The sequence below is a fragment of the Notechis scutatus genome, chromosome 1, assembly GCF_049901735.1.
Source record: "Notechis scutatus isolate UNSWTSFEM ecotype Mainland chromosome 1, rNotScu1.2, whole genome shotgun sequence".
Classification (NCBI taxonomy): domain Eukaryota; kingdom Metazoa; phylum Chordata; class Lepidosauria; order Squamata; family Elapidae; genus Notechis; species Notechis scutatus.
Genome location: NC_142009.1, coordinates 325,545,371 through 325,598,235, shown reverse-complemented (window position 1 = coordinate 325,598,235; position 52,865 = coordinate 325,545,371). Strand labels below are relative to the sequence as shown.

Genomic DNA, 52,865 nt, shown 5'->3' with positions numbered 1-52,865 from the left:
TATATCTTTTAATGTTATCCATTCAAACTCTTATTTAAGCTTCAATGTATACCTTTAAGATTATAGCATTCAATATAATACATAACTTCCAATCGAATTCTGCTTGGTACATTCTTAAAATACACACTATATTCTTAAAAAGAAAAGATTATATATATATATATATATATATATATATATATATATATATATATATATGTATATGTATATGTATATGTATATGTATATGTATATGTATATGTATATGTATATGTATATGTATATGTAAATAAATCACACATTCCAATTCAATTCTATCATTAATATTCATTAAAATCTTAACATCTTTAACATTTCTTTTCAATTAAATATCATACTTCCTTGGGAACACTTATAAACTTTCCATAATTAATTCTTTTCCCTCCCATATTTCTCACTTATATTTTTATAAATCATTAATAATAATTAAAATGTTGCCATCCTTTCCTAATTTAATTATCTCATTCACTTTAATTCATTTATTTATTAACAAACAATCCACTACATTACAGTGAATATTTTATCCATCATTTTAGTCATATTTTCTAAAATTATTTCTATTTGTAATATAACAATGCTATCTTATGTACCTTTGCAGAATCCCTTTTACAATTAAATTTTCACCCATTATCTCTAAACAGGCTTATAGCTTCAATCCTTATATCTTTTCCCTGTTTCTCTATATCTTGTTTCTTACAAATTCTTTTCCTTACTTTCTTCCCCCTCTTCTTCCCCCTCCCCTTTTTACCCCCTCGTCTCTCTACTTCTAATTCTCTCATCTGTAATCCCCTCTTCTGTTGCTTTCTAATATTATACTTATCTTTCAAACTCTTCTTCTTCTTTTTGGTTGTTTTTTCTAGTCTTAAACCTTTCACTCTCTTTCCCCCCTTTCCTTTTTCCCCCCACTTAAAATTATTTGATCATTAAAGATGGTTTCTTCTTTGTCCCGATCTTCTTGTTCTGCAAGCGTTTCTTGTTGTTTCTCATAGTTCCAGATCTCCATATATAAGAATTGAAATATGAAGCCAAAAGAACCTCTCCCTTCTTGTGCATCTTCTTTCCATTTTTTAAGTTCTATTTTCAGTTCTTCTAAGAGTGATGCCATTTTAAACATTTTTTTTTTTTTAAAACAAGTTTTATTAATTTTTAAAACACACAAATTATCATTGTTCATTACATGTTTAAACCTTTTTCCCTTGTAAATTTAACAAGTCAGATAAATTATGATTCTGTTTTAAACCATTTCCATATAATATACCAAAACCTCTTATTCAATTTCTCTTTACTTCTCTTTACTCTTATTCAATATCATTATTATTATTTCATCTGTTTCTTTCTGACTTAGTTACCATTATTCTCATTCTATATTTCTACAAGGTTTTACCAATTCTCCCCCAAAAAGACATATACACACAACACACAAAACATAAAAAATATCTTTTTGGAAAGTAACTTGGACCCAGGTGTCTCTCTCTTCATGGACTTCAATTATATTCATGCTCATCTTACATATCATTACTTATTTTATTTACCATTCTAAGCCTTCTATATTAACTTCTCCACATATTTCACACTTCTTAATTCTACCTTAATTAATCATCTTAGTTTAAATCATTATATTTGTATCTTTTGTCCATTTTTATCATCCCTTTGTCTCATCCCTTATGAAAAAAAAGAAAATCAGTTTCTCCTGAAATCATTAATCAGAGTATGATGCCTTTCTATCTCCCCCTAAGTTAATCAAATTAATCTTTAAAATAATATCTAATACCCAATCAGATTTTGCTTGGTACATTCTATCTAACTAATACATCCAACACAATTAAGTGCATAATTAGAGAATAAATCCAAATATTAAAAAGAAATACTATAATAAAAATTTCATAATAACATCAATACCATAATTTTATTAAACTCTTTAATTAAAACAATATTCTAAACCCCTCCTATTATTAAGTTTTAAAACCAATCATTTTTAAACATTTTAACATTTTAATCTCTTATCAACTCTTAAACCATTGCAATACTACCATCTCATCTTATGTACCTTGCAAAATCTTTTTTAAAAAAAAAAAAAAAATTATACTTTATCCATTATCCATAAAAATTCTTTTTTCCATTTAATTTCAAAACGTTGTAGCTTTTCTCCACCTTTTCCCTTTCTTTCTTTTCCCAACAAACCTTTCTACCCCCCTTCTTCTAGCCTCTGCCTTACCGGCTTCCCTTCTCTGTCGTATTTCTTTTCCCCTTTGTTTACAATCATCATATTGGTTTTGCACTTTATTTTTCCCTTTCTTAAATGTTTTTTTAGATCTTAAGTCCTTAAATCCTTTAGTTTTCTTCTTTTCTCTTCTTTTCTTTTCTTTCTCTCTTCTTTTTTTCTGGATCAAATTCTGAGATTCATTAAAGATGGCTCCTTCCTTTCTTTCTTGTTCCTCTGCTGTCTTCATCTGTTGTAATTTTTGTTGATAATTAGTAAGCGCCATTTCTAAGAAAAGGAAAGCTTCTTCCACACCATTTCTTAGTTCCTCAACAGAAAGAGCCATTATAAATCTTTTCTTTTCTTTTCTCCTTCTTTCTTCTTACAACAACCAGAATATTCAAAAGAAAATAAAAAAGATAAAACAGTCCCAAAGTTATCAATCAGTCCAAACCAAGGCAGAGTTCTCACTTTCTCCTTCTGGGGTGATATCAATCAAAGAGAAAGAAAGTCCAAATCTGTTTAAAGTCTTGTTACAATATATTCTAGTCTTCAAATCCTTAAGGCATCTGCTCCAACAAATCTTAGCATACAAATATTTTCTTTTAATCCTCTCTCTTCCCACTCATCGCTTAAAACCAATTTCCACCTAAAAATAGGTTTCTTAATATCCAGTTATTTATTCCGTAGGAAAAGAGGGAAAGCTATCCTTTCAGCACCTTCAAGCAGCCGCTTTTTTCCTCTTCTGGCAGGTATTATTCAGAAAGTCATACTTTTCAGGAATTTTATTAAATATGTCTTAGAGTCCTAGGAGCCAAGAAAAACTTTCTCCTCTCAATCACTTTCTCCACTTCCTCCTGCGCATTCTTACCCGGCTGCCAGCTTCTTTGTGGCGGCCATTACGGACCGCCGCTGCACCGTCCTGGGAAAAGGGGTTCTGCCGGCCAGGAGGGAGTCTGTAGCACCCCAAACCCTTCTCCGGATCCCCCTACCTTCAGCTGCCCCTGCAGGGCAGCCTAGCTCCGCACCGGCTGGGTCGGAGCCCCAAAACGGCTAGCGCGGCAGGGATCGCGCAGCTCGCAAATCCCTGCCGCCGAAGCCGACAAACCGGCCCATTTTAAACATTTTTAAACAACCACCCAATTAGTTTTAGTCATTTAGATGAAAAAAACCAAAAATCACCAAGTAATCCAAATAATCCAAGGCTGTTTCTTCTTGCTTCTTTTTTCCACTTTCTCTTCCTGGGGTTCTATTATTTTGTTGCCAAGTTTCAGTTAGGATGTATCTTTGGGGAATCTTGTTAAAGTTTCACTGTAAGTTCCTTTTAGTTACAGTTCCATTCCTTAGTTCCAGGCAGTCTCCTCCATTTTTCCAGATCCTACCCTTTTATTCTTTTTTTTTCTCATTTCCTGCTTTTAAAAACTTTTAAATATCCAGAAATCTTTATTATCCCTTTGACTTTTATTTTCAGCTTAAATGCCTATTAATGTCAAAGTGGTTTTTTTTTTTTTCAATTTCTTGCTTAAGTCTCTTAGCTGTCAGTATATGAAAGGGAAGGAAAAAAAACCTAATCCTTTCCCTTTTTTCTCTCCTTCGCTGCTTCAAAATCTTCTTTGGGAACAATGGTATTTAGTTTAAATTCCAGGGTACCTTACGTTATTGCTTTTTCAGTTTAACCCGGTCGATCAAAACTTTCTCTTCTTATCTTCCTCCTGCACATTCTTTTCCAGTTCAGTTCTTCTTTGAGGTGGCCATTTCTGACCACTGCTGCAGCCACCTTCGGGAAAGGGAGTAATGGCCAGCTGAGGAGGAGAGATGCGGCTCTCCTCAACCCTGCTGGCAGTCTCCCCCCTCTTCACCACCTCTATGGGGTGGCTTAGCCCCAAAACCAGCCGGCTCGGGGTGCTCCAGCGGCGAGCACAGATCGAAACTGCGCACGATCGCGGATTTCAGTCTGTCGCCGAAGAGACTCAAACCGGAAACTGAATTTAATTGTTTTAAGTGATTTGTATAATATGTTTTAATCACTGGCTTTAGTGTACACTACCCATGACTTGGACAGGAGAAGCCTTTATCTTAATCTTTACAGATAGTCCTTGACTTATGACTGCAACAGGGGGCAGGAATAATTGTCATTAAGCCATGCAGTTATTAAGTGAGGCATCAGATGATTGTGCCTTTTTATGACTTTTTTTTACCATGGTTGTTAAGTGAATCACAGTGGTGACATCACGTAATAGTGACTTGAAACTTTCCTGCAAACTTCTCCATTGACTTTTTTTGACAGAAGCTAGCTGGGGAGAGCTGTTAGAAGGCTTCTGTCCTGAACCGACATGGAGCAAAAGACACCAGCAGCTGATATCTCTCAGCTGTTCGTCCGGATTGAAGATAAGGAGAAACAAACCACACACGATATCCACGAAATGAGAGTTTATTCATTCTTCTACTTCTCCAAGTCGGGTAACAATGAGTAAATTGCATTAAAGTCAGCTCTGGTGCTCACTGCAGCCAGAGCTTTATTTATACAATAATCTAAAGACATAATTGGGCTAACTATCATCTGGTAGCCACGGCCTCTCAATATCCGGCAATTTCATGGGATCACAAATGTTGTTTATACAATGGTGCCGTTTCCACCCACACCCCTCGCACTCGCACAATAATACTAAACACCGCCACCCTTGTGCACACCTCATTCCCCCCTCTAATCATCAATAATATGTCCCCCATTCAGCATTTCCAACACTCTGCACTCTGCTGCAGACAGCATTCAACAGGCTGGCGTCTGACATCATCGACATGTACTTAATGTCCGTCGGCTACCAGGACTCCACCTTGCACTGTGGCGGTGATGTATGCAGAGAGTACATTGATCCTGCTATTCTCAGGGTTCTACACAGAGCGCCCCAGAGAGTGGAAGATAAAGCTTTGGATGCTGATGCCTCAGAGAGCAACGATAAGGCCTCGGATGCTGGTGTCGCGGCTCCATGCAAGCATTTGGAGTCATGACAATATCACATATCATTACAACGGCAAGGATAGCCTTTGCCCAAAACTGGAAATCAACAATGATACCCACGGACCTGGCAATAACTAATAAAATCCACCAATGTGCAGAAATGGTTAGACTAACCATGTTACTAAAAAATAAGGAAGAGGGGGAGTATTTTACAATTTGGAATATATGGTACAAATGGTTGTATAAAAAGGAAGTAAAGATGTCTAATGAAACCGATTAAACAAACAAGAGAAAATGGAAATAAGGATAAATGTATATATAGCTATCTATATATGTATGTAAAGTAATATAATTAAATAAATATTGTATTATAATTGTAATAATGACCTAAAAAAGAAAGGATTTAGGAAAAGTTATAGATTTACTTGTAACAAATGACTTTAATTGACATTAATAGAAATGTACTATGAAAACATTGCAAAAATGTGAGAACATGTGTTTCTCTTTTTTTAAATATATTCTTTTTTTTTGAAACTCTCAATAAACATTATCTAAAAAGAAGAAGAAGGCCTCTGTCCTTGTCCTAGGCCTCTGTCCTAAAGACTCTTTTGATGTACTGGATTACAGCTCCTGTGATCACCCTACAGCTGGCTCTCCAAACTTGGCAATTTTAAGACTTGTGAACTTCAACTCCCAGAATTCCTCAGACAGCCATGAGTTGAAGTCAGTGGTGGGATTCAATTTTTTTTACTACCGGTTCTGTGGGCATGGCTTGGTGGGCGTGGCAGGGGAAGGATACTGCAAAATCCCCATTCCTTCCCAGTGCTTTCCAGCTCCGTTCTCCTGTGCAGGGCAACAAAAGAAGACCCAGCCAATCAGCTGGGACTCGGGAGGCACAGAATAGTTGGAGGTGGGGCCAGTCAGAGGTGGCATTTGACGGTTCTCCAAACTACTCAAAATTTCCGGTTCTCCAGAACTGGTCAGAACTTGCTGAATGCCACCTCTGCTTGAAGTCTACATATCTTAATGTTCCCAAGTTTGGGAAACACTGCTCTAGAGTCTCATAATTTGCTGTCTGGGAAATTCTGGGAGTTGAAGTCCACAAGTCCTAAAAGTCGCCATGTTTGGAGGCCCTTGCCCTAGAGAGCACAGCTAATTGTCAGATTGGTGGAAGCTACAGACCAATTTATACAGCAGCCAGAATGCCAGCTGTGGAGAGGCTTCGAGTGACTCCATCGTTGCAGAAGTTGATGAAAGTTGTAGTGTAACCCAACCCAAAAGTAACATCTTGGAGAAGTCTGATCCAGAAATTATATCTTAGTGAAATATGTGCATTAGAGATTGCATTTTAACTCTCCAAGGAGCATAGAAAGTCTCCACAGCGTGCAGCGTCGGCAGACATTCTGCAATGTTCTGGCTGCAGCAATCGAGCTTGATAATTTATTATCACTTATCAGAAATGAATAATAGAGAAGAATTTCCTCTAGGAGTGAGTAATTGCACACTCACTTACAATGAATATCCCTGTCAAGGAAGAAAGGGGTCAATGATGTTTGCATGGCCTTACTGGAAGATGACCTTCTTGTTTCCCCCAAATTCCTAACCCCAAATATAAAGGAAGGAGTCTGCAGTCCCATCTTCCCCCATGCAGCTTCAATTATGCAACCCCTTTGTAGGGATAATATTGGGGGAGGAAAGGAGAACCACAGCAAAACTTCTTGCAGCCCTAATGACCTCTAAGCAAGGACTGACCCTCCTGTGCTAAACTACAGCTCCCAGCAGCTCCAGGAGGATAAAATTGTATGGTGGACCAAGATTCTCCATGTCTAGCACACAGTCAAAGTTCACCCTGTTGTTGCACCCTGTTGTTTAGAGATGCCTTGCAATGGTAGCTCCCAGAGGGGGTATCAAAAATATCAAAATACACTGCTCAAGAAAAATAAAGGGAACACTTAAACAACACAATGTAACTCCAAGTCAATCACACTTCTGTGAAATCAAACTGTCCACTTAGGTAGCAACACTGATTGACAATCAATTTCACATGCTGTTGTGCAAATGGAATAGACAACAGGTGGAAAGCATAGGCAGTTAGCAAGACATCCCCAATAAAGGAGTGGTTCTGCAGGTGGTGACCACAGACCAACTCTCAGTTCCTATGCTTTCTGGCTGATGGTTTGGTCACTTTTGAATGCTGGCGGTGCTTTCACTCTAGTGGTAGCATGAGACGGAGTCTACAACCCACACAAGTGGCTCAGGTAGTGCAGCTCATCCAGGATGGCACATCAATGCGAGCTGTGGCAAGAAGATTTGCTTTGTCTGTCAGCGTAGTGTCCAGAGCATGGAGGCGCTGCCAGGAGACAGGCCAGTACATCAGGAGACGTGGAGGAGGCTGTAGGAGGGCAACAACCCAGCATCAGGACTGCTACCTCTGCCTTTGTGCAAGGAGGGACAGGAGGAGCACTGCCAGAGCCCTGCAAAATGACTTCCAGCAGGCCACAAATGTGCATGTGGCTGCTCAAACGGTCAGAGACAGACTCCATGAGGGTAGTATGAGGGCCCGACGTCCACAGGTAGGGGTTGTGCTTACAGCCCAACACCATGCAGGACGTTTGGCATTTGCCAGAGAACACCAAGATTGGCAAATTCACCACTGGTGCCCTGTGCTCTTCACAGATGAAAGCAGGTTCACATTGAGCATGTGTAACAGACGTGACAGGGTCTGGAGACGCTGTGGAGAACGTTCTGCTGCCTGCAACATCCTCCAGCATGACTGGTTTGGCAGTGGGTCAGTAATGGTGTGGGGTGGCATTTCTTTAGGGGCCACACAGCCCTCCATGTGCTCACCAGAGGTAGCCTGACTGCCATTAGGTACTGAGATGAGATCCTCAGACCTCTTGTGAGACCATATGCTGGTGCGGTTGGCCCTGGGTTCCTCCTAATGCAAGACAATGCTAGACCTCATGTGGCTGGAGTGTGTCAGCAGTTCCTGCAAGATGAAGGCATTGATGCTATGGACTGGCCCGCTTGTTCCCCAGACCTGAATCCAATTGAGCACATCTGGGACATCATGTCTCGCTCCATCCACCAACGCCACCTTGCACCACAGACTGTCCAGGAGTTGGGGGATGCTTTAGTCCAGGTGTGGGAGGAGATCCCTCAGGAGACCATCCGCCACCTCATAAGGAGCATGCCCAGGCCTTGTAGGGAGGTCATACAGGCACATGGAGGCCACACACACTACTGGGCCTCATTTTGACTTGTTTTAAGGACATTACATCAAAGCTGGATCAGCCTGTAGTGTTTTTTTCCACTTTAATTTTGAGTGTAACTCCAAATCCAGACCTCCATGGGTTGCTAAATTTGATTTCCATTGATAATTTTTGTGTGATTTTGTTGTCAGCACATTTAACTATTTAATGAACAAAGTATTTAATAAGAATATTTCATTCATTCAGATCTAGGATGTCTTATTTTTGTGTTCCCTTTATTTTTTTGAGCAGTGTAGTTTCAGTCATGCAGGCCTGGCCACCATCATGCTTTTTTTCAACACCTCCCCTCAGAAGTGGGATTCAGCAGGTTCTCACAAGTTCTGGAGAACCGGTAGCGGAAATTTTGAGTATGTTCGGAGAACCAGCAAAGACCACCTCTGACTGGAGATTTTACAGCCTCCTTCCCCTGCCACGCCCACCAAGCCATGCCCACAGAACCGGTAGTAAAAAAAATTGAATCCCACCACTGCCTCCTCTCCTTTGTAGACAAATAAAAAGCCATTCTCTCTATAGATTCTTGCCTTTTTGTGTGTGTAGTTGCCACATAGCTGCTGACCTTTCTCTTGGCAATCAAGTTAGGAAGGGAGAGGATCAAAACCATTATGCATGCATCCTCTGACTCACCAACCTGCTTTCCAACTATCACAAGTTATGACCGTGATGAGCTGGCACTATTTCCGTTCATAACTTGAGGACTACCTGTACTTTAGAACATCACTGCTAGAATAAGATGCCAAGAACCCTGCTTTTGCATAAAATATCATAACCAAAAAGCCCTGAAGCCAAGCTTAAAGTTCATATTTCTTCTCCTTTATCTTAATAACTTCACCTTCTCTTCATTTCTCCCCCTTCTGTCCCTTTATCAGATCTTGCAAGAAGTTTGAACTCCAAACTCTGTTCATTGCTAACCACAAAGAATCAAACAGAAAGAAAACAGGCCATAGTTGGGAGACCAGCAGAGTGGGAGAGAACCTTAATTTCTCAGATATTCAGCTTGATGGAAATAATCAAAACCTAAAGGGTTCTTTGCCATATATGGAGGTAAAAAAATGAATCAGAGGAAAAACTGATGACATCACACCTAAAGATCTTTTCAACTTTAAAATGAAGAGAGGAAACCGTGAAGGAGAGGAAGATAGTTCAGCCACTTTCCATCTCTGTGTGTTTACTTTTCTCTTGCTAACCACTTTTTGCGTCATTTAACCAGATATTACTTGGTCTGTTGTGTGGATGCTTGTGTGTTTTTAGGAGGCAGGGAATTTTGGCGGGTGCGGAGGTGTTTGGGGACTGTTGTGTGTGTGCGTGTTGAGTCTTGTCTCTGGGTGTTAGATGAATTTCATTGTAGGTATACTGTGTATATATGTACAGTGACAATAAAGAATTCAATTCAATTCAATTATGTTGAGAACAATTTTTAGTTAGGCAATACCAATCAGTACAAAAACCAGCACTTCTTCTCTTCTCTCTCTCTCTATCTCTCTGTTATTTTCGCTTTTCACTTTCATTCCTTCTTAGCTTCCCTTCTCACTTTCCCTTTTATTTCTACTCTGAGCATGAAGATAGAAAAGCACCATGTTTATGAGACTGAAGCTGGCCTCTTGGTTAAAGTTGCAGCTAAAGTGGAATGATGCAGAAAACTAAAATGAACTGAAAAGAGACAGGATGAGGGATGTTTCCACAGGGGACTCCACAAAAGTCAAAATAGCAATGATTTGTGGATTTTTATTTTTTTTTGCTGACAATGGAGGAAAAAATGATTTTGTGATTTTATGGGTTTGATAATTAGAAAGGTAGAATATGGGAAGAAAGGAGCCATGAGGTAACCTTGTAGAGAGAGAGAGGATAAAGTATAAATGCATCTATAACCCATTAGCACTGATAATGTTACCCAATTGGGGAATGAAATGTCTGCAAACCAACAACAGAGCTCAAAGAACTCTGCAATTAAACTAATGTAAAATGAGATCAGAAACCACTTCTTTATAGCTTTCTTTTTCATCTTCCTGTTTTCTCTTTGTCTGTTTTCTTACATTTCTTTTCTACTTTACAGATATCTTTTCTTTATTTTCTTCTTTAAATTTGTATGCTTTTTGCCAAAAAAATATTTCATAAAAATTAATTAAAAAAAACAAACCAAAATGGCAGCCAAGACTGTGTGTTTGAAACCCTGCCCCCTATTAATATGTATTGCAGCTGGCATTTTGTATTTTGCCTCTGATAGAATGGCCTCATGTGAGTGTAAGACAATATGATTGTTTGTTAAGTAGTATGTATATGTTTAACAAAAATGTTTGTGGTATGGTTAACTGTATCTTAGTCTTACCATTTATGCATGTGCGATGATTTTACTTTTGAAATGAGTAAGTGGTCAGTCACAAACAAAGATACAGAAGAATTACTAAAATGCTCCAGAGCAGTAATATTACACATTTATCATGCACTTATAAAAATAAAGATCCACTATAGTATTGCCTTTCCCCCCTTAACATTTCCTAGAGACTGTGTTAAATCTTTTCCCTAGCAATAAATACCTTGTGGCTGGGGAATTCTGGGTTATTGAGCATGGCTGGCTGGGGAATTCTGGAAGTTGAAGTCCATTCACATTTCTTAAAGTTGCCAAGGTTGGGAAGCCCTGCTTTATTTAGTAGTGAGACTTCTATATGATAAAAAGGGGGTATCATATATCATATATTGATAATAACATGTTGCTTTTGAATTTTACTTTGCAGGATTTTGTGCAACTTTATTAGGTTTATACACTTTATCACTCTGGGGAGGGAGCCAGAGGTGGTATTCAGCAGGTTCTGACCAGTTCTGGAGAACTGCTAGTGGAAATTTTGAGTAGTTCGGAGAACCGGTAGCGGAAATTTTGAGTAGTTCGGAGAACCGGTAGCGGAAATTTTGAGTAGTTCAGAATACCACCTCTGACTGGCCCCACCCGATCTATTCTCTGCCTACCAAGTCCCATCTCACCGGCTGGATCTTCTTTGGTTGCCTTGTACAGGAGAACAGAGCTGGAAAGCAGGTTAGTGGGGTGGGGAGAGAATGGGGATTTTACAATATCCTTCCCCTGCCACGCCCACCAAGCCACGCCCACCAAGCCTTGCCCACAGAACCAGTAGTAAAAAAAAATGTGAATCCCACCACTGGAGGGAGCCATTACAATTTTTGGCCCGATGGGTCACAGAAATTATAAACAATTACAAATGTTTTTGTAAATATTAGAGACACAGAATTTCTGATTTGGTCTGTGTTTAAACTCAGTTCCCATTTTATTAATTAATTAATTAATTAGTTGGAAAAGGCAGAGAGAAATCCATGTTGGGTTATAACAAGAAACTGTCTCCTCCTTGAGTTATGTTCAAGGTTCAATAGGCAAGACAAGCTGAAAAATCCATGGGATAAATTTTTGAGAAGCAATAGTGATGTCACTTTGGGACAGTGTTCAGAATGTAGAATAATAAATAATAGAATTGGAAGGGACCCTGGAGGTTTTCTAATCCGGAGCAGGATACCTTATACCATTTAAGACAAATGGTTGTCCCATTTCTTTTTGAAAGCCTCCAGCAGTGGAGCACCCACAACTTCCAAAGTAAGTTGTCCAATTGTTGATTGCTCTCACCGTTAGGAAATTTATTCTTAACCTTTCTCCTTGACCTCCCCTCTTCTTTGTGGCAACCCCTCAAATATTTGAACACTGCTATTATGTTCTTTTCATTAGACTAGGCATACCAACTCCTGTAAACTGTAAAATTCCTGTAAAAACATTCTTCATATGTTTTAGTCTGCAGCCCTCTAATCATTCCTTTTTTTTTTTAGAAGGTACCATCAAGGCTTCCTTTATTACAGGGGTCTCCAACCTTGGCAAAGCTGGTTGAGGAACTCCACAAAGTCTTAAAGTTGCCACGGTTGGAGACTCCTGCTTTAATGATCATTTTACTGAAGAATGAAGATGCCCAATTGAAATTTGCGTTTAATCTACCCTGTTTCTCCAACAATACGGCCTCCCCCAATAGGAAGTCCCAGCATGTTTTATAGGCATGAAATGAAATTAAGCCCCTCGCCCCCAAATTAAAGCCTATATTAAAACATGCGAAATGAGGGGGAATGGGTGGGGGGGGCTTGCCGTTAGGAAGTACTTTTGTTGCACACCTGGATATGGTGCTGCCTGCGTTGACCCCGATACGAAGTGCCCCACCAACGCCGAGGTCAACATCCAAGCCATCGCTGCCCACCCGCCTGAAGATGCAAGGGGGGGAATTAAGTCACCCCTGAAAAGACGGCCTAGCCATTTTTTCGGGGCTCAAAAAAAAATAAGACCCGGCCTTATTATATGAGAAACATGGTAGTTCTGTGGGCAATTACTCATACAGTGGCAGACTTTTATAGACAAACTATCTCCCAAACATCTTTCTGAAGGAGAATTTACTGGAAATCCCTTTATATTAAACCAGATTACTTCAGAAACACCTCCCGGATCATTCTTGCTGCTGTCCTTTTATACATTTTATCTGTTCAAAAGTGGGGATTAGTGAATTGCCACTCAGGAAGACCAGATGTGTTCTCAAAGTCCTTTTGGACCTAATTATTACAACCATCCTGACAACCTATACCTAACTTAATATTAAACCTATTAGTGAAAAGAAGGACTAGGGGTGACATGATAGCAGTGTTACAATATCTCGGGCTGCCACAAAGAAAAGGGAGTCAAGCTATTCTCCAAAGCACCTGAGGGCGGGACAAGAAGCAATGGGTGGAAACTAATCAAGGAGAGAAGCAACTTAGAACTAAGGAAACATTTCCTGGCAGAACAATTAATCAGTGGAACAACTTGCCTCCAGAAGTTGTAAATGCTCCAACATTGGAAGTTTTAAAGAAGAGACTGGACAACCATTTATCTAAAATGGCTTGAGCAGGGGGTTGGACTAGAAGACCTCCAAAGTCCCTCCCAACTTTGTATTCTGTTATGCTGGGCTGATGTTGAGAGCAGCTTCCTGCTTCTCCAAAGAGAAAATTTAGCTGCCTATCTGGCGGAAGCAGAGGGCACATCTGCTAAAGCTTCATGTGTTCAGAGAAGTATAGATGGTTCTCCTTCCCTTCCTTCCTCCCCACCTTCTCTCTTGCCTTGTTCTCTGTAAGCCCAACAGAGCTAAAAGAGCAAAACAAAAAACCACAGCTTGGATGTGGGTGTATTTATTGATTTGTTAAATTTATTTGCAACCTATTTGCCACAGGGCTACTCTAGGCTGCTTACAATAAGAAAAAGGAAGAAAAAATGAAAAGAGTAGAAACAAAAGTAAAATAATAGAATGATAAAATAAAATGTTTGATAGCTTTGAATATTTACACAGGTTGCTGTAGGTTTATGTGCATGTGGGCACTTGAAGCCATTTCTATTTTAAAAAGTAGTTTGTGTCTGTCTGTGTCACACAAAACATAAAAACACAATTATTCTTGATAATATTTGTTCAATTGCGTCCGATTCTCACTGATTCTATGGACTGGTTTTCTGCAGTGTTTCCTATCTTGTACAACTTCTTTCATTTCTTTTTACGCTCTGCCTTCTTATGCTTTGATGTTGTCCAGCCACTGTGTTTTTTGAGTGTCTCATTTCCTTTTACCGCTGATTCTTAACTGCCTTTTCCAACGAGTTTGATCGATTGACATGGCCAAAATAACAAAGGTGAAATAAATTTTATGATTTTGCTTTCCAGAGATATGTCTGGTTTTATAAGCCCCATTACTTGTATTCTCTGTGAGGGAGATGTGGTTTCAAAATTTGATAAATAAAATAATAAAATAAAATAATAAAGTAAAATAAAATATAAAATAATAAAATAACAACATAACATAAAATTTCTTATAGCATTACAAATGCCATTCTTTGTTTTAGCACATATTTGGAATTGTATTTTTTTTTTAGTGATTTGATAGAATTTTCTGTTGCCAAACTTCTCTGCTTTCCATTTAGTTTATTTTGTAAAGGAAAGCTCAAGAAACAATTATAAATAAATAGAACAAAGTTAAGTATAGAAAGGGGTGAGTTAGCGTAATCCATAAAATGACCTCCAAACCACAGCTAGAATTGAGTAGAATTCCATTCCCTCATTTAAAAAAAAGAACCTGGATGAACGCTTAAAAATGTGGCATTCTACAAGGATAGAAAAATAAATGTAAGTGCGTCTGGAGAATGAAACCCAAAAATGTCCCACGGGTAACTTGTGCCTCACCCAGGACCATGAACCCTTCAGTCTCCCTAGAGAGGCTGGCGGCAACTAAACTGCATTTGAAGGAAAGGAAATGCTGAGAAATGGGAGAAGTTTAACGGGAATGAAGTGAGAGCATCTTCTAGATCTTGTTACCTCATCAAGAGTTTTAAATCTTTTAAATGTATAAAAGCAGACATGAATTCTATTTGGAGCTTAGTTCCTTCCAATAAGTCCATTAAGCAATTATGAAACAAATTACTCATTTGTTTGCTAGGAGAAGTTGATGGGTCTCTATTCTTTCTTTTTTCTGTGTTAAAAAACAACAACTCCTGGTGAACTTCAGACTGACTCAGAAATTGAGATCGAATGAAATTCAAAAGAAGTGCAAGATAGAGTATGGGCTGGGTATTGAACCCCATTCCAGAGAATTTTAGCACCGATTCAAGCAGAAGCGAAGAATAAATCGGATTGTATTCGCCTTTCAAAATTCTCTAACCAGGATGTTGGTTAGAGATATTGGGTATTTCCTTCAGCTTCCTGAGGAAAAGGAAAGATTCTCTATCAATTTATTTAAGTAAGTTGCCACTGTTATTATGCCCTCAAGTCAGTGCTAACTCCTAGAGGTTGCCTGCCCTGCAGTTTTTGTGGCAAGATTTTGGAAAGTTTTGCCATTGCCTTTTTTTCTAAGCTGAGAGAGAATGACTGGCCCAAGGTTAACAGGCCTAAGATGGGAATAGAATTCCCAACCTTCCAGTTTCTGGCTTGCTGCCTTAACCAATACACCAGAGTGACTCTCTGTTTAGGATTACCTTAATGCCACCGTCTTCTTACTTGAACATCTTCCCGTTCCTTTACACACATATATCAGCCCCAATTAACAGTGTGTGTGTGTGTGTGTGTGTGTGTGTGTGTGTGTATGGCAGAAGATAATAAGCAGACCAGGGCATACAAAACGTGGGGGTGAATGGCTTTATGCCAAAAGTAAAAATAGCTGATTCCACACCTTCTTTTTGCTACAATGGTCTGCAAAAATGTAGAGCTGAAGACACTGAGTCTTTTCAGGTAAAGCAGCTAATGTTACTCAGCTTTGTTGCTTCTAAACATGGATGTTTTGTTCACTCTTACACAAACAGCCAAGCCATTTTGACTCTGATCCTGGCGATACAGGAGATGCTGGCGGTGAAAAGGAGAAAATGTTAGCCTGCACGAACCAAAGATTTTATTCTGGTATGGGATAGTTTGCAGTATTTACTAGGGGTGTGGAATGGATTTAAGGGGGCAATTGTGAAGTGCATTGATGCAAACAATGCCCGCCTCTCAGACCATTAAAGCAGCCATCTCCTCTGGAAAGGTGGATGCAATTGTCTAGAAAGGTTATCTGTGAAAGTGTGTGCAGCGTATTTACAGTACCATCACTTGCTAGTGGTGTTGGTGGAAGCGTTGTCTGCACACACACAACGTTAAGACAGCTAGCGATGGTCTGTAGAACAATGTGCCAAACTTTCCAGAAGTTGTGGCTGCTTTAATGCTTGGAGGAAATTTGTTCTGCTTGTTCGAACATTCTTGGCGTAGTTTGAATGCTTTACAAACTGGTCACTGTACTAGTGAAACCAAAAATAGATGCAGTCCAGTCTGCCATGTCTGTAAGAAATCACAAAATCTATTTATGAAACAAAGCTCTTTACACAGTTAGTCCTTGACTTACAACTATTTCTTCAGCAACTTTCTGAACGTGCAATGGCTCTGGAAAAAAATCACTTACCATCGATCCTCGCAATTGCAACCATTGCAACGTTCCACCTTCTTGCGATCAAAACTTGGGCACTTGGCATGGATTTATCATGGTTGTAGCATCCCAAAGTCATTTGATCACGATTTGTAAACTTGCCGGCTAGCTTCTGACAACCTGGATTCACATAACAATCTTGTGATTCATTTAACTGCAGTGATTCACTTAACAACCATGGCAAAAAAAATTGTAAAATCAGGCCCAACTCAATTAAATCTGCTTTGCTTAGCAACAGAAATTCCAGTCCAATTGAGGTTATAAATCAAGGACCACCTGTATTATTCTCTGCTTTGGTGGAATGAGAGTGGATCCAATCACAGGTACCACAGGTTTTGGAGGACCACAATTCAAGAAACACTGATCTGATGATTCACTGAACAACTATGGCAAGAAAGGTGGTAAAATGGGACATTTAAAGAGCGAACAAAAGCTCCACCCCTCCTCTTCCTCAGGTTTCTGTAGGGGTCAAAATATAAGTCTCATGATGTCAACGCAGTAAGCCTTGGGTCAAATGTGAGGAGGCCAATACGTAATGGAGGCATTTGGGTGATGACCAGATTGCGCAGTTTACCATTTTCTTGTCGCTGTGGCTTGCCCCACTCCCCTCACAACATCCTTGTTATTCAACTCCCACCCCCTTTCGAAAAACACCTGAGCGACAGCGTTCCCACATCTCTACCACTGATGGAAAGATTTCCTTTTGTCACCATTTATTTAATCCACTTTGAAAATTATCAGTTGCCACTAGCGGCTGCGTCCTTCAGCTTAGTTTATTGATCAGCACTGAACAATCTGCACAGCTGGAGAAGACCATTTGTGGCTATACTTGCATGACTGGGTCTTCTTATAGTCCTCTTTAGATTAGGAAACCTGTCTTTTCCCTTTTATGTTGTCCCACACTGGGGTAAAAGAATACCAAACAAGCAGCACGTAATCAAAATCTTTATCATAGTTGGACACCTTCTCCCACCTTCCCAAATCTATACATTCTAGAAAACAAGGATCATCTCAATCAAGGTATCAGCCACCTCAATTAGACACTTTAAATTGACCAATCTCAGATGTCGCTGCCTAGCAGAGGAAAGGGAAATCTACTGCCAGAGAGAGAGAATTCCCCCAGAGTTGAATTGCTGGTGAACATCAGGGCAGCCCTGAAACATTTTTTTAAAAGATGATTTCTGATAGTGGTAGTTCTAACACGTTAGCAACACTGTCCAACCTGATGTTCCCATAGTGAAAGCCACCATTTTGGTCCATGTTCAAGGATACAGTTCCCTGCACATATCCATGTTTGTCCCTTCATAAAATTCAGCCCACTTTTGTTCACCTCTTCAGCGCCGGTAACGGTAGCGCTTGAAGTGGAACCAGAGCTGGAAGATGCCGTTGGCAAACTGGCAGCGGAAGCCATGCCGGTGAGAGTATTCCCACTCTCGGTTGACAATCTTGAAGGCGATGTCTTCGTAGGGAGGTCCAGCGTGGAAGCGCAGGGTGGCGAAGTCCTTGTTGTCCAGGCAAGCTTCCAGAAAGTATTCTGGGGTGGAACGTTTGTCAATCAGGTCCGGGTAGAAGATATTAAACTTGTAGCCCTGCACAATCTTGGGCGGAGGGTTGTCGAAATCGTAGTGGGTCTGGTTGTACTTGTTCCACTCAAAGCCGGTGTGCACTCGGTTGAAGAAACGTGGCTTACGGGGACGGTATTTGTCAGCCCACAGGTAGGCCTTGCCGGTCAACGGCATTTCCACGCTGAATTGGGCCTCATCAGCCCCCATCCCTTCTTTGGCCCGGCGGAAAAAAATATCCTCAGCACTCTCGCTGGCATCACCTGTAGGAGGAGAACACTGGGATTGGCATGTGGTCTTGTGCACGACTGGCCACAGTATGCCTGACTGTCTGTTTTATCTTTACAATCTTTTAGCCCCTGTGGCTGGGAAGGAACAAAAGGCCCCAATACCTCTGAAAATACCTTCACTTTGGGATTCTAAAGCAGTAAGCTGTCATTGTATTCCACCATTAAAATAGCTGAACTCTAATAACACTTAGACTCATATATCGCTCCACAGTGCTTTACAGCCCTCTCTAAGCGGTTTACAGAATCAGCCTATTGCCCGCAACAGTCTGAGTCCTCATTTTACTGACCTCGGAAGGATGGAAGGCTGAGTCAACCTTGAGCCGGTGAGACTTGAACTGATGAACTGTTGGCAGCTGGCAGTCAGCAGAAGTAGCCTGCAGGACTGCATTCTAACCATTGCGCCACCACGGCTCATGTTAATATTAATAAATATTTCATATTGATTTGAACTTCTATCCCAACCACAATAAGCATAGTATGTTGCCTCTAGATGAGATGGACAGCACACAAATCTAATAAATAAATAAAATATCAAGCAGACTTTTGATTAGGGGACTGGCAGACTACAAGATACATGTTCAATTTTATAGCCTGCCAGATTTCTAATCAAGCTGGTTTCTAGTCTCTTTTTTTTAAATTAAAATTTTGATTTCAATTGCCCTGAAATGTGGAAGGTGAGAAGAGGTTTGAGTAATGATAGAAACTTGAAGTGATGGCCAAGTCTACCTTCTTATTTTTTAATATTTAAAAGTTTGGCATGTAAGTAGCAGGAGGCTCCTTAAAATGTACGACCTATTTTTCTTTAATCATATTTACTTCCCAAATAAGATAAACCTCCACCAAGAGGTTTTTCTATAATTTTTCCACCCAAGATTCTGGTAGCAGTGGAATACAGGTAGGCCTCACTTAAGTCACTTAAAAACCATTTGAAGTTATGATGGTATCCTTAAAATATATTTGTGAACCAGTTCTGGAGTTCTGACCACGGCACAACAATTGTATTTCAGGTGCTTGGCAACTGGCTTACCTTTATGGTTATTATTATAATAAGTTATTATTTTTGCCAGAAACTGGCCTTTTCAATGACTTTCTGACAAAAAAAACCCCATAGGAATGCATTCTCACTTAACAATCACTATAAAAAAGATCATAAAATCAGTTTCATCATATATTACCTCAACTAATGACTGTCATGATTTATGACAGAAATTCTAGGCTCTTTTATGGTCATAAGTCAAGGACTACCTGAACTCATAATTTGAACTTTTACTGTTTTTTAAAGAATGTAGGAATCCATTTTGACCTCTTATTCACCTCTAACGGTTTCTCTTTAGAGTCAAGAAAAAGTCAACTCAACCTAGATTTAGGGTTGGAAACTGCTTATGAAAAATGACTAGATGAAGAATTGAATAAGAGAGATTAAAAGGCAGACAACGGAGTGGAAAAATGGCTTCTCAGCCTCGCAAATGACAAGGGTTTATTAATTAATATTCAAAGGATATTTCAAATGGGGCTGAGGGGGATAGGCTGGCTGGGGATTTTGGAAATGGGAGATTTATTCCTCTCTTTCCTTCTTTCCCCAGGCTATTGCAGGTTGCATTTCAGAACATAAATTCCTTTTGAGGTACAGGGCCATGTACGCATTGACTGTGTTACATGCTCAGCCATCATGAAAGCCGGGTGATGTCTCCCGCCATCCTTATGTCAACTCATAAAATATTTCTCTGGTCTTTTTAGAGTTGCCAACAGAAAGGGAGGGGGGAAGAGTGCAGCAGGTTGCAAAACCGAAACTGCATTCCATAAATGTTTTCAAAGATAGTAACTAGGTGACTGAAGTTTCTGCCACACAAAATTCTAACTGGAGGGCATGATTGATGACTCTTGGCTATGGATGTGTCCCATTGGAGAATATGAATTACGATACACCCAGGGGGTGGGGGGAAAACCAGGGTCAAGGGTGACAATGAATTATGTGTCTCAGAGTTGGCTACACCCAGGCAGTGCCGGCATGTTAACTCCCAATAAATCCTTTTGAAGTTTTGGAAGTTTGGCTTGAGACTCATGATTTAAATGGAGGGTAACTGCCGGAATCCTGACACCTTACCTGTGACTTGGAGCTGCTGTCGGGAGAGCTGGAGGCGCTGGAGATCCTCGTCTGCGTCCACCACATGGGCGTCAAAGGGGAGCTCGTGGGAGGTGAGCAGCCGGGGGCTGTATTTGCCAGCATCGTAGTCATCCAGGCTCTGCTGAATTAGGTCCTCCTCAATCAGCACCGCTTCTCCGTCTCCCTCAGCTTTGGCTTCAGCTTCCGGTTCGGTGCCAGGCTCCACAGAGGAGGGACCAGGCTGTGCTGGGGCAATTTCCTCGGGTTCTAGCCTGGGTAGAAGATGGGGAAGAGGGTAGACCAGCTTTTAAGCAAAAAGAGTGCGGCGACTGAGGACATAAGATCTCTAAAGCTTTTGGACTTGACTCATTGTTCTAACCTTCATTTGCTTTTAATCTCCTTCTATTAACAAGCTCTCTACTTTGTCAGTTGGCCATTTCTAGGTATATGAGCTTCGACTCCTAGAATTCCATAGCCAGCACAGCCATTGCTAAGAATTCTGGGAGTTACAGTCTATTCACCTTCAACTTTCCAAGGTTGGGAAACACCCTAACTGTAATTCCTTTGAAGATGTTTCGCTTCTCATCCAAGAAGCTTCTTCAGTTCTGAGCGCTGAAGAAGCTTCTTGGATGGGATGTGAAACGTCTTCAAAGAAAAACCAGAAATTCCAGTTGCCTCTTGAAAAAAAGCACCTTTGGGACAACCATGACCTGGATGAGACTGAGATTCTCCATAGGCTCTACCTGTAATCAATTTCAGGCAAAGAACCAGGTCTGTTTAACTTTGGCTTACGTAATCCTCTAAAACAGAGTTGGGGAATGATGGCCCATTTATGGCTTGTGGACTTCAGCTCCCAGAATTCCTGAGCCAGCCATATCCACAAATCACAAAAGAACCAGCCTTCCCCACTGGTGCTCCAAAAGGCCATATATTCTGATGGGATCATGATGAATCTTTTGAGAACCAACTTTTGCCTTTCTAACAAGGAACAATCATGGCTTTACAATCAAGACAAAAATATGTCTTCTTTTACCTCAGCCTCCTCTTGAACTCCCCCTACCTGCCTATTCGTCCCTCCCGAAATCTCTGCCCTTTTGGCCCTCCGGCTTCTCACTGCCACCAGTTGCTCCCACTGCCCAGATCTGAACATCACACTGCACGTCACTGCCTTATCCTTTCGTATCGGTGCAGCACAAGGGCTTCTCTGGTGCTCCGGTCAGAGCCTTCTTTCATGAAAGAAGCCCGGTGCGTAAAAGGAGGCAGCGGTTAGAAGGGCCTTTCTTTTGCACACCAAGCTTCTTTTGTGAGAAAAGGCTCTGGGCAGGACACCAGAGAAACCCCAGCTGCACCAGTGCAAAAGAAGGCCCTGGACGGTACAGCAGTGGCACACAGTGCTGTGGACATGGTGGTGGACAGGGCCAGGTCACGGCTGGCAGCAACAGCTAGGCAGGCAGCCAAACGGTGGCCATAAATGTGGACCTGGATTTTGTACCCAGGACTGCAAGGTTGCTGCAGTGGCCACAACTTTGATGGCTGGTTGTAATCCTCTTTGTTCACTGCTGTCGAAATGTTGGCTCTTTGAACCAATAAACATTCAGCGAGGACTACCTGTAAGTTACTCCTGTAAATCTACAGACTTATAGATTTATAGAAAATTAAAATTATAATTTTAATTGTTCTTATGTGTAGAGTTGTTTTTATATATTTCTATTTTTACTATATTACTATAGGGTCGCTTTGGATGGCAAGATATGAATTTAATAAACAAGCAAACAATAAACAAATAAATATGTATGTTGGAGGGGGTGACTCTTGAGAGCTATATGCAATGAAATTTCATTTTAATGTATGCCAATTAGTGTACATTCAAAGTGACAACAGTTGGAGAAGTGATAACCTGGAATCATGCTATTCTCAAAAAGATATTTTATTTGTATTATGTTTTGTGAAAACCCAAATAAAACTTTTACCAAAAAAAGTGACAATAGTTATTATTCTACTCTACTCTACTCTACTCTACTCTACTCTACTCTACTCTACTCTACTCTACTCCAGTCCAGTCCAGTCCAGTCCAGTCCAGTCCAGTCCAGTCCAATCTAATCAATACAATACAATACAATACAATACAATACAATACAATACAATACAATACAATACAATATACACTTACTAGGGCAGCTTTTCTCAAATTGGGTAACTCTAGATATATGAGTTCAACTCCCAGAACTCTCAGTAATGGCCACAGGGAATCTTGGGAGCTGAAGTCCATGTATCTGGAGGGAGCCCAGATTGAGCAACATACGAAGAATATATAAAACAGCAAAGCTTCTCCTTGCATAGGAAGGATAATGCTGCTCTGGTAATGATAATGCTATTTATGCCACATAGGAGCAGCTACACATTTCACAGGAATGAAAACCTTAAGTGTTAAGGACGAAGGAAGCAGGTAACAGCATCCCAACCATACTTACCTGTGACTGCTACTGGCAGCTTCTGGGGATGGCGACTCTTTTTTGATGATGGGGAAAAGGGGTTCACTTTCCACACCTTGTTCTTGTTTCAGCTTGTACAGCTTCTGGCGCAGGACATCCTGATGACGTTCTCGCAGCCTGTAACCCAGGAGGGAGAGAACATAGTATTAGTTCCTGTGGCCAGGTATACATGTGTGTGTGTGAGAGGGAGGGAGGGAGTGAGAGGGAGGGAGGGAGAGAGAGAGAGACTGTAGCAGGAAATGACAGCTAAACCTCTTGCTCCTTCCAATCTATTCAATCTGATTCCAACTTCCTGAATAAGGGCCATACGTCAAAGATGCTCAGGTGATCGGCATAGTACTGGGACAGCCCTCTTAAAATTTTGCACCGATATTCACTATTCTTTGGCAATATGCCCCTTTCTAATGTCATCATTCTCCTCCTTTCTATCCCCACATTTATAAGCCCAATATGGTTAAGCTCCTCTGTGGCTGTTCCCGATACAATGAATGCTTTAAAAATATATCAAACCCACTAAAATGGCCTCTTTAGTTAATCTTGAGAGGTACCTCTCCATCTCCAACCTGCACCTTCCAGTTGGATTTAAAAGTCTCTTTTGAACTAAGCTTATATTCCTGAAGACAACATGGATAAATCCATGTATTTTTCCTGGTGGCTACATGGATGGGGTTGGCCAATGCTTTCTTTTGGGACATGTATTCAATTTTCCAGATCTGATTTCATGGTGGTCCCCAGAGGGAGCACTACCCCTGTCTGATGATGCTTAGCTTTCTGCGACCAGCTAAGGGCAGTTGTTAAGGCCAATTCTTTCCACCAAAGCCAGACAGCCAGGATGCTAGCCAGTCTGGTTTGGTCCAGTCATTTGGGAAAGTCTTGTCTCATTGTTAATGGAAGCAGCTTGGTATAAACCACCGAGTCCTCGTCTGGCTGGAGATGGATATAAATCAGATACGTGCATATTTACCTGGCCCGTGCCATGTATGCCTTTAGCTGCTGGAGCAGGCTCTCCCAGTAACCAATGTCCAAGTTGGGTCCCCCAGCCAGGATCTTGCCCTCGATACCTTGATAGATCACTTGCAACTGGTTGTAGGTCTTCCCCTTGAAGACAGTTTGTACATCAGAACTGACTGAGGCATTCACCCCTTCACGGCGCTCTCCTGCAAGACAGAAAAAGAGGAATATACAATTGGAGAAAGATACTCCTTGAATCCACAGGCCAGAAGAGGACATGGAGACAATTGTCTCCAGTGACCAGGAATAGTTTGTCTCGATCTCAGATAAATAGGACAGGATGTCTTTTTTATAGGACATTTGGAAAGGATATTTGTGGACGGGGTGATCAGATATTCATTTTAACTGCATTAAATCTATTCAAAGAAATAGCAAGCCATATTTCTTGACATTTTCCATTATAATACAGCAAAAGTGCCTAGATTCTAAGGCAGTCGTCTTCAGCTCAGTGCCCACAACAGTACTGGACTTCAATTCCCAGAATCCTTATCTACATGGCAGGGAATTCTAGGATCCAACGTTCAACACTAGTAGTGTTCTGACCCAGGCTTCATCAAACGTAGTTAATATCAAACTTGTTTTAAAAGCAAAACCTATTTAATTGCAACGCTGGGAATTGCTTCCATTCCCAGCCAGAACTGATTATAAACAGTTTCCCCAAGATAAGCACACAGCTTTCAGTGCTGTGGAATGTTGCCAAAAACAGAAGTATCCAATTATAACAGAAACCAACCGAAATACCAGAAAAAAACAACCAGAGCTTCAAGGAGGACTCGGAATCTATCAAACTACTGTGCTGCCTGCAAAGCTTTTGTCACTGAAGTCTGACTTTTATCCCTTATGGGAGGGGCAATCATCTCCCAGCCTTACTCCCGAGTCGCCCCTTCTGCTTCAGCGGCTCTTGCCTTCTAGCAGCTCTGCGCACACGCGCACTGGGAACAGGCTCCCCTGGGTCATCTGTTTCACTGCTGCCAGACTCTGAAGACTCCAAAGCAGTGATCCCCAACCGCGGCCCGGTACCGGCATCAGCTGGGCGCCGCGGCCCGGCACTGGCATCAACTGGGCGCCGCCATCTTTTGACGAAAAAGATGGCGGCACAGCGCTTCCGGTGAGCTTTTTCGGGTAGAAATGGCTTTCTACCCGGAAAAGCTCACGAGTAGCGCCGCCATCTTTTTGATGAAAAAGTGCTTCCGGTGAGCTTTCTACCGGAAAAGCTCACCGGAAGCACTTTTTTACCAAAAAAAGATGGCGGCGCCCAGCAACCAGCGGCCCGGTAAGGCTTGTTCCGCGGCCCGGTACCGGTCCGCCGACCGGCGGTTGGGGACCCCTGCTCCAAAGGCAGCACCCCACTCTCAGACAGTCCTGGCCCCATCCCTGCATCGGATGCAGGACCCTTGTCCAAGTCCTCTCCAGACTCCCTGACTGGTCCCCTTTCTTCCTCGCTCTCCAACTCCGCTGCCGTCTGCACAGGCTGCAGGCGAACCACAAGAAGTAGGATAATTCACCCAATCAAAACATAATGAATAGAAGTAACAGAAAAGAAAATCTGCCCCACATTAAAATATCCACATCTGCTCAGCTACTCAAGGAAATGAACTTGGCAATTATGTGAAGAGTGCCTGATCAAAACAGAGGAACAAATAAAAGTCATACTGCTGGTGGTATCTATGATGCTGTGCCCAATCTAGAAGAGGAAGAAGATGCTTTAAGAAGCAAAGAAGAGATCTATCGATGAGGTACGATGTAGGAATGATGAAGACCCTGGTCACCCTGATCTCTGTTGGAAACAACATCTGCCAAGTATGATCCTTCCAAAAAAGTCTTGGAAATGCAATTAGTTGTCAGTGTGAAATTCCTCAGGTGGCCAGGCCTGGGGAAAGGAGTAAATTAATTCTGTTTTGAATTGTATTCCTTTTATATGGTTTTTATCTGTAAAAATGCCCAGAGTCATTTGGACAGTGAGATGGGTGGTGTCTAAATTTGATTAAACAAACAAATATATAAATAAATAAGTAGGTATTGATGAGAATATGAAGAGGAACTAGAGTTCAGTGGAATGGGTAATATCAAATATCTTCAGAAAATGGAAAAATACCCTATTTTGCTGAAAACCAGCAGTGAGTAAGGAACTATTTTTGGCTGGAATTAATGGAGTACTAATTTTTATTTTCTGCCCCTACCTGGTCCTTTCCCAGAAGCCTCCAGTTTCCGGAGTTTGGCTATTTCATCTTCAGTGATGATAGTCATGTCTCTCCAGAAATCCACATTCTTCCCTTGCTCCAGCTCCATGTAAACCTGAAACAAGAGGGAAAAGAGATGAGAAGAGGGATAAGCAAGGAAGGAAGGAATGAGAGAAAAGAAGGAAAGAGAGAAAGGAAAGAGAGAAAGAAAGAAAGGAAAGTATGAAAGAAAGAAAACAGCTACAATGCTTATTTTCAACTGTTATCTCTTTTTGAAATTTGAACTGAGGGAGGTATGGATGTTATCATAACAGGAACAGTAGGCATAGCTGCAAAAGTTACTTAATTTGTTTTCTCTTGCCAAATGGGGAGAAGAAAATTGGGTGGGGGGGGGGGAAGACGACATAGTATTTGAAAGCAAATTAAATTTGAAAAAAGAAAGAAAAGCAAAGAGAAGAAACTAGAAAATACTATAGCAAAATAGCTTCTTGAAAATAATATGCATGCATTCTTTCCTTTTGTTTATAATCATCTGGACTAAACAAACTGTTTTAAGTACAAGTTACATAGTTGTATTAAATTGCAATTGTTAACTAGCCCAGCCTCCTCCAGCCTGGTACATGTAGTCCTTGACTTACGACCACCCACTTGGCTTCCATTCAAACTTAGGACAGCCCCCCCCCAAGTCCTTGATAACCTGGTTCCAAAGTTCCAATGGCCACACCCCCATGATCACATGACTACATCAGCCATTCAGCAACAGGTCTGCATTCACAACCGCGTGCAGCATTCCATGGTTATGCCACTATCACTTACGGCATTTTTGATGAAAAGCAGCCTCTATTTCCTGTTTTTGGCAAAACCAGCTCATAGTGAACAATGGGTTCACTTAATGACTTCAAAAAAAAGGTGACAAAATCAGATTGGTGACATGGGTGACCCACTTGACCACTGTCATATCTCACGACCGTAACGGACAAACTCCATTATGGTAATAAGTCGAAGACTACCTGTTATCTTCCAGATGGCTGGGCATTTGAGCCTTAACACACGTTTTCCTAAAAATAAGACCCTGTCTTATATATATTTTGGTCACTCAAAAGCCAGCAGGTCTTATTTTGGGGGTAGGTCATCCACTGACTAACCTCGGTCTCCATTTTGCTGTGAGAGGCCTTCAGGAACTTCTTCTTCTGCAGCCGGCAAAGCTTTCCTGAAGGCCTCTGCAGCCAATAACAGAGCTCTGTATTGATCCGGAGCTTCGTTAACAGCTAGAGGCCTTTAGGAAGGCTCGCCAGCCTTTCCGGCTGCAGAAGAAATGGGCCGTTGAGGCAGATGTCGGGGCCTGGCTACAACTGTCCAAGGGTAAGTATTAGGGCAGCTCCACCACCACCCCATCCCCACCCTAGCCTAATTTTTACCCATGCACCCTGAAGTGGGCGGGGGTCTTAATTAGGGCTTATTTTGGGCGCACGTGTAAAAATCAAGCTAGGACTTACTTTCAGGGTAGGTCGTATTTTGGGGGAAACAGGGTATATTTGCAAGCCACCAAGCCGAGGAAGGCTGAACTAGATGAACTTTGAATCAGGGTCGGGAAGAGCCTTCTCTTCCTCCTGAGAGAACAGGACAGACACCATCGGCTGGATACCTGGATGTCTTCTAGTAGATCTTCCATGTCGGAGACAGTGAGTCCATTTAGAAATGTGTACGGTTCATGCATCTCCACTGCCAAGTCATCGTCTTCAGCACTGATGTATTTTGCCAGGAGATCAATTGGCTTGGCCCGCCCATCTCGGATCCGGATTTTGGAGCTGCCAGAAAAGGGATATCCAGAAGAAAAGGGTTAAGAGCAATGCAGGCCAGGATAAAGGCTTCGGGGAACCCTTTTGGGAAGGGTTCAGTAACTCTACATCCAAGGGTGAGCTTCAACAATTTTAGCAATGGCTTCTCTGCCTGGTTGCTGGGTGGGCGTGGCCTAGTTGGCCTCCTGCACCATGGTGTGTGGGGGGGTTCATTTTTGCCCTCCCCAGGCTCCAGAGGCTTTCCTCAAGCCTCCGAGAGGACGAAAACGACCTCCCTGGCCTCCGGATGCTCTCTGGAAGCCGGAAATGGGTCCATTTCCAGCCTTCCCGATTTCCGGAAGGCCCGTTTTTTGCCCTCCCCGAGCCTCCACATGCGCCCTGCACTTCCCTGCATCCAAAATGGACTGCATGGGGACTCCTGGGAGGGGAGGGGTGGGCAGGGCCAGCCAGAAGTGGGATTTGGGGGTTCTCCGAATTGCACAGAATCTTAGCTAGAAGGTCTCCTGAACCCCTCTGAATGCCCAGCAGCCTACATCTGGTGGGGTATCCAAAGTTAGATCCCGGACATCTCCAAAGAAAGGGATTTTCTTGGCTACCCTCCAGAAACACACTGCTGATCAGAGCAGACAACTTTGGTGCAACAGACAAAATGCCCTTGCGGGGAAAGGCAACTCTGTCTTAATTCTGAATATAGTTTCTGGTACCAAGTATTCAAAGTTATCACTGCAGGCAGACAGCAGGATTCATTCATCCTTTCAGATTCTCCAGGGCTGGCGGGATAAGACCACAAATTATAACATATCCCTAATGGAGCTGCGTGGCAGTCATGGAGGTACCCCTTGCAGAGTTCTCTATCCTGAGTAGATACGGCATTAATGTCAGCATTAGTGACATTAAACTGTAACCATGTGCTTCAGTTTATTTGGCTAATTGAAGAATTGCGGGAGGGGGAATAGTTAAAAAAAATACCTTCCATTTAGATGGACATCAGTTTCTATAGTTACCTAAACAGGCATGCTATATCCATCCTAGAGAAATGTCCAGACCAACAAAGGCATGATTGCTGGTTCTTATTTTTAACTAGGGGTTGTTAACTGCCTATCTGCCTATCAAGGGTCTTCATTCCATCAATCGCTTAAGAGGGTGACAGGGTTGTCCAGAAAGATCTCATCTCAGATGCCTCCATTTCCTCTTGATCCTAAGCAAATGGTGTCCATATTTCTGCTGCACAAAGTAAAACTGCCCTAACAGTTTAGTGAATACTTAAATCTTCATTTTTCAGGCTGATATTTTTCTTTTTCCAGAGACATCATGACTTCCCACAACACTGTCAAACTACTTAGTAAGACTGTATTACTATTATTCATCTCATCCTTCCTATTACCTCTCGCTTCCCACTTATGACTATAACCGTGTTGCTTGTATCTTTACAATTTATATCGTTTTATTTGTTTTCCTAGCATGTTTTGATTGTGTATTAGTAACCTATGTATGATTTGATTGCCAATGATTATCACTGAGTGTTGTATCTTATGATTCTTGATGAATGTATTTTATTTTTTCTCATGTACACTGAGAGCATATGCACCAAAGACAAATTCCTTGTGTGTCCAATCACGCTTGGCCAATAAAGAATTGTTCTGTTCTGTTCTGTTCCGTTCCGTTCCATTCCATTCGTTGGCAAAAGCCACTTAGGTGCTACCAATTTGTGCAACATCAGAGGATGGGACAATATTTGATGCTGAGATCAAATAGCCTATGTATCAGGACATTTAACACAGTAAATATTATCTAATACAATTATATATTATTGTACAGTATACCTACAGATAGTCCTCGACTTATCACCGGTCACTTAACAACTGACCGGTCACTTACAACAGACACCCGCTCCCAAGGTACTTACAACCTGGTTCAAAGCACTGACAGCCACCCCTCTCCATGGCCATATGACCACATGTCAGGTGCTCAGCAACCAGCCTGCATTTATTGCTGTTTGGGGTGACCCATGGTCACATGAGCATGTTTTACAACATTTTTGCTAACAATCAGAATTTACTTCCTGTTTTCAGCAAAACTGGCCCATAGCAAACAATGGGTTTGCTTGATGAGTGTGGTGGTCATTAAACAGCAGCCACAAGAAAAAGGACCTAAAACCAGGTTGGTCACATGGGTGATCCATTTTACATCCTTGTGGACTTACAACCATAATGGGCAGTTTCCATTAACGTTGTAAATTCAATATTAATTGTAATACTATATGTGTAATACCTAGGTCCTCAGTAAGATTAGTCAGCGACTCTTTCAAAGAGTTCCTATGATTGTAAACATGATTACAAAGCTGGACTTGATGGAAAATATGATGGGAAGCTAAAGTCAAGCTCCTGATCCATCTAATCCAGTACTGTGGAGTTCTCTTGACTAAAGGAAACCATTTCCCAAAATCCTAGCAGTTGAAGGACCCAAAAATTCCAAACTAGATGTTTCACCATTAAGCTGTCAATTCTTCCCTGCTCTTCATCCAATCATATTGGAAGGTTTTTGCCTTCCTTGGACTCCAAAGAAACATAATGGCAGAATCAGATCTGAGAATTATTCTGTGGACTAGTAAATTCAAGAAACGATATTACTATTCTGTTATATTTGGGAACTTAATTGCTCCCTCCCCTGAAGACCTAGGTTCCATCCATTGTTCCCATTTACCGTAGCTTGGCTTGCTGAAGATGGAAATTGTCCTCTTGCTCCTCCCATGTCTTGAAATGCTCCGCCTCTTTCTCCCGCTGCAGCATCTCCAGCTCTTGCTCCCTCATGGCTTTTTCCCTCTCCCGCTCCAAGCGGAGCTGCTTCACCTGGTATACGTGGGAAGGGAGGGATTAACAGATGTGTACAACACATGGGCACTCATTTCACAGATTAACAGAGTTCAAAGGGATCTTGTAGGTCAGTAGTGGTTAAGCTCCCGGCGTATGCATGCGCACCGACCACCTGGTCTTTCAGCTTCTAATGCACATGCACGCATGAAGACCAGCTGGCCGGCCAGTTTCTAATGCACATGCACATGCCGGCCATCTGGTATTTGCGCGTGCATGCGTGTTAGAAACTGGAAGGGTTGGTGTCACGAATCATTTAGGTTGAGTTTGGCAAAATGGCAGTTTTATTCTGTACAACACAGCTTCTTTTGTTCAACCACTGCTGTTGCTGAAAATTTTCCCTAATGGAAATTTTTATAGAGAAGAAGTATCTGCATTTCCCTAGGTCCCTAACTGTTTCAGCATTTCTCAATCAGGACTTCAGCTCTCAGAATTCTCTGCAATGGCTAAAAGGCAGACATCTTGAATTTGTCCAGATAAGAGAAACACTGATCCGATTAGAAAAGAATATATACTTTGTCTTGGATATCACTCCTGGACCATTTTGTATGAAAATGTATGTCTTAAGAAATGTGGTATCTTAAATTCAGAACTGTTGAGGTAATTCCCCGTTAGGAGAATGAGCGCATACAGGGAGACATAGTGAGAGTAATGTTGAATAATACACACACAGCACACAGATAGACTGTACAGTAAATGTAGGTTTTTACTTCCAATAAACGTTTAAGCACAGTCCAAGATAAGCAGTCCAAGTCATTCACAGGTAAATCAGTCAGTTCAGGGATAATCCAAATATTAAAGTCCAGTATCAAAAACAGTTCAGTAACAGACTTACATCAACGATCAGTAACAGTCATTAGAAGGAAGGCAATACTCTCCAACAGAAGGAAACAGAGACTCACACTCTCTTCTGAGACTAAACAATCCAGGTTTCTGGCTCCATCTTATGGCCATTTGAGAAAACACACCCAATTACAGTTTAGCATTCTCTTAAAGACATAGTATTAAAATGTCTATCCTAGTTTATATATTTCCAACCCAAATAACTGTTAGGTGACTTACATTCCTAACAAGAACTAGTCTGCCATCTGAATGATCTTCAATATCAAAGAATAACTTTGCGCCCAAACATTAGACTCAGTTCCTCATCATACTTTGCAAGTTTACATCTTGGAATTAAACAACTGCTTCCGTATTAAAACAGCAGTGCGAAACTCAAAGGATTCCCTCCATCTATTTTATTTGGATTCTTACCTTTTGCAATTCAAGGCGATTTTCTTCTTGGATCCGCTTGTTCCGATCTTTTAGTTCTTTTTCCTCCAAGTGTCCAATTCCCTTTTTTTCCAAAGCCTAAAAAATAAATATAACCCACCAAACCCTAAATAAAGCCAACCAAAAATTTTACAGAAACATTTTCACTTAAATTGCAACAGCCCACAACATTTTAAATGATGTGGTGTAAGAAACAACATTTTAAATGATGTGGTCTATGTGGATTTATGAAAACTATAGTGAATATAGTGAATCTGTAATTTTCATAAAGGATTTGAATAAACATTTTGAGATTATGTGCACATTCTTTGCACCAGATAAAAGAACTCAGTCTACTTGGGTAAAATAATTGCCTTCAGATTTGCCCCAAACATATACTTTAGATCTGTCTAACCCTTTCATGTTCCCAGCAACTAATTTCATCTATTTCTTCTGGAATACTCCCATACTAATTTCCATCATCATAGGGATTATGGCTGTGATTCATGGATTATGATGGATTATGGGAACTGAAATATAACACTTTGGAAGAGCATCAGGCTGAGGAAGACTGCTCAAGGAGGAAGGTCGGTCTATCTGTCTTTCTAATTTTCACCTCTCACTACACAGCTTTCCTAACAATCCTGAAGGTTTGATTAGATCAGAGGTCTCCAAACTTGGCAACTTTAAGACTTATGGACTTCAACTCCCAGAATTCTCCAGCCAGCATAGCATAGCTGGCTGGAGAATTCTGGGAGCTGAAGTCCATAAGTCTTAAAGTTGCCAAGTTTGGGGACTCCTGGATTAGATTATGAGCAAGCAAGTGCACTTTAAAGAGGTGATTCTCTCGAGATGTTTTACTGTTACCCTGCACCACCCGTCTTGGATTGTAGACATGAATTCAGGACTTACCTTGCTCCAGATGAAAGCCCCTAGCAAGTTGTTGTCACCAAAAGGGTTGTCAGTATTGGTGTAACCCATATACTCTTCTCCCCATCCCATCTTCTCCCGTTTTTTCCGTTCCTTGGCCTCCTTCTTGGCTAGACGTCGGGCCCGTTTCTCTTCAGGGGTTTCAAGAGCCTTCATCAACTCCTTTTGGTTTTTTTGGTCTTCTTTCAACTTTAAGCGTTCCTGGAGGCTTAGCTCCTCACCTAAGTCACCCTTGGAGCCCTGTGAGCGGGAAGGTGACGGAGATGTCATGGAAGACACTGAGGACCTGGATTCAGAACGCTTTCGGTACTTCTTCCCCTTCCTCTCACTTTTATGGCCCCTTTTTTCTGAAGAGGAATCCGAGTTGGAGGACCGTTCCCAGTGACGTGAAGAGTGCCGCTTGTGCCTCTTGTGATGTTGGTCCCTGCTTTTTTCTTTTTTCTTTCCCCATTTCTGGTTCTCTTCCTCTGAGCTTAAAAAGAAAAGCTCTGGTGTTAGTTTAAAATGGGTAAGAAACAGTCTTACCCATTACCTGTCTCTGTGGTCCTTACAGCCTCCTCTGAGCACAACTGTTGCAACCCAAAAATGTTTTGTGATAGGAAAAGAGGAAAATTGCATTCTAAGTTTTAAAATAGGCATGCCACAATTAAACAAATAAAATCCTCCCCCATACTACTCTTTGCTCTTTTGTGATGCAATCACATGCACTTTGCAGCCTTCAGTCCCTCAAAACTGTTAAGAGCAGCCTCTGGCACCCAAATGTTCCCCACTCTTGTTATATATCTACATTTCTGCATTCATCTTAAGGAGCTAATTGGGTCAGCTAAATCAGCATTCATCAATACATTACTCCCACCAACCTGAATTGCCAAAAATTCTGTTGAACTGGCTCCAAATTTATATTCACAAAACTTAGGGTAAAACAATTAAGCACCATCTGGAGATTTGAACTGAAAATACTGATACCTTTCAATCTATTATCTATAATTTCAATTTATTATCTCCCTGGCTTTTTTCATATGGCCCCTTAAGGTTGACATGAGAATCAATTTCAGCAAATTATCTGCTTTTTCTTTTGTTTGTCATAGGGAAACAAGGGAGTCCATTAAATCCTGATTACAATGAGATGCTGAGCACTTCTCAAAGAGCTTTTTCTCTTTGTGGCAAGTGGTTTATAGTGAAATGGGATTCCAATCACTTATTCCCCAGATCCGATTGTTCTGAAAATAATCCAAAATATGTATAACTGCTTATATATGCTTTTAATTTATTAAGCTTCCACTTCCCTTTGCTCTTTTTGTTATCTAATTCATGCAACAAAATCGACTCATGCTCTATTAATATAGTGTAATGAAGATAAATATCCTGTAAGAGTCCAGTGGAAAAAAAAGCTTGGTTATACAGATAGTCCTCAATTAGCAACTATCTCATGTACAGTTACAATGGTGAGGAAAAGGTAACTTTACAACCAATTCTTGCATTTTCAACTTTTGTGTATCCATAAAGTGGAAGATCTTAAGCACAGTTGCATTTTCATTTAGTAACTGCTTTGCTTAACAACAATGTTGCTGGTACCAATCGGGATTGCTAAATGAAAATTACCTGTATCGTATTACATTCTACATTCTATTTCTTAAAAATCACATACATGGATAGTGTCACAGTAACAACAGTGGGTACTGTTATTGTTATTAAGACAATTGAGTTGTCTTAATATTAAGACGTGAGTTTTCTAGCACGTTGTTTCTCAACTTTGGCAAGTTTAAGATGCGTGGACTTCAACTCCCAGAATTCTTAAAGTTGCCAAGATTGAAAAAGCCCTGGCCTAAAGGTAGAACTTATGGAGCTCTACCATGACTGTAACTTTGTCGCTTGTATCCTTACGACTGTTATTGACTGTTTCCTAGTATGATTTGACTGCTTATTGTACCCTATAACTATTAAGTGTTGTACCTTATAATTATTGACTCTTGATGATTGTATCTTTTCTTTTATGTCCACCGAGAACATTTGTACCAAGACAAATTCCTTGTGTGTCCAGTCACAGTTGGCCAATAAAGAATTCTAATCTATTTTATTCTAAATATGGAGTTTCGTATTTTCACTCCCAAGAATGCTGGGGATGGGAGACAGCAGATTCTTGCTACTTCAAAAAGCTCTGCTGCCTTCAAAGTTATCTCAATGTAAGCAGAGGGACTTGCTCCCCAGTCATTACCCTTAAAAAGAACTGCTCCACTGCTTATCCAAATTTCACAGGATAGGAAACAGGGCTTTAAATCCTGACTGGTAAACTCTCAGCAGAGTCCAACTCCCCAAATGTAAGCCATTCACTCTAGAGCAGGGCTCTCCAACCTTGGCAACTTTAAGATTTGTGGATTTCAACTCCCAGAATTCCTCAGCCAGCTTTTGAGGAATTCTGGGATTTGAAGTCCACAAGTCTTAAAGTTGCCAAGGTTGGAGAGCCCTGCTCTAGGGAAAAAACACCCAGCAGGAGCTTATTCCTAACGTCTTTCTACTACCGAGTAACTCTATGATCCCGAACTCTATGATCATAAATCTCGGAGCTGCATTCGTTCGTCTCACCTCCCTTCCCGATTTCTTCTCCTCCTCCTCCCCCGACTTTCTCGCTCTCCAGACCTAGACCGACTTCTCCGCCGACGCCGTTCTCTAGATCGAGACCTAGATCTGGACCCCATGGCCACTCGAGGCCTGGCCCCACGGGTACTTCCTACTTCTCGGAGAGGTCTTTCTTTTCTCTGGTCGCGATGAAGGGTGCCCATTGCAATGCCTGATCGAGTTCGACCCTAGTTCAATTTGGGACCGTAATTTTTGCTGGTTTTCTTTCTAGAGAGAAAGGGGGGATGTGAAAAACGATGCCCGTGGCGAGAAAAAAAAAGATCAGTAACCGTTAAGGCAACGTGTTAGATACCTCTTTCTCGGTTCTCAATCACGCCGATTTAACAGACTAACAGAGTTGAAAGGGACCTTGGAGGTCTTCTAGTCCAACCCCCTGCTCAAGCAGGAGATCGTATACCAGGTGTCTCTTTTCAGATGAACTCCAACATTTAAACAAACGTCATTATTACAAACAAACATCATTATTGAGGCCACTGGCACTGAATTCTTGTAGCATCTGGAGAAGAGAAAGGATGATGTAAAAGAAAGGATGAACTTTTGGTTGCAGATAGCTTTGCAAAAGTCACTATTATTGTCCTGGGACTGATATATGAAGAGTATGCATTACTCACATTAAACAGATTAGGGAGAAACAAGCATTTTCAATCAGACAGAGCTTTCTTAGAACATATAGAATAATAGGGTTGGAAGTCTTCCAGTCCAACACCCTGCTCTCTCTATAGGAGACTATGCCATTCTGGACAAAAAGCTGTTCAGTCTATTCATGAAAACCTCCAGTAATGGAGCATCTATAACAAGGGTCTTCAAATTTGGCAACTTTAAGACTTGTGGACTTCAGCTCCCAGAATTCCTGAGCTAACATGGCAGGAGGAGGAATTCTGGGAGTTGAAGTCCACAAGACTTAAACTTGCCAAGTTTGGAGACCCCAATCTACAACAACTGGAGGTAAGCTATTCCATTGATTAATAGTTCTCACTGACAGGAGGTTTTTCCTTAATTCTAGATTAGATCTCTCTTTAATGATCTTCCTTCCATCCATTGCTTCTTGTTCTTTGGAGAGTAGATCTATCCCCTGTTCTCTGTGACAGCCCCTCAAATACTGGAAGACTGCTATCCATTGTCCTTTTCTTCCTTAGACTGGACATATCTAATTTCCTCAATCGTTCATCATACTGTTTAGTCTCCAGACTCATTTTCTTAATTGAAGTCTCCACAATCAATCAGTCAATCAATCAATCAATCAATCAATCAGTGAATCAGAATCAGAATAGAGCTGGAGGGGATCTTGAAGGCATTCTAGTCCAACCCCCTGCACATCACAGTTCATCATGCCTCATGACTGAACAAATCCAGGGTTTTTTGAGTTTGCATAGTATATTTAACTCTATCAGTCAAAGAGGCAGTTTGTGTGACATCCTAAGCCACAAATATAGTGACCAAGTTTAGCACGTTGAATGAGTGCAGGTGGCTAACACAGAATGCTTACCCAGGTCAAAGATTTTGCAATTGCAAACTTGGTTATTGTTAACTATATAATGCAGGTAATCTATAACTTACCTTGAGTCCAACATGTCTATTGCTAAGCAAGACAGTTAAGTGAATTTTGCTCCATTTTATAATCTTTCTTACAGCAGTTGTTAAGGGAACTACTGCAATTGTTAAGTTAGTAACAGTGACTGGCTTCTCTATTGACTTTGCTTGTCAGAAGATCACAAAAGGTGATCACAGGACACTGCAACCAGCATAAATACGTGCCACTTTGCCAAGCATCGGATTTTGATCATATGACAATGGGGATGTTTAAACATAAGTCATAAGTATGAAAAATGGTCATGAGTCAATTTTTTTCAGTACTGTTTAATTTCAAAGGATCACTAAATGAATAGTTGTAAGTTGAGGACTATCTGTAGTTGAGATTTTTTTTAAATTTAGCATTCTGAGCAATCTGATTACATTAAAATGTACATCAGTGGGGTAAATACATTCATTCTTCTGCCACAACTTCTCTTTCATTGCAGTGTTAAAGATACAAGTAATAGCCTAAAATCCTGTTTCTTTAACCTTCAGGGTTGGAAGTAGCTTCTAAAGTCTGGCTATTACTTAAAATCACAATGTGCCATGATTGAACTTAAGCAGAGGCTAACTTTAATTGAGCAAGAAGGTTACGGTAATGTTTACCTTTCATTATCTCTTCTCCTATTGTCCTCCTAATTGTTCACTTTGGTCTTTTGTTATGTCAACTCTGTCCCTTGACAGTTTGAGATACCTACCAATTCCTGGAGGAAATAGGGGTGGCATTACTTGATACAGGAGGATGTAATTGATTGCAGGCACATGTTTAACAATGAGTAAATGCATAAGGAAATATATTTACAGCAGGATTACATATCAAGAGAGCAAATGTCTATAGAGTAACTTTCTACTATAATATACTATTCTCTTCACCTACATTTTATTTTTGAATTTTCATATTTCTTACACTTATAATATCAAAGAACTCCTTAGGTATGGCATTAAAAAAGCTATAGCTGCCTAGAGTTGTCAAGGATATTATTATTATTACTATTACTATTATTATTGTTGTTGTCATTGACATTATTATTATTGTTGTTATTATTGTTGTTGTTGTACACAAAAATGACAGTATACACAGCAAAGGAGCTAACTATGCTGGGTTTCGTATCACAAATCACTAGTCGAACACTTCCCAAGTGTTTAGGACTGTGTGATGTATCGGTGGATTATGCGAGCAGATCCCAGTAAGGTGGCCTTCTGCAGCTGACCAATGGTGATCTTGTCAGCGCCAATTGTTTTTAAGTGCTTGCCTAGGTCTTTAGGCACAGCACCCAGTGTGCCGAGCACCACTGGAACCACCTGCACTGGTGTAGGCCAGAGTCTCTGCAGTTTGATTCTCAAGTCCTGATATCTGGTGACTTTTTCAAGTTGTTTCTTGTCGATTCTGCTGTCACCAGGTATGGCAATGTCAATGATCCACACTCTTTTCTTCTTCATAATCGTGATATCCGGGGTATTGTGTTCCAAAACTTTGTCAGTCTGAATTCAGCAGTCCCACAGTAGTTTTGCATGCTCATTTTTGACCACCTTTTCAGGCTTATGATCCCACCAGTTCTTTGCTACAGGCAGATGGCAGTTGTGACACAAGTTCCAGTGGACCATCTGAGCGACTGTGTTGTGACATTGTTTGTAGTCAGTCTGAGCAATTGTCTTGCAACATCTCAGTATGTGATCAATGGTTTCGTCTGCTTCTTTGCAGAGTATGCATTTGGGGTCATCAGCAGATTTTTCTGTTCTGGCTTCAATTATATTCGTTCTGATGGCTTGTTCTTGGGCTGCAAGAATCAGGCCTTCTGTTTCTTTCTTCAGTGTTCCGTTGGTCAGCCATAACCAGGTCTTTTCCTTATCTACTTTTCCTTGGATTTTTTCAAAGAACTGTCCATGCAGTGCTTTGTTACACCAACTCTCAGCCCGAGTTTGCATCGCTGTTTTTCTGTATTGATTCTTGGTTTGCTGCACTTTGAGCAGCTTCCTCTTGTTGACCTCCATCAAAGCTGGTTCAACACTGTCTTTCACATGATCTGCCAGAGCGTGCTTCTCTTCTTCGACTGTCTGCTTCACTTGCAAAAGTCCTCTGCCACCTGCTTTTCTGGGCAAATATAACCTGTCGACGTCACTACGCGGGTGCAGCGCATAGTATATGGTCATCAGTTTTCTTGTTTTCCTATCCAAGCTGTCCAGCTCTGCCTGTGTCCAGTTTATGATCCCAGCGGTATATCTGATGACAGGTATGACCCAGGTATTTATAGCCTTGATGGTGTTATCGCCATTCAGTTTGCTTTTTAGAAGTTTTCTGACCCTTTGTGTGTATTCTTTGCTGACCACATTTTTCACTTGCCCGTGCTTGATATTATCCAGCTGCAGTATGTCCAGGTATTTGTAGGTTTCGGGTTGGTGGCACTTGATGGTTTGTCCATTGGGCATTTCAATTCCATCACTTTCTACGATCTTCCCTTTCTTCAGTGCCAGTGTGGCGCATTTGTTCAGGCCAAACTCCATGCTGATGTCAGTGCTGAAAATTCAAACTGTATTGGTCAGTGACTGGATTTCAATTTCTGATTTTCCATATAACTTCATATCATCCATGTACAGCAGGTGAGAGATTTTTAGCAGTTTGATAACCCAGGTTAGTTTTCTGTAAAATTGTTGACAGGGGGGTCATGGCGATGATGAACAGCAGAGGTGACAAATAATCAACCTGGAAAATCCCTCTTTTGATGTTGACCAGTCCGTAGCTTTCACTTCCAATAAACAGTTCTGTTTTCCAGTGCTTCATCGCATTTGCAGTGAAAGTACCAATGCACTTGCATATTCCGATGACATCCAGGAACTTGATGATCCAGCTGTGCGGTAGTGAATCAAATGCTTTCTTGTAGTCAATCCAAGTTGTATACAGATTTGTTTTTCATCTTTTGCAGTTCTCTAAAATCATTTTGTCGATCAGGAGCTGATCTTTTGTGCCTCTGCTTCCTCGTTTGTTTCCTTTCTGCTCTACTGGTAAGATGTTATTTGCTTCTAGGTAGTCCTAGATCCTGTCAGCTATGATGCCAGTCAGCAGCTTGAACATGGTTGGCAGACACGTTATTGGCCTGTAATTTGCAGGTGTTGCCCCTTTTGCTGGATCCTTCTGTATCAAGTAGGCTTTCCCAACTGTTAACCATTCACTGATGTTTCCTGTCTGCAGCATCTCATTGAATTGTTCGGCCATTTTTCCGTGCAGGTTGGTCAGGTATTTGAGCCAAAAGCCATGCAGTTGATCATTGCCAGGCGATGTCCAGTTCTTGACTTTTTTCACCCTGTTGCTTATCATTTCAGTAGTTATTTCCAGTTGGTCCATTTTGTTCTTGGAGAATTTTGTCTCAAAGTCTCTGATCCACCCAGCATTTTTGTTGTAACATTTCTCAGTCTCCCATAGGTCTTTCCAAAACTGAGTAGTTGCCGTTTTTTTCAGGTTTTTCCATTTTCGTATCCCCCTTCTGATTCAGACTCTGACAGAACCATCTTTGGTCTGATTGGAACAATTGATTTTGTTTGTACTGGATGACTCTGGCTTTGTATCTTTCAATTTTTCTTGCTGTTGCTGTTATCTGCTGCTTCACAATTTCCAATGCTTCCTCAATTTTTCTTGCGCTAAGCCCATATTTTTTTATCAGATGTTTCTTGATCTTGCTGTTCTTCAGCTTTTTCTCTTGCAAATGCTTCAAGTTGCTTGCATCTGCCCGCAGGCTCTTGATTTTCAATTCCATTATTATTAATTGTTGTTGTTGTTGTTGTTGTCACTGTCATTATCATTATCATTATCATTGACATCACAGACTCCACCAGACTCCACCAGCATCCTGGTCCTACTGCCTGAGGAAAAAGCCAGGACAGCAGGGTCAGAGTTATCTGGATCTTGTGGGAGATTCTTCTATTGGGCACACAATTCCTTTTGTTGCCTATGCAAGCACATCAGAAATGCCAACCAATCGTCTCAAGCAACTGTCTCCCTTATCTTCATTTTGAAAGTACACTTCAGGCAGGAATGAGGGTCAAAAAAGTCAAGATGGCAGTTGTAACTACATGATCACAGCCACCATCTTGATTTTCCCCCATTCCCCCATTCCACATCTTATTCCAAAGGTGAGAGGGAAAAAAATGTGGCTGAGAAAGAAAAGTTAACACGATGCCCACATTTTTGCCACTCTTAATTTGTTTTTTATTCTCTTTCCCTTTTATGTTAGCTTGTATTTTAATCTTTGATGTTGAAATTTAATAATATTTATAAAATGAATATATTTCCTGGGGAAAGAACAGTGAAAATCAGCACAGACATTCACTTCCCCAAATGGGACCTCACAATTCTGGCAAATACTGCAATATCAGATTGATGCTTGGAATAGATGGAGCAGCCTTTACCTTTCTCCACTCAAAAAGGAGGTGAGCAATGACTTCACATAAAGGACACCAGATTTTACCCTGTTCCATTTGCACTTAAACCAAGTCTCTAAGAAGCAATAATAGCCATTCTAGAAACACCAAAGATTATCTGGCCAATGAAATCCTAGCTTTTTACTAGCTAGGCAATATGCTAGTACGATTGCAGTTGCACTAGCCTGGTTTGCAAATCCCTGCTGCAAATATTATCTTAAAAGGACAGTTCATTCTATTGTTTCTATAAATAACCTCTTCATAAAATTATTTAATAACAGATGTTGTAAATGATTGCTTTGGCAGTTCCACAGTTTCCCTTTTCCGTGGCAACGTAATCCGTATAAGACTGCCCCCCCACTCACCACCCCTTTCCTATATTGTTAAACTAGGATTTCTATGCTGTAGTTGCGCTGCAAAATCACATTGTCCAATAGATGGCAGCCACAACATAACATTCTGCTATGTTCTCTGGTCAGCTGGTGGTCAGCTGGATTTTTGCAGGGTAGATGTGGAAGCAGGATCTTCACCCTCTTTTAGAATGAGTTAAGTACTCTCTTTCTTTATTGGAGGTTTTTGCTCTTTGGTGTGAACTGAATTGGTCAAAAGAAACACCGTAGGAAAGCGATGTTAATCTATGGTAACATTAGAAGAAGTCTGGTCATACCTTTTCTGACTAACAGATTATATTAAAAGGCATATGCTTTTGTGAATATAATTTTGTAACATTGGATGAAGTTGTACCATTTGAATCAGGGATGGGATTCAACTGGTGTTACTACCAGTTCGGTGAGAGTGCATTTTGTGTGCTTTGCACACATACCGCACCTGACGCACGCTGTGTGCGCATGTACAGCATTTGCAAAAAAAAATCAGCTGTGCTGCCTAGACAGCTGACAAGCGCTGCGCGCGGGTGTGCAGCTTTTGAAAATCTTCTTCTTTCCTGCTTTTTCAACCTTAGCTGTGCCGCGCAAAGCACCTGAGGTTGAAAAAGCAGGAAATAAAGGACAGCCAAGAGCCCAGGCAGGTGGGCCAAAGAGACGACCAAAAGGTCATTGCAGCAAACCAGTTCAGTGTCTGCTGCTCTTCAGAGCTACCAGCTCTATAGAACTGAGCTGAACCGATAGCATCCCACCCCTGCACTGAATCTTCAGCATATAACGTAGGGACCCGGTTGGTTATTTCCCTCCTAGCAACTTCTACTTTCTTCTGGAACAATCCAACCATCTTTGTGCCAAAATAATGGCAACACAAATAGGCTTTAAATCACTTTGGTGATGGTTGGGTGATGCTGCAAAAACATCAGCAAGTTTCTCTAGGTCTAATTCCTTCCTAAGAGAAAGCAAAGAGGGAAGAATGCAGAAGAAATATTTCTAAACTCGCTGGAGAAATATGCCTTCGTTCTTCATACTCAGAAATATTTTAGCCAGAGATGGACTTCACATCTGTTCAAATCAAAATACCAGCTTCAGGCTTATATTCCTGATTTTGCAATTTTCTGTGGTGCATTGAAGGTCACTAAGGCGAGATGGAAGAGTTGCTTTTGGGAGCTAAAATGCCTTGCTGGTTCCTTCTTCTGGAAAACTGCGATTGGATGCAAAATGGATGATTCTGTCCCTGTTTATATTAGGAATCTGATCTCTGGCTGATCTAACCAATGGAGGAATGAAAGTGGGGAGGGTTATTGAAGGAATTGAGAATGGAAGCATCAACCTGAAATTCTGGAATACCGCATTTTTCGGAGTATACGACACACGTTTTCCACCCCCAAAAGTGGGTGGAAATGTTTGTGCATATTATACAGTGAATGTTGCCGAAGCCCTGCCCACCCTTCGGCCCCCATCCTTTGGCCTCTGCCTCCCAGCAATTTGCCTCCTTGCAGCAAACAGCAAACAACCTGTTTCAGTTTTAGCACAGCATGATTAGCACAAGTAGCTGAGTGTCAGTTGGATCAGCCTCCCGACGATCAGCTGTTTCAGGCTGCAGGAATCGCCATCGCCTATTGCTGCTTCCATGTGCCCCATTTTTGGCCTCCGCGCACCCTGTTTTCCACCTGTTCTGAACCCCGCTGCTTGGAACAGGCTGAAAATGGGGTGCACAGAGGCCAAAAATGGGACATGCAGAGGTGAAAACGGGATGCGGAAGCTGATAATGGGGCACGCGGAGGTGGCAATAGGCAATGGTGATCCCTGCAGCCTGAAACAGCTGATCGTTGGAAGGCCAATCCAACCGACAATCAGCTGCTTTACTTGTCAGAAGACCTTGATGGAGATATGGAGGAACTCTTTCCTAGACAAACAGAGCTGAAGCATTTTTAAGTCCAGAACTATAACATTCGAAAGCAGCTCAAGTAAATACCTCCCTGATTCACTGGGTTATAAGAAGGAGGGGAAAGCACAATTAGAAGGAGAGGCTTGCAAGATTTCGGTAATTATAGTCTATCACAATAAAAGTAGTTTTAACTCTCTGTGGGGTTGTTTATTTTGAACTCTCTACAGATAATTAATAGTACTGTCACAGAAAAAAACAGCATTTTGGGAATAAAACACATATAACATAAATCAGAGGTAAATGTCACTGGTTTCCTACCCTTGAACATCAAACAAAACATTTCCTTCCTTGAAGCCCAATTCTTTAAGAAAACATCTGGAGAACCTGAAAGTTTATAAATGGCTGACCAGCTAACATCAAAGTGTTTTTGAAAGCAATACCATTTTTAGTATTTATTATACAAATATTGGGATGGTTAAGATGCCAGGGAAGCTTGAAAAAAACCAAGATAAGTCCCCTTTTCCTGGAACCAGGTTTGTGGTTGTAAATGATATACCCCCAGAGGGTATATGAGGCAGCCTGATTTATACACATCTTGAAAAGAACATCTAAAAACCAACTGTGAGTGGAATTTGCACAGCCTTTTCTGCCTTGATTGTCCTTGGAACAAGTGAGAATCAATTTTGGAATCTGAAGGACATTTGAAGCATGCCCAATTGTTATTTAGTTTGAGTTGGGGGAGAAATTAGATTTTCATTTTAACACACACCCTGTTTCGCATTTTCCCGAAGACGTAGATCGAAATGTAGCTGTATTTCAAAATCAACATTTTTCTACGTTTAATTGTTTCTCCAGTCCACTGAATATGCACCAGAGGTATAAGAAAACATGGACTCATGTGCAAATGGGCATATTAGGGAAAGTTCAAAGAAAATGACATAAAAATAGGATAAATGTGAAGAAAAAATATATATGAATTTTGATAAGGATATTTAAATACAAGTAGTCCTTGACTTATAACCACAATTGAACCCAAAATTTATGTTGATATGTGAGACATTTATTAAGTGAGTTTTGTCCCATTTTATGACGTTCCTTGCCACAGTTATTAAGTGAATCAATGCAGTTGTTAAGATAGTGACACAGTCTTTAAGTGAATCTGGCTTCACATATTGACTTTGCTTGGTCACAAAAGGTGATCACATGAGCCCAGGACAATGCAACCGTCATAAATGTGAACCAGTTGCCAAGCATCTGAATTTTGATCATGTGACTATGGGGACACTGAAATAGTTGTAAGTGTGAAAAATGGTAATAAGTCACTTTTTTCAGTGCCACTGTAACTTAGAACAGTCACTAAACAAACTGTTGTAAGTTGAGGACTGCATGTAGTTGGAAAGAGTTGCTTGAAATGAAACAAAAAGAAGGAACCCATTTGGTTGTTTCCTGGAGTCTTTGAATTTTGTTTTAATGGGAAAACATAAGAGATTGAATAATATCAATGACTAGATTTTCCATCCTTAGTTATCACAAGCTGAATTTTTAAAAAAGGGAGCTTTTGTTTTGTCCATTCTGACTAATCTGATTTTCGGGGAAATGAGTGGGAATCTTGCCATCATCATCATCACCATTATTATTTTTATTTTTATTATTATTATTATTATTATTATTATTATTATTATTATTATTATTATTATTCTACACAAAAATGACAGTATACACAGCAAACGAGATAACTATGCTGGGTTTCGTATCACAAATCACTAGTCGAACACTTCCCAAGTGTTTAGGATTGTGTGATGTATCGGTGGATTATGTGAGCAGATCCCAGTAAGGTGGCCTTCTGCAGCTGACCAATGGTGATCTTGTCAGCGCCAATTGTTTTTAAGCGCTTGCCTAGGTCTTTAGGCACAGCACCCAGTGTGCTGAGTACCACTGCAACCACCTGCACTGATTTATGTCAGAGTGTGCAATTCAATTCTCAAGTCCTGATATCTGGTGACTTTTTCAAGTTGTTTCTCGTCGATTCTGCTGTCACCAAGTATGGCAATGTCAACGATCCACACTCTTTTCTTCTCCATAATCGTGATATCCGGGGTATTGTGTTCCAAAACTTTGTCAGTCTGAATTCGGCAGTCCCACAGTAGTTTTGCATGCTCATTTTCGACCACTTTTTCAGGCTTATGATCCCACCAGTTCTTTGCTACAGGCAGATGGCAGTTGTGACACAAGTTCCAGTGGATCATCTGAGTGACTGTGTTGTGACGTTGTTTGTAGTCAGTCTGAGCAATTGTCTTGCAACAGCTCAGTGTGTGGTCAATGGTTTTGTCCGCTTCTTCGCAGAGTCTGCATTTGGGGTCATCAGCAGATTTTTCTATTCTAGCTTTGATTACATTCATTCTGATGGCTTGTTCTTGGAGGATACATTCATTTAATTCAACTCCATTCCAAGCTTGGCAGTAAAACAGATTGGTAGCCAGGGCTGGAAAAGCCATCTAATACTAATACCACTCTATAAAGCTTTAGTAAGACCGTACCTATAGTACTGCATCCAGTTTTGGTCACCACACTATAAAAAAGATGTTGAGGCTCTAGAAAAAGAGAAGACCAGCCAGGATGATTAGGGCACTGGAGACGAAAACATATGAAGAATGGTTACAGGAGCTGGGGATGGCCAGTCTAGTAAAGAGAAGAACCAGGGGAGACATGATAGCAGTCTTCCAATAATTGAGGGGCTGCCACAGAGAGGGAGTCAAGCTATTTTCTAAAACACATGTAGGCCAGACAAGAAACAATGAATGGAAACTGAACAAGGAAAGATTTAACCTAGAAATAAGGAGAAACTTTCTGACAGTGAGAACAATCAACCAATGGAACAGAAGTTGCCTTTGGAAGTTGTGGAAGCTTCATCACTTAAGTCTTTCAAGAAGAGATTGGACTCCCATCTGTCAGAAATGGTGTAGGGTCTCTTGCTTGGGCAGGGGGTTGGACTAGATGACCTACAGGGTCCCTTCCAACTCTGATTATCTGTTGTCAGTTATCTGTTATCTCTCCACTGAGATTTATTTATTTGTTTATTTATTCATTTTATATTGCCGCCTATTTGCCCGTGGCGACTCGAGGCGGCTTACACAATGTAAAACCATATTTAAAACAAAAAAATAAAAACAAAAACAATAAAAACTAGCAAAAAGAATCAAATAAATTAGTAAAGTACAACAGAACAAAATTTGGGAAAAACAGAAACAAAACAAAACAAACCAGAAAATCAAAAACCAACTCCCCTCCCCCTCCCTGATGACAGCAGATCACACTAGCCACCTGATGGTCTCCATCCCTCTCTGGGTTCCCCTGGCCCTCTAGCAAAACCAGGTCTTCAGTGCCTTTTGGAAGAGAGCTAGAGTGGGGGCCATTCTAATCTCTGGGGGAATGATGTTCCAGAGAGACAGAGCCACCACTGAGAAGGCCCTTCTTCTGGGTCCCACCAGGTGTATCTCCCTCAGAGGTGGGACTCGCAATCACATTGTGGTTAAGCAAATCCGTCTTCTCACATCTGTTGGCTTGGAAATGGCAATCGCATTGTGTTGTGATGTTCTGCAATCAGGGGTGTTGCAACCATCATAAATGTCAGGGCTCCGACAATTCACCTCCATTCAAATTATGAGTCTCTAGTCACATCTCTCAGAGTTTAAAAAAATCATTTATTAGGAATGAACATTTATTTTTATTTTTTTATTTTTATTTATTTGATTTGCCAATTGTTTACAAGATAATAAGTATAAGTGTATACATAGTTTTGTGAATACATGAAATGGGTACATATAAGAAAAATAAAAGAATAAGAGAAACAATAGGACAGGCCTAGAAACGGGGAATGAACATGCCAGCGTTACCTGGGTGCAGCTGACTCTGAGACACATCATTCATCTCACCCTTGACCCTGGTCTTCCCCCCACCCCCTGGATGTATATTCTCCAATGGGACACATCCATAGCCAAAAGTCATCAATCATGTTCTCCAGTAATAACCTTGCGCACCAGAAGCTTCGGCTGCCTAGAAATTATCTATGAAAATATGAAATTATCTATGAAGTATGCATTACTTCCCCCACTCCCTTTCTGCTGACAACTCTAAAAGACTGGAGAAATATTTTTGAGCTGACAATAAACACATGCTGATTGCCAATCGCCCAGATTCAGATCATGTCACTGCAGGGATGCTGCAAAGTTGTAAGTTGCACCTGAAGACACAACAAGAAACAATGGATGGAAATTAATCAAGGAAAGACCCAATTTAGAACTAAGGAGAAATTTACTGATAGTGAGAACAATCAGTGGAATGGAAGTTGCCTCCAAAAATTGTGGGTGCTCCATTACTGGAGGTTTTTAAAAAGCGATTGGACAGCCATTTGTCTGAAATGACATAGTGTCTCCCACTTGAGCAAGGAGGGTTGGACTAGAAGACCTCCAAGGTCCCTTCCAACTCTGTTAGTCTGTAACTGCAAGGACCAGTCATAAGTCACTGTTTTCAATGCTATTGTAACTTTGAACACACACTCTACAAATGGTCATAAATTGAGGACTACCTATACAAAGCCACCAGACCAGGAAAGACATACAATTATAAGAAAAGACCAACACTGTTTTAAAGCCACAGGGATATGAGCATTCGATGGATCTGCTTTTGAGAACTTTCAAAGAAAATCTCTGGAAGTGGATCTTATCTCCTAGTCCATCCTGACACAAACCATCCTCCTTGCATTCTTGTTGGCTATGTATGAATTATTGTCTCTTGCCAAGTGTTTTTCAACTTTGGCAACTTTTAAGATATGTGGACTCCAACTCTCAGAATTTCCCAGCCAGCCGGGCAGACTAGGAAATTCCAGGAGTTGAAATCTACACAACTTAAAAATGCCAGGATCGAGAAACATTGTTCTATCCTATCCAGAAACCTTTTAGATTAAGGAGGAATGCAACTAGTTGTTTCCAAGGGTTTTAAAAGCCTCTTGACTAGTCAAGGGCAGGATTTTCATTCATGTTCTCCTAGTTTCTGTTTCTGTCAATTTAATTATCTCTTGGGCTTTTAGTCAAGTTAAATCAGAAATCCAGAAAATGTATGAAAAACTCAATATTTCTTTACTCCAATGGCAATATGTATTATCCATTTTTTTCTTCACTAAAACCCATGGTCCAGGAAACCCAAAATATTTAAATAAATATTGAGATTCTGGTCCCATTTTACTGTCTTGTTCTGATGTAGTTGATCATTGCAGCTGCAGAAACCTACTTCATAAGGACTACACACACACACACACACACACACACACACACAAACACACACAGAGTGCCTGGGCCAATTGCCTGCCCCCCATGAACCTGTTCTCCCCCCCACCCAGGACTTCCTTTTCTAATAAAGAGAAGCGGAATTGCAAACTGAAATATCAGCATGTCTGCACACCCATCCATTTAAACTCCAATCACGTCCCTTGGGAGAAGAAAGAATGTTCAATGTTTCCCAGCTCATTTCATCCTGAAGGGCTTCATTGTCTTTTGTTGCCCGATCCTTTGTCCAGAGGTGAGAGATGCGTGTTTTATTGCCAGGCTTTGGCCAGACAACTGCATGGAATTCACACGGAACAGAGCAAAGTCTGAGTCTATTTCAGGGGTCCCCAAACTTGGCAACTTTAAGACTTGTAGACTTCGACTCCCAGAATTCTGGGAGTTAAAGTCCACAAGTTTTAAAGTTGCCAAGTTTGGAGACCTCTGGTCTATTTTAATGGTGGACTGGGAATACAATGCATTCCCAAGACATGGTGAAACAGCCCCATTCTAAATCTTCCAGTGTAGCCTTCTCACTTCTATTTATTTTTATGTAATCCACCTTTATTATTGTTACAAATTAATCGAGGTGACCAACATACAGAGCCCTGGTGGCACAGTGGTTAGACTAACAGTAGCCTGGAGTTTGATCCTGACAGGGCTCAAGGTTGACTTTCATCCTTCCGAGGTCAGTAAATTAAGGAGCCAAATTGTTAAGCTGCAATTTGCTTCCTCCTCTTCCTCCTCCTCCTCCTCCTCCCCCCACTCCTCCTGTCTCTGCAACAACAACCTTGTGAGGTGAGTTGGTTTGAGAGAGAACGACTGATTTAAAGTCTCCTAACCAACTTTCATGCCAAAGGCAGGACTAAGACACCACAGTCTCCTGGTGATGGCCCAAAGTCCCTCAGCCAGCTTTCATGCCTAAGGTGGGACTAGAACTCTCAGTCTCCCACTTTCTAGCCTGGTGCCTTAATCACTGGACCCAATTGATTCTCTTAGAGCCCACCAGGTGTGAGGAAGTCCAATTCATGCTGTCTTTAGCTGGCAGATCATGGACCAAAACAGTTATAGGCAAGTCTCTATGGAGATTCTCAGTCATCCAGGTCATGGTTGTCCCAAAGGTGCTTTTTTCAGGAGGCAACTGGACTTTCTGCTTTTTCTTTGAAGATGTTTCGCTTCTCATCCAAGAAGGTTCTTCAGTTCTGACTGGATGGTGGGGAATGGAAGAACCTTAACGACCCAGTAAAAGAATGCAAATGACCAGCTGTCTGCAAGGACTATAAATCCTTCCATTCCCCACCATCCAGTCAGAGCTGAAGAAGCTTCTTGGATGAGAGGTGAAATATCTTCAAAGAAAAACCAGAAAGTCCAGATGCCCTTTCGAAAAAAGCACCGTTGGGAATTCCAGGCAAGGTTGAGCATTTCATCCCATTGCATGCAGTTGTATTGCAGAGTGCAGAGTGATTTACATGCAGAGTGATTTACAATCAGGGAAGTCTATTTGGGCAGACTTGTATCATAAGTGCTTTTTCTCTGATGATTTCTCTTACCAAAAATCCCAGGATTTCCAATGAATAAATTGCTTTGTGGGAGCAAGACCCAGAGATGCCTGGTATTGGGAAATGAGGCTTAGGAAGAATATTGTTTTTCCACACCCTGCCTAGAAATTCCAAGCACAGGAATGCTAGGGACATCTGTAAAGTCTGAACCACCACATTATTGGCAATTGTCAGTATGTTTATTTACTTTATTTGTTATCTCACCTTTTATTATTTTTTATAAATAACTCAAGGCAGTGAAGATATCTGTAAATATGAGTTGGGCCGAGAGAGAGCGTGATTGGCTCAAAGTCACCCAGCCAATTTTCATACCATGAAAATTGGCTGGGTGACTTTGAGCCATCACGCTCTCAGCCCAACCCATATTCACAGATAAGGCGGGGCTAGGACTCACAATCTCCTTGTGATTGGCCCAAGGTCAATCAGGAGTGGGATTCAGCCGGTTTGGACTGGTTTGGGTAAACCGGATGTTAAATTTACATCTGGTTCACCGAACCAGTAGTTGAACCAACTGGCTGGCTCCGCCCTCCCCTCCCAGGAGTCTCCACGCAGCTCATTTTGGATGCAGGTAAGTGCAAGGCCTGCATGGAGGAAAGCCTCCGGAGCCTGGGAGGGCAAAACATGAGCCTCCTGGAAGTTCCGGTAGGCCACGCCCACACAGCAACCAGGCAGAGAACAGGATGCTGGGATTTTTGAATCCCACCCCTGCCTAGTCTGCTTTCATGGCTAAGGTGGGACTAGAACTCACAGTCTGCTTGTGATTGACCCAAGGTCACCTAGTCTGCTTTCATGCCTAAGGGGTGTGTGTGTGTGTGTGTGTGACAGGAACTCACAGTCTTCTGGTGATTGGCCCAAAGATACTAGCTGGCTTTCATGCTTAAGGCAGGACTAGAATTCACAATCTCCTGGTTTCTAGCCTGGTGCCTTAACCACTAGACCAAATTGACCCTGCCAACTTTTCGACCAGGTTTAAACCATGACAACACTGCATTCCAGAACATGGGGGAATTAATGAAATAAGGACAAACAATTCTGGGGGAACTTTTCATGATGCCTCACAGCTCAGGAAAAAACCTCAGAGAACAGCTTCAACTTTGAGCTCCTCTCCTCAAGCTGCCATATTGGTCTGAAATCTGGAAGATTGTCAGCATGTTTATCGAGCCATTGCTACTTGTTAAGGATGCATATCTTGCGGTGCAGGACTGGTATATTCTCAATCAGACAAACATGGTTCCTTGAGCTCCCCATAATTAGCTGTGAACTGTGGGGCAAAGGGACATCATTATGTATTTACTGAGAAGGAAACAAGGGAGTTGGTGGAAATACAGTTGTCTGCAGATGACAGCTGCCAAAGGAAGTTGAATTGAGATTGGAGCAGAGATGCTTGCCTGGTGAATTTAACCCTTTCTGGCCAAACCTAAACCAAGTCTTTTTCTCTCTGCATTCCTTTCATTCATCTCTTCTGTCTCCTTTCAGTTAATCCTTTCACTTGCCAATGTAAATCCTGGTATTTTTGTTTGTTTGTTTGTTTGTTTGTTTTGCTGTTTCTCGTGGAAGACAATTTCTATTTCAGTGTATAAGAATGATTTTGTGTGTGAGAAATATACTGTAGGTGAGGGAGAGGAAATTGATGTTATAAATTGGATATTTTCATTTTCAGATAATTAGCATTAATTAGCATTCACTATTAATTATGTCAATAAAATTTTGCCTTATCTTGATCTTTCCACAGCGCCTGGCTGATTGTACGTATACATATATATACACACACATACACAAGCGTGTCATATGTACACATTTTTTCGATCGGTGGGGGACTTTCCAGAACTAGTTCCAGTTGTAGCTGACTGTCCTTGATTGTGCTTTTATAATTTTATTTTTAGCATTTTTTGTTTTGTATTGGTCTGTGACTGCATAAACTTTATCTGTGGTAGAAGCTGAGCATTACAGGGGTTTGTTACTGAGATAATAGTCGCTATCTGCCCACCCCACTTCCTTGTTTACTGCTTCTTACATGATCTTAGAACATCATGTTTTGCTCGTGCTGTAGTACAAAAGTCTTTTAAAATGTATGTGAAAGGCTCTTCAAACAAACACAGATAGTCCTCAACTTATGACCACAGTTCCATTGCTAAAGAAAGCAGTTGTTAAGGGAGCAGTAC

The 52,865-nt window shown here is 41.1% G+C and overlaps 1 protein-coding gene and 1 pseudogene across 1 annotated transcript; both read right to left on the bottom strand.

Moving 5' to 3' along the window:
• Positions 1 to 17,372: 17,372 nt before the first annotated feature.
• On the bottom strand, positions 17,373 to 37,248 carry CACTIN (cactin, spliceosome C complex subunit). Its single transcript, XM_026671001.2, has 12 exons — positions 37,128 to 37,248; positions 35,863 to 36,066; positions 35,517 to 35,777; positions 32,916 to 33,405; positions 32,007 to 32,102; positions 30,586 to 30,731; positions 27,729 to 27,891; positions 26,084 to 26,198; positions 23,857 to 24,049; positions 22,872 to 23,009; positions 20,401 to 20,672; positions 17,373 to 18,269 (listed from the first exon to the last, which is right to left on the bottom strand). The coding sequence occupies exons 3-12, from the start codon at positions 35,711 to 35,713 to the stop codon at positions 17,779 to 17,781; spliced, it is 2,301 nt and encodes a 766-aa protein (XP_026526786.2). The 5' UTR covers positions 35,714 to 35,777; positions 35,863 to 36,066; positions 37,128 to 37,248; the 3' UTR covers positions 17,373 to 17,778.
• Positions 37,249 to 38,238: 990 nt separating this feature from the next.
• LOC148133525 (uncharacterized) lies at positions 38,239 to 39,293 on the bottom strand (annotated as a pseudogene).
• Between the last annotated feature and the right edge of the window lie 13,572 nt (positions 39,294 to 52,865).

Bases quoted from the DNA above. Each gene is read 5' to 3' on its own strand.
- CACTIN (XM_026671001.2), bottom strand. From the start codon at position 35,713: ATGGGCACCCTTCATCGCGACCAGAGAAAAGAAAGACCTCTCCGAGAA. The intron at 27,892-30,585 runs GTAAATGGGAAC...CTTTTCTGGCAG, and splicing joins CTTCAGCAAGCCAAGCTACG to CTCCAAAATCCGGATCCGAG. The intron at 20,673-22,871 runs GTAAGTATGGTT...TCTTCTACCCAG, and splicing joins GCTGCCAGTAGCAGTCACAG to GCTAGAACCCGAGGAAATTG.